This window comes from Podarcis muralis, chromosome Z, assembly GCF_964188315.1.
Source record: "Podarcis muralis chromosome Z, rPodMur119.hap1.1, whole genome shotgun sequence".
NCBI lineage: Eukaryota > Metazoa > Chordata > Lepidosauria > Squamata > Lacertidae > Podarcis > Podarcis muralis.
Genome location: NC_135673.1, coordinates 30,202,128 through 30,274,216, shown reverse-complemented (window position 1 = coordinate 30,274,216; position 72,089 = coordinate 30,202,128). Strand labels below are relative to the sequence as shown.

Here is a 72,089-nt window from a genome sequence, read left to right as displayed (position 1 = left end):
TGCTCTCCCTGCCTCACCACAACCCTGTTAGGTAGGATAGTTCTGCAACAACTGACGTAAGATTGCCTACCAAGCCTTGTGCCCAAGCAAGTACTGAACCTAGATCTCCACAGTCGAAATTCAACACTTAAACCATTGCACTGCACTATACTGGATCTCATTCACATTGCTGTGTAGGAGTGATGGTAGCCTATTCTGCCATACCAATTTTGCTAGCTTGTAAACCAAAGGAGAGTCTTTGGTTGGGCCGGCCCTGTCTTTAAGCAGCATGAGGCAGCTACCTCGGGTGGCAGATTGGAGGCATGGAGTGGTGGTGAAGTATTGAGGGACAGGGTTAAATGTGCACCAGCTACAATGTGCACCCAGCTACAGCAAGCCCTGCATCCCCTTAGCTAGTTTCCTGCCCGCAAATGCACTGGAGGATGCTGACCCATTGATGGGGGGGACAACTATCAATTTCAGTTTCTCCTTTTCCCATAGCTAAGTTCAATCCTTCGTTTTTCTGCGTCAGTATGCAATTGTGTGGTTTGTTGTTGTTGTTGTTTTAAAAAAAACAGCCTTCCAAAAATTCACCAGCATTTAACAGATACAGATAATTTTTCTTACATATACTGTTGCTATGAATAATAGAAAGCTTGCACAAAACGGTAACATAGGCTAATTCAATATATGAATATGTTTCAATAAACATGTTTGCAAACGATTACATTGCTTATGGAACACTGTTACAGTGGTGCCTCGCAAGACGAAAAGAATCCGTTCCGCGATTCTCTTCGTCTAGCGTTTTTTTCGTCTTGCGAAGCAACCCTATTAGCGGCTAAGTGGATTAGCGCTATTAGCGGCTTAGCGGCTATTAAAGGATTAGCGGCTAAGCTGCTAAAAGGCTATTAGCGGCTTAGCGGCTTAGAAAAAGGGGGGGGGAGCTGGGGGAAAAACGCAAGACTAGCAAGACGTTTCGTCTTGCGAAGCAAGCCCATAGGGAAAATCGTCTTGCGAAGCAACTCAGAAACAGAAAACCCTTTCGTCTAGCGGGTTTTCCGTCTTGCGAGGCATTCGTCTTGCGGGGCACCACTGTATTCCTCTCCTTAAAAACTATTAAAACCTTATTGAAATCTAAGTAAAGTTATTAGAATAATATATGCATTGTTAAAGATTTCAACATGAACATAAGAGCACCAGAAGAGGCTGCAGAATCAGGCCATGATTACTAAAGTTTTATGATACTGCTTTAAATGTATGCTGCAGGTGGGGTCTTTGGTGTAGCAGCAACATGTCTTGGACTATCCCTGAGTATTCCCAGGAAGAATCAAGAAGATTGCTCACAGGGAGTCCCAGCTGAATGTGGGACTATTCATTTTGCTCCTAGCATGGCTTGGTGGAACCATCCTTCCTGAATTTATTTTATCAATTGGACAAGGGATGTTTGAGAATTCTGACGAAAACGGAGACCGGAGTGGAAATTGCAGGTGCTCCGTTATTCAGTATTTGCTGCTGCTGTTTTCAGTCCGTAATTGATAATGCTTCCCCTCATTTGCACTGCATACCTGCCATCATTTCTCTGATGAAAATAGGAACGTCCTATTCCATAATGCTAATTTTACTATTTATACCCCACACATCTCATTGGGTTGCCTCAGCACTCTGGACAGCTTCCAACACATAGAAAAACATAATAAAACATTAAACATTTTTTTAAAAAAATCCCTGTACAGGATTGCCTTCAGATGGAAAAGCGGGACATTCCGGGATCAAATCAGAAACTGGGACAGCTTCTCTAAATCAGGGACATTCCTGGAAAATAGGGACACCTGGAGGGGCTGGCATTGTGTTTCCTTTGCATTGCAATTATTAGAGTGCAATGACATGATGCCAATGGAATTTACTTAATTTACTTACCGTATTTTTCCGTGTATAAGACTAGGTTTCCCCCCCTAAAAAATAATGTCCAAAATTTGGGGGCGTCTTATATATGGGTAGATCTGCCCCCATTTTCTTAAATCCGAGTCCCCAAAAATAAGGGGCGTCTTATAGATGGAAAAATACGGTAATTGCTTATGTAAGTTTTGCCACAGTGGACAGCAAGGTGAATAATGTAGTTTTTGGTGGAAGATGAACTGCAGCAGCATGGAAACAATGCTGTATGTGACAAATAGAAGGTGGAATAGAAAACAGTGCCTTCTTACATCCCCTGTAAAATGTTGCACCCTTGATTGCCCTGGTAAGGGAAGGGAAAGGCAGGGCCAGCCCAAGGCACCTTGCTGCCTGAGATGAAGAACAAGATGTTGCCCCTTCCCCATTCCTTGCACAGAAGGTGACTTCAGCACCTAGAGAACAGTGCTTCTGTATCTGCAGATGTCAGATAGCAGTGGACATCATTCAATATATGTTGCATGGCACATTATATGAAACTCCACGGGCAAAATATTTAAATAAAATTCTAGAGCCAACCGCCACCCTCGGTGACACTGATAAAATTAAGCATCTGCTTAATTTTGTGGCTAAGCCTGCCATGCTTAATATAGCTATGTTTGCAGTAAAAAAAGCTCATCTCAGGAAATCCTGCGAGTCTAGCCTTGCAGCCTGAGATGTATGCCACATGTGCAGGCATGTTTTATGTATTACATGTGTTTTATTACACGTGTTTTATTATGCTGTTTTTATTATATTTGCTTGCCTGTTAAAATCTGTTTGCTCATTGGGGTTTTTGTTTCTTTGGCTATAACCTGAATTTAGTTGACCAATAAACTTTGGACTAATAATGAAACAGCACCCTTCACCGTGGCCAGCTAGTTAGAGAATGCAGGGGATTCTAGCTTAGGAACTCAGAGGGTTGCTGCTTCCACCTCTCTGCCCCCCCCCCCAAATACACCACCTGAGGCATCTGTATTACTCTGGTCACGCCCACACCATTCATTTAAAGTATATGTCTCTCCCTTACCCCCACCCCCCAAGAATCCTGGTGGACTGTAGATTACCTCTCACAGAGCTACAGTTCCAAACACCCTTAACAAACTACAATTGGTCTGCTGCTAATGTTTTTCTAAGCATGCCTTTTACAATGTATGGGTCAGATGTGACCTCTGTCTAATGGTAGAGCATGGAGGAACCCTATGCTCTGATGACATAACAAAACAGGATGTGCTATCCTATGTTGTAAAAGAGGGAAAAGAAAATAATTCAACACAGGGATGCCATTTTCTGCAGCGATCTTCTCTCATCAAGCATAAAGTGTAGATCTGCCTTAAGCTACGAACCTGTGATCATCGCTAGCCTGGAATATTGCATTACCAAAAAAAAAATTGTGCCTGTGCGTGCTAAAAACTAGAACTACAGAAAAGCCATTTATTTGACTTGGCATTTCTTCTTTTTGTAATACCATTATGTGCTAAAAGATTTCAAGTGCAAAATTAAGTTTAAATATCCCAGTGAAATCATCCAATTTCATATTATTTTCAGTAAGCTAAGTCATCTTATTTTTTATTTTATTTTTTGCACATTTTATGCTATACTGCTTTTATATCAAATGCTTATTTCTTTTGGTTCATTTACTTCCTCGACATTGCGTACATTTTTGTATTCAATTATTTGCAGTAAAAAAGACCAGACACAGAGATAACGGCACTTTTGATTGAAATGTAAGCTTCTGGGTGGGGAGAGGAAGGGGGGGATAAATGGTAGTATTATTATTATTGTCTCAAATGTTGTCCATTCATCGAAGAACAATAAAGGAAGGTAATTTTGGTAGACCATAATGGAAAATTGATCTCATTGAGAGAAATAAGTCCTCAGAAAATAATTCATGGAAAGTAATTTGTAAAGTGCTCAATGGGTATATAAAGAAAAATATGTTGAGATCCACAACATTTTATACTTTTAAAAAATCTAATAATACTAAGAGAATAAACTGATCCATGCAAAGTTCTGATTATAAGTCTTCTGTGCAATTACTTTGAGTTATTGAGTGAGTAATGATTCCAACTGGCAAGAGTTACTTTAGGAAATGTGAGTGCTTTCATAGTTCCAAGCAGAATGAAGTTGTGCTTTCAAAGGATAAAGGCTAGGGATGAGGAACCTGTGGCTTTCAAGACGCTGTTGGACTCCAACTCCCATCAGGCCTGGTCAGCAGGCCCTGACGCAGATGAACAGTCCAGAGGAAAAACAGTGTTTATAGTTAGTGATGTGAAAAATAGGTAGGGATGGGGGAATTAGTTCAGATGACATTGAAATGCTAAATATTGCAGGGATGGCCTAACTCCTGTTGCCCATGCTCTGGTTAGATTATTGCAATGTGTTACGTATGGTGCTGCCTCTGAAGACAGTTTGGAAACTTCAGGTGGTGCAGAATTCAGTGGCCAGGTTGCTCACTGGCACAAGATGGTTTGAGCATATTATACCGATCCTGGCCCTACTACCCTGGCTGGGGCCAATTAAAGAGCTGATTTCGACCTATATAGCCTTAAATGGCTCAGGACTGCAATACCTTAAAGACCACCTTTCCCCATATGAACTGACCTGGATCCTGCAATTATCATCTGAGACCCTTATTCCATGTGAGGTCCAGAGGGTGGCAACATGAGAACGGGCCTTTACTGTGGTGGCTCCCTGTTTGTGGAATGCTCTCCCCAGGGAGGCTTGCTTGGCATCTTCAGGCTCCAGGTGAAATCAGGCTTTAACCAGGCTTCTGACTGATTAACATTCTATGTCCTTTTAATTGTGTTTGTTGGAGGACGGTTATTGATTTGATTTGTTCTTGTTTTTATTATGTATTTTGTGTTTTTATTTTGTATTTTCATGCTTTATACAATAATAAATTAAAATAAAATAAAATAAATAAGTAAAAAGGTAAACTTGGCTGCTCTGGACTTTCCAAACTGAAATGCAAGGATAAACATAGGCATCCTTCAAAATTTGCTGTTCTCCAGCTTTCTAGCTGAGTAATGATTAAAAAAAATAATGCATATAGCAGAGTAACGTGTACATATTGATACTGTATATATATTAGTGGAAATCACATATATAAATGCTTAATGTTACAGAAAATTGCCTTGGGGTTGTCACTAGCAATGGAAGGATCTGTCAATTTTCTTTCACTAATTCTCTCATTTTTCCATTCTTAAATTCAGTTCTCCACATTTTGCAGCCATTAGAACTTTTTTATTTAAAACGACTTTGTGAAATTTTATCAGCCTTTTAGTGAGAATTTATCTTAATAAACATACTTTTGCCTGCAGTTTTGACACATTTTCCAAGCAATTTCCACTAATATAATGCCTATTTATTATACGTTATTTTTATTAGTATCTTCATCTTTATGCACACATTCCACTAATATATGCAGTTCTGTAAATGTTGCTTGATAGGAGAACTGCATTGCAAAATTCAGACAAGTGCTGTGATTTGGTTTGCATATTGCTTTGGCAAGCGGAAATTCAACAGATTCAGTTTTAAATGCAAACCTGATTGATTTTCTTCCCCCACCCATAATTGCAACACAGAGGAAGGCAGAAGCTGGTTCTCTTCCGCCCAAAGGGCAGGACTAGGTCTGATTAGCTTCTTATATGAGGATACATTTCAGTTGAACATTAGGAGAAACATTTTAATGGCTAGAGAGCATTGTTTGGGGTGTAATATTTCCCTTGGGGGTGGGGGCAAAAGCTAAGTGGCCATCCCATAAAAAAAAGACCTGTTGTGTTAGGCAGACTTAAATCCCATTACAGTCCCTAGCCAACATCCCCAGATGGAACCTGGTCAGTAACAACTAGACAACACTTTTTACCCTCATTGGTTTTGTCTCATATTTATCTGTTTAGAGAATTTGTACCCCGCTTTTCATCCCCAAAGGCTCCCAGAGCGGCCTACCTACATCAAAACAAGACTGCCCCTACCCACAGGCTTTCAATATAAAAACACACGATATGCAAGGAAAAACGGGCATTGATAGCCTAAGGTGGGAACAATGCTGTGGGAATTATGTTAAAGTTGATGTGGGAGAGGTACTGTTGACTATGATGACACTCACCCGATTATCATCTTGGGGTAACAGGCTATACAGGTTTTGGAGAGAGTTTAAAAAGCCTGAAAAACCTGTTTGAGATGAGATTATGGGAGGTACAAAAGAAACGTGTGTGTAAACGATGGACAATAATGGCTCCATGTACCACTTCAAAGCTCCTTACAAGATGGAGACAGTTTGTAAGTAGAAGGTGCCTTCAATGTGCAAGGAAACTAGGTGCTTAAGCGCATACCCTGCAACTGTCATGGAAAAACTGGGACGTCCTGTTTTCCCCCTGTGAGATCATGGTGGCCATTTTGGGCGCTGTGCCCGAAAACATGCTTTTACCCAGGCCACGATCTAGCGTGGATCATGTGACTCACACAGGAGTGTGGCCCTGGAAGACGGCATCCTGGTTTCCCCCTGCATCGTGTTGGAGGGCATGTAAGGGTTACCTCTTGCTAGTGTCTCGCTTGGGGTGGCAAGCACTGGACCATGATCCTCCACCCCTCAGCATTGACGGAAAAGGTGAGTGCCAACGCAGGGGAGCAGTTATAGCAGCCACTGGCCCTGCTAGCTAGGGATGATGAGATTTGTAATCCAACAACATCTTGGGACCCAAGATTGGAAAAGGCTAGGTTAGACTGCCAGACTAGGGCCTGGGAGGCCAGGGTTCTAATCTGCACTCAGCCATGTAGCTCATTAGGTGGGTTTGAGCCAGACATTGCCTCTCATCCTTACCTACCTCACAGGGTTCTTGTGTGGATAAAATGGAGAGGTGCAGGAATGTGTATGCCACTTTGATAGTCCTCAGAGGAAAGATGGAATAGAAATGCAATATATGAATGAGTGAATAAAACAGGATTAACAGCATTTGCTCCTTATCCTTCCTAGAACTGCCACTCACTTGTATTTGAAGGATGCCTACTAATAGGGAACTATGGGAAGAACAGGATACTCGCAGGGCTCTTTTTAATGGGCAGTTAAAAAGAAAAATGGGTAGTTCAAAAATTCAAGTCTGTTGTATTATGTGAAGTGACTGATCACAATGTGAAAAGGAAACTAAGTAGTCACAGAATCGTAGAATTGTAGAGTTGGAAGGGATCCCTGAGGGTCATCTAGTCCAACCCTCATGTAGGAATATCAGTTAAAGCCTGTGTGGCTTGCCCAAAACAGTCTCCCAGGCCAAAGTGGGAGGTCTGGTGGGCCAAATTTGGCTGAAAGCCTTACGTTCACCCTAACACACTTTACTGGAACACTGTGCACAATTTCCATTTTGCCTCTTAATGCAGACCTAGACTTAGCCCAAGCTACTTTTGAACCCCAGAACCCCAGACCTTTGATGAAGCACACCCATTTCTTCTCCCCTTCCCAAAGACACTCCCTGTGGGTTCCACAGCTACTGCTGGATTCTTCTTGCGTGATGCTTGACCAGGAGACTCTTCTGCATTAGCATTGCCTGATTCCCAGTTCTGATTATCTTCTCCCACTCTGTGGAGGCACCTAAATGTCACAGAAAGGATTCTAAGCAAGAAGGGATGTATGAGGAAAATGCACTTGTGTGCTGTAGCTGTAGCTTTGTGTGCAAATTACAATTGCACAACAAGTGGGCAGTTCTAAATTTTTCATTAAAATCCCTTGGCAACATATGAGCTTCCAAGCAGCATCCGGTTGGCCACTGTAAGAACAGGATGCTGGACTTGATGGGACTTTGGTTCTGATCCAGCAGGACTCCTCTTACGTTCTTAAAAGTCAAGGGCATCTCTTGTTAAAGGACTTAGATGGAGAGCAATATGATATGAACACAATACGAATGGTATGCTTTCTTTGGCTGTGGAGGTACCAGTTTCTGGGCAGAAGCTAGCAGGGATTTTGCTATGTTCTTATCCCCTGTGGGCCACAGTGGGAGCAAACAAATAGGTAACCATAATGACAAGGAGCAGGAGCCAGGGGCTCTTGATGATGGCCTGCCTGTTAGGGCGTGAACCTTGGAAGATGCCTGACTAGGCCAACTCCTGACATCGCTTGGCATCAGTTGCTGCTTGCAGCTAACTTGCCCCCCCTCCTTTATTTTCTGATCAGTTTTCAAGCAAAGAAAAGAGAGCGTTTAATCTTTGAGGAAGGCATGCCTGCAGTTCACCTTCAGAGATATAGCCAGAGGGATGTGGTCTTTGAACAACATGATTCAGTTTCAGTATAGGCTACGCAGCTTGCCAGAAAATAAAAGTGTAAGAGGCAGAGAGAGAAATCATACCATACCTGTATGGGTGTGAGTGAGCACTCAGAAACTCCCTTTCCTTGACCTACATTGGGTTAAACATCTACAGAACCTCCTTTGTGGATCCTCTGTTCTTTTAATTCTTAAATTAAGGGTTGGTGCCACCCCCGAAAAGCTTCTTTTTTTTCTTCTCCTGGGGGATCAGTGGGCAACAGGAAGTGTTTCTCTTATTCCTTGGCCTTTGAGATACCACAAGGTTCTTTTTCAGGTCTGACACAGTATAACTTGATTTGGTCTTCTGTTAACATTTGCACCAACAAACCCTTCTTTCCAACAAATATTAGAATACCTAGGGAGATGGATTGGATAGTCCTGCAACTGGCTGGACAGGTCTAGCCCGGTACATACACCTTTTGTTAGTCAAATATGGCAATATGTTTCCTTGGGAACCAACTGTTAGACTATAGTTGGGTTCTCTTCTGAAAAGAGAGAACCACTTGGGAATCAAGGATCAGCTTTCCTGCTCTCTTAGTTGGAGATTGTATTGTTATGACTTTGTGGGTGTGGGACATCCCTGGATCCAGTAAGTGTTAGCATTTAATCAAGGCTTGGGGTATTAAACAGGGTGCCAGACACCGAGTCCCTGGACCTAGCAAGTGTTAAGGAAGCCAGCGTGGTGTAGTGGTTAAGAGCAGTAGACTCGTAATCTGGTGAACCGGGTTCGCGTCTCCACTCCTCCACATGCAGCTGCTGGGTGACCTTGGGCTAGTCACACTTCTCTGAAGTCTCTCAGCCCCACTCACCTCACAGAGTGTTTGTTGTGGGGGAGGAAGGGAAAGGAGATTGTTAGCCGCTTTGAGACTCCTTCGGGTAGTGAAAAATCCAAACTCCTCCTCCTCCTCCTCTTCTTTTTCTTCCTCTTCCTCTTCTTCTTCTTCTAGGCTAATCAAGCCAGGCTAGCTGTGTTAGGGTGATTTTGTGAGTGATAGGCCATTATGAAAGCAAAGGAAAAGGGCCCTGTGTGTAGGGCTGCCACACGTCTGCCATTACCAGGATTTCAAAGGCAGAATTGATGTCTGGGAGAAATTTTTGAAAGGTGGAGCTTTGTCCTGGATCTTAGGCAAATCAACTGAAAAATTGCGGGGTTTTGGTGTAGTAATAATAATAATAATAATAATTTTAGAAGCCCAACAACTTTGGGGTATGTCTAAAAATGCTCAACAACCTTCCGGATGTTCTGGCTTTTACTTTTTGAAAGATGGCAACTCTACCTGTGTGAGACTTGCAGATAGTGAGAAGGACAAAAGCTAGAGTTCAGGGTTGAAAGTGTGTGTGATGTGACCTAGAGGAAAAAGCTGCAGGCTGGAAAGGGGAGAGAGAGAGAGAGAGAGAGAGAGAGAGAGAGAGAGAGAGAGAGATATGACTGATTTCTTCTTGCATCCAAGGCAGTGGCTATGGGAGAAACAAGCCCAGATGTCTAAAGGAGTACCTATTCCTATATAAAATATCTGAAGGAGCAAGACCTTGTCCTATATAAATGTGTCTTTGCATTAAGATTGCCAGAAGAGGCTCTTTCCCATAACTCATCATTAGGAAAAGTGTATGCACAAAAGAAAGGGCTTTCTCTGTGGTGGCTCCTCAGTTATGGAATGCTCTTCTTTGGGGCACCAGGTTAAATCCTTTTTATTTGCCAAGGCATTTTAGATTATAATATTTTTAGCTGATTTAATCCCCCCCCCCCAACTTTATTGTATAATGGAATATGTTTTATAATGAATTTGTAATTTGAACTTTTTTTGTATACCACCCTAAAATGCATTTAAAAAATAAAATAAAATAATACAAATCAAGTAAAACTGAAGCAGATATCTGTCACATCTCTATCAGTGAGTGCTGTTTTTTGTTTGTTTGTTTGTTTGTTTTAAAAAACATTTTTATACCTACCCTTTGTCAGTTCTACAAGGGCAACTCAAAATAAAATACAATTTCAAGAAAATCAACACACGAAGCATATCATACTCCACAGTATATTAGTCAGTATATTAGCCAATTGCCACCCAGGCTCAGTATTAGCAAACTACAATGCCTGGTTGCACATGTAGTTAAAGCAGCCCTACTGATGCACACACAACAAGGTATTAGCAGGATTCCATAAGTACACAAAATCTGTGGGGGTGGGGTCACTAACTTTTTAATCTGAGTGTTGTTGGGGAGAATGTATTAATAAACCAAGTCACAATAACCCTGAAGGGTTGGGCCACATACGTTGTGCTTATGGCGGTTCCCTGCACGTGTTCACTGGGACATTAGCCACGAGAAGAATGTGACGTGATGAACGTCATTGCAAAACCCTCTGCACAGGACAACTGGCTGCACAGAATTCCAGGTTTTGCTCACAACCTATGACTCAGGGCTAGCTTACTCAGTCAAAAACAAGCAAGTGGTAAAGTCTTTCCAGAGCAAGAACTAAGGGGGGGGGGGGAGAGATGCACATGCTAGACTACTGCTATGCACTCTGTGTGGGGCTTCCCTTGACCTTAGCTCCAAAGCTGGTACAGATTCAGCAACTAGGTAGGTGACTGGGGCATCCCATCAACACCAGGGAACACCTCTGCTCAGGGAACTCATCATCATCATCAAACCTTTTATTGGCATCACATTGTTGTTGTTTAGTCGTTTAGTCGTGACCGACTCTTCGTGACCCCATGGACCAGAGCACGCCAGGCACTCCTGTCTTCCACTGCCTCTCGCAGTTTGGTCAGACTCATATTTGTAGCTTCGAGAACGCTGTCCAACCATCTCGTCCTCTGTCATCCCCTTCTTCTTGTGCCCTCCATCTTTCCCAACATCAGGGTCTTTTCCAGGGAGTCTTCTCTTCTCCTGAGGTGGCCAAAGTATTGGAGCCTCAGCTTCACGATCTGTCCTTCCAGTGAGAACTCAGGGCTGATTTCCTTAAGAATGGATACGTTTGATCTTCTTGTAGTCCATGGGACTCTCAAGAGTCTCCTCCAGCACCATAATTCAAAAGCATCAATTCTTCGGCGATCAGCCTTCTTTATGGTCCAGCTCTCACTTCCATACATCACTACTGGGAAAACCATGGCTTTAACTATACGGACCTTTGTTGGTAAGGTGATGTCTCTGCTTTTTAAGATGCTGTCTAGGTTTGCCATTGCCTTTCTCCCAAGGAGCAGGCGTCTTTTAATTTCGTGACTGCTGTCACCATCTGCAGTGATCATGGAGCCCAAGAAAGTAAAATCTCTCACTGCCTCCATTTCTTCCCCTTCTATTTGCCAGGAGGTGATGGACCCAGTGGTCATGATCTTCGTTTTTTTGATGTTGAGCTTCAAACCATATTTTGCGCTCTCCTCTTTCACCCTCATTAAAAGGTTCTTTAATTCCTCCTCACTTTCTGCCATCAAGGTTGTGTCATCTGCATATCTGAGGTTGTTGATATTTCTTCCGGCAATCTTAATTCCGGCTTGGGATTCATCCAGCCCAGCCTTTCGCATGATGAATTCTGCATATAAGTTAAATAAGCAGGGAGACAATATACAGCCTTGTTGTACTCCTTTCCCAATTTTGAACCAATCAGTTGTTCCATATCCAGTTCTAACTGTAGCTTCTTGTCCCACATAGAGATTTCTCAGGAGACAGATGAGGTGATCAGGCACTCCCATTTCTTTAAGAACTTGCCATAGTTTGCTGTGGTTGGCATCACATACAAACATCCAAAACAAATCAATTGCCACTTCTCCAGTGGCACAAAACATTTGCTAAAAGAAAGGAGGCAGAGCAGCCTATCGTCACATCTCTAGCTCTCCAGGGAGATCAGACGTCTGCAGTGTGTTTCGATAACAAAAAAACCAAATACAGTGGTGCCTCGCAAGACGAAATTAATTCGTTCCGCAAGTTTTTTCTTCTTGCGAGTTTTTCGTCTTGCGAAGCACGGTTTCCATAGGAATGCATTGAAAATCAATTAATGCGTTCCTATGGAAACCGACTTCAAACCAGGTCCGGGGACAGTCTGTCCCCCGACCTCTTCTGAAGGCTGGTGGGGGGGAGGACAAGGGCTTTTCTTCCCACCCCCAGCATTTTAAAAAACCCCGGGACAGCGGAGGGCTTCTCCGCTGTCCGGGGCGATCTTAAAATGCTGGCGGGCGGCATTTTAAGATCGCCCCGGGACAGCGGAGGACTTCTCCGCTGTCCGGGGCGATTTAAAAGCCCCTGGGAAGGCAGGCAGGGGGGACAAAGACTTTTGCCCCCCGCCAGCCTTCAGAAGAGGTTCTGGTCCTGGACCTCTTCTGAAGGCGGGCGGGGGGCGAAAGTCTTTGCTCCCCCCCCGCCTGCCTTCAAAAGCCCTCCGGGACAGGCAGGCAGGGGGGAGCAAAGACTTTCGCCCCCCGCCCGCCTTCAGAAGAGGTCCAGGACCTCTTCTGAAGGCGGGCGGGGGGCGAAAGTCTTTGCTCCCCCCGCCTGCCTTCAAAAGCCCTCCAGGACAGCGGAGAAACGCGCCGCGCGGGGCGATTTTAAACCCGCTGTCCCGGGTTTTTTTAAATGCTGCCGGGCGTCAGCGGAGGCTTCGCTCCTGCCCGCCAGCATTTTAAAATCGCCCTGGACAGCGGAGAAGTCCTCCACTGTCCCGGGGTTTTTAAAAAACCTCTCCGCCCCCCCCCAGGCTTCGGAAGGCTGCTCCGAAGCCTGGCGGCGGGAGCATCCTTCGGAGCATCCTTCTGAAGCCGGGCGGCGGGAGGAGGTGTTCCCGCCCCGCCGCCCGGCTTCGGTGCAGCCTTCCGAAGCCGGGCGGCAGGAGGTGGTGTCCCCGCCCCGCCGCCAGGCTTCGGAGGAGGTCCGAGGACAGTGGGTAAGACGCACTGCGCTTCCCCGCTGTCCCGGAGATTTCCCTATGGGCTTTCGTCTTGCGAAGGAAGCCCATAGGGAAATTCGTTTTGCGAAGCGCCTCCAAAACGGAAAACCCTTTCGTCTAGCGGGTTTTCCGTCTTGCGAGGCGTTCGTCTTGCGGGGCACCACTGTAGAGATATTTAGCCACTAACTTGGTGAGCTCCTGATCATTCCCCAGTAATAGAAAATGTATGACCTCCAACTCTGGTTTCCATTTGGGGATACAGAGTTGATCTAGAAATTGCTGACAGAGATCAGCATATAGTTTACAATTAAGAATCATATGTGTAAAGGTTTCCACCAGGTGGTCTTCACATGGGCAAGTTCTTTCTCCTTCCACCCTGCCTGAGAACCTTCCTCAAAGGAGGTTTGATGGATTTGAATTAAACCTGGCCAGCGAAAATGCCCTTCTTTCTTGAGGGTTAAGCAGAAATTCAAGGTAATTGTGGTTAGTTTCACATGCCCAAGAAAGTTGAAAATAAAGATCGGAACATGTTTTCTCTGCTGCTACTGTTAGTTCTTGGCGTTCAATATCCCACAACCTAATTTTTATTATAGCCTTGGCAGATGGTAGGAACATCGATTGCAAAAGTTCCACTGACAGTCTGAGTTGCTGTACCTTCTTGTTAAACTGTTGTAGCGCTGGGGAAAGAAACGGGTCTAGCAAAACTTTGCTGAGGAGAGGATCTTTATCTGATGTAAGGCAGATGTTTAACCACCATAGAAGAAATCTCGCCCAGGCGACAGTCTCTACCTTGTGTTGGATGTGAGGGCGATCTGGCTGCGACATCCGTCACCCCATTGATCACCAGGGTTGATTTGGCTGATCCAGCTGGCTAGGCGGGTGTCCCCTTCCTCCTTCACCGCTCCATGTGCGTTCCTCCCAAAGCTACGCGCTCGGTGGAAGAGGACGGCTATCCCAGATAGAAGGAGTGTACCGTTCTTCGGCTCAGGGAACTGCAATGCCAGTGTTGCTACCAGGCACAGTTCTAGGTTTTGCTTTTAGCAATAGCAGCACCAAACAACTCAAAACCTGCTAACCTAACAGACTGCCTCAACTGCATATTTCCCTGCCTGACAATTACACCTTAGATGAGGAATTGCAATGAGGACCACATGCCCCAGAGGTGCACTTAGTATGAGACCAGGCTTTTAGTATTGCCATTCCAGCCCTCTGGAATCAGTTACCAACTGAAATGAGATATAAATATATGGTGTCTTGATGTTTAGGCAGCTGTGAAAGATATTTTTGTTTAGGAAGGCTTACCCTGAAGTGTGACCCAGTTATTTTATAGAATGTTAATTGAGCAATTGTAGATATGGTTTTGCTGATTTGAGTTCATTGTGCCTGCAATCTTTTGCATTTTATTTCATTGTACACTATTTTCGGTAGCATTTGGATTCGAAGCAGCTTATAAATCTGCAATTAAATAAATACTTATGGGCCCATGTTGCTTGTAGGAATGGGAAATAAATTTAGTCCATTTCTCATTTACAGGTTAATATACCTAACTTGTTGTTTCTGAAATAGTGCGTGAACTGAAAGACAGGAATATTTTGAAATGCACACTTTTCCAAATTTTGCAACACAGTTCTCCAAACCAGTAATGTGAGTAAAGTGTGCATTTTTAAAAAATGTATATATTAGTGCAAACAGCATAGATATTAGGTGACATGGACACTAAAATGCTGACAATTTTTCATGAGGATTAAAAAACAAAATATCACAAACTGATGCTCAGATGCGGCGAACTAAATTTAAGATTAGAAACCAAAATTTAAGATGAGAAACCAAAATTGACAGATCCACTCTTCTCTAGTTGCTAGTTGCCTGCTGATATGTCTACCAGCCCCCTTCTCTCAGCAAAGGTTGCTTAGCGAAGGTGATTACTCAGCAGATTTTCCTTTCCTTCCCACCCCATGCATTGCATATATTGCTACTCTCCACAAATGCAGTCAAAACTATCCTGCGCAAGAAATACTATGCTGGCTCGCAACTGCTTTGAAAGCTGACTAGATCAAGGCACAAAACAGACAAGAAACTGAGTTTCTCCTTCTGTGTTTACTCAGCAGTTTCTGTGGGCTTCCAAGTTCTACACAGCCTGCATTGCGGCAGAAGCTTGAGGTAGCCTTGCAGGACCAATTAGAGGCCTGAATTGCAGCAGTGTAGCAAATTATGTTTGCATTTCAGTGCTGCCTAGGCATCATCTCATTTGCGGATTTAGCGTAATTTATTTTATGAGATATGAATCAACAAGCGTGCATTATGTAACAGGTGTAGGCCTTTTTATATTCCCTCTCGGTTAGTGATGATGATTGCAGTCTATTATTCTTTGATCCTTGGTGGGTGGAGTTTCTGTGAAACCAGTTTGACTCCCGATTATACAATTATTTCTTCTACTCATGCGGCTGAAACAGTGCTCTCAGATTCCTCCTGGGTACAAAGCACACAAATACTGGGAAACAGTCAAACATTTGAAAATTCACTCCTGTGCCAGCTGTCACTTTGTGGTGAATGGTTCATGAGTAGAACAGTCTTTGCACTCAACCTGAGCATACACGCTGGAGCCAGGAATTGGTGGGTTGACAGTGACATGAAATCTGTCTGGTTTGACAAGGTTGCCCTTGCAATATATGTACCACCCCAGCCCACAGTGGGGAGCTGTGAATTTTCAGCATGTTAGTGAGTGATGCAATTAGGTGATTATAGACTCTTTACTTCAAATTGCAGTATGTCTGCCCTGTTGTGTTTAAAGATCCTTTTGCTCATTCTGCTGAGTGGGGCCCTAAGGCGTTTTGCCCCAAAGTCCTGTCCTGACATCTTCACAGATGACAGCTCTTGGGTGTCTGTGAAATCTTAAATGCTATAACATGGGGCCAAGACAGTTGTACATGAGAAAGAGACTCACAACACTGTGAACACACTTTGAGATGCTAAACAATGTCTCTGTGCACAATTAAAACACCCTGTTCCACACACAGAATTCTGGGAAATGTAGTTTCTTAAGGTTACTGGGAATTGAAGCTCGGGGGGGGGAAACTAATCATGATTCAACATGGTAGGGTCAGAGAATGTGACTGTGTGTTCAGTTTTTGAAACACCTCACAATTGGGTGGGGAAGAAGTTCCTAGAACTACATATTGCAAGGAGCTACATTTTTGAGATTCCTAGTCAGGTCCCAGAGCACTGTGAAGAGCCTGATGAAACCGGAACAGGGCAGTTAAAATGTGCCTGCACTCATATTTTGAAACTGCCTGAGGATAAGGACTTAAGCTGAGCCCTGCTGAATCAGAGCAAATGTCCACCAGTTCTGGCATCCTGTTTCCAAACACTGGTCAACCAACCATCTTTGAGAAGTGCCCAAGCCTTCCTTCACTGTTGCCCTGCTTCAGCTACCAGTATACACACAGACTCTGAACTATGTAGTTGTCTTAGCTGATAGCCAACAAGCAGGACCTGTGACACAATACCACAGCACAAATTGTTCTTGTTCAGGGCCCTCTGTTTTCAGGGATACACAATGTCATCCCCCCTCCCCAGCCAGTTTGCCATTTTCCTACAGTCAACACCCTGCGGCTGCTGAGCATGCTCAGTCTTCAATAGGCTACTTCCCTCCCCTCTTTGTGCATTTGTCTTAGGATTTCCTCTTCTTCCCTTTTTTTACATCTGCAAACCTTGGGTTCTCCCCAAGCCTGCTAGTACCTCCTTCTTGTGGTTGGGTGGTGCTGTTTGGGCAACATAGGCAACAGCACTCACACCCGAGGGAATAATAAAAGGAATTATAGACCTATATTCCCATGAATATCTCTCATCCGCTTTACAGCCTTCTAAACTAATGGGCACAGCCCACATCTAGTAACACTGGATTTTATATGCCACTGATATGTTATGTGAAAGTACTTTCTTTTGTCTGTACTGAATCTACTTCCAAACAGTTTAATGGGATGAGCTCCATATTCTAGTAAGGAGGGAGAGGGGAGGGAGGAGCCCTTCCATCTACCCCCCCTTCCCCGAAAGCATAACTTCATAAAAAGAGGCCTTTCTCTGTTTCCCTCCCCTAAGGGAGGCCCAGCGTGTGATCCCAAGGGGCATGGCCTTTTCAGTTGTGGCTCCCCCTGTGTGGAATGCTCTCTTCCCTGAGGCCCACCTGATGCCTTTGTTGACATGTGCGTGATTCCAAGTAAAGAGTTGCCTTTCTCCCAGATCTTTGATGGTCTGAGTTGATTCTGTTTTACTGCCAGTGTGCTGCCAAAGCTTTCTATGGCTGTAATTGGGGGTGGGTGGGGCATAAGAGAGCTGTTTCCTTGAATGGAGGCTGGGTGCAGGACAAACAGCTCCCCCCCCCCCCCCGCCACCAGGAATAACCCAGGAAAGGGTGGACAAGGCATAAAGATGTGCGGAGATAAATCACAAGATGGGACAACGTTTGAGATTTCCCCTCACAGAACTATAATTCCCTAGAAATGGAAGGGACTATATGACGTATGAAATGTCTCCCCCAGCCCCACCCCATCCATGCATGTGCACCCTTGCACAGATAGTTGTGCACAGACTCCGTCTATTTCACACCCTGTTTTCTCTCACCTGCCAGGTTTCAAATTTATATTTCACTGAGACAGGGCTTGCATTCCAGCTCTGTGGTAATGGCCAGTAAGTCCGCCTTTACTTCATCAGAGGAAGATTTTGGGCAGCATTACCAGTTCTGCCACACTGGGAACTGAGCCTAGGGGGTGCTGCATGGCACTGCAACAATGACATAGTGAATTGAGTGGAACGGAAGGTGAGAGGCGAGGGGGCGCTGAATTTTGACTGTGCACAGGGCGCCGCTGAAATGCAAAATACCAAAGTCCACCCTGACATTATATTTGTCAACAGTACCTGGTCTGCATCTGGTTCCAGCTCCAACAGACGCCGCGAGTTGCACCCCGAACACCAGAGGAGGTGCACAACATGAACTCCCCACAGAATGCAATTCCCAATATGCGGCTGGAATTTTGTCTTAGAGAGATGTGTGTGTGGTGTGGGGGTAAAGGCAGAAACGGTCAGCAAGCAGGATTTTTTTTACACCTCCTTCCCAAGCGCTTTCCCACATATCCTCAGCCACGGCTGATCTTCACTTCCCACACTGTGCATTTAAAGCGCAATGGTGCCACTCAAAAAATTTCTCTCCGCAAATAATTCTGGAAGCTGTGGGTTGTTAAGGATGCTGCGAGATGTTAGGAGACCTCCATCATAGAGCTGTAGTTCTCTGTGTGGTTTAAGAGTCAAACCCTCTGGTCTTAAAGGAACTTTGCGCTCAAGTTAGAGCTTTGTGAAATAACACAACAACCTTGAACCTGGCCTGGAGTTGAGCATTTGGGCAGGCTCACATTGGTGTAAGTCATCCTTTAGTTGACTAAATGTACTGAATACATCCTGAACGATGACTTACGTAGCTAAGAAGAATTCCTTACTAATCACCTTAACTCCACACCCTGGTGCGGATGGGTTTGTAACCATCTTCTGTCCACATCACCTTTCCTTTGTTCTTCATCCTCATTTCTTCAGCTTGTGTTAAATCTTCTTGGCTAAGGCAGAATTTGAAAGACAGGAGTGGGTGGGTGCCCCCCCCCTTTGAGTGCCATTCAGCATTTCTGGGCATCGTGCCCATCTGTGTCCTTCGACTTGTAATCATTTTAAAACATGGACCAGGAAACAGCAGTGTAATTTGTCACCCAATATTCCTTCTGACTGGCATTTGCATTGAGTAATTCTTAACATCATTGGCAGTGTAATTGCAGCATTCCAAATGGATCTACTAACTACACACAGAGAAATATGAACCAACATAATTATTCCAGGAAGGAGGGGAAACCCAGGTCAACCTTTGCACAGCCCTTTAAAGGCCGAAGTTGTGCCTCTTCACATTCAACTTGCAGTTTGTTTGTTTGTTTGTTTGTTTTGTTTTGTTTTAGAATACAAATAGCAGGAAGAGGAGAGGGGGAAATTGAAGCTCTGCTGTGTCACTGGGGAAAATTATTTACTTCCAGGGGAAATCCACCTGTTGGCACCATTTTCATCAGAGAAGGGATTTTGCTCCTGGCCCACCACACAGAGCCAGGTGCAAAACAGTGCCTCAGGGGTGTGGGTGGGTGTTTGTGTGCGTGTGTGTGGTCTACTGCACCACATGACTCTTAGTGGAATGACCTGCATATAAAAGTACACACCTAGGTCAAAATTACTGCAGATCAGGAATTCGAACAGCATAATTTAGAGAAGAGGAAAAACCATCCTTGGGGTTCTTGCTATTCTGACAACTGGGGGGGGGGCTTCAGACTTCAGTGTGCATTTTGCACAAGAACTCATTAGATTTTGGTGAGATCTCTTACAATTTTGGTGGGATCTTGCAGGAAACTGGCACTGCTTCTCCACCAGATTACTGGCGGGTCGCACTCAGGGAACAGAGGCTGGAGTCTGACTCGGGAGAGCGGGTCAGTGATTTGTACCAGCCAGGGGGCAAGAATCAGAGGCAGGAGAAGATTCAGAGCTGCCCAGTGTCACCGATCTCCGGCCTGCTAGGTGCCCTACAACTGCTTTGGATGCCGAAGCCTTTAAGAGCTGCTGCCTCGCTAGTGCAACTCTTCTGACCACAACCAATAGCCCTTGGGTGGCTTTGTGCTGCTCTGACCTCAGCAGGGTCTCCTCCTGCCCGCTGGATGTGGCTCCTCGTGTCGCTCTGGCCTCCCCTCTGCTCTGCGACCTGAGACTGAAATTGTGGCAGCCATTGTTGGGCTATCTGTGCAGGCACCCATCCTCTTGGCTGCGCATGCGTGCACCCATCCAGGCCCCAACCCGTTTCTCTGGAGCCCATATGATGTCACATGTGTGACATGTTGGGTTGCCCGGCCGAGCAGCTGCAGTGGAAATTTTGTGGGTGCTAAGATGCCCCGAGATGGTGCCTTTGCTGCAGGTGTAAAGGTAAAGGTACCCCTGCCCGTACGGGCCAGTCTTGACAGACTCTAGGGTTGTGCGCCCATCTCACTTAAGAGGCCGGGGGCCAGCACTGTCCGCAGACACTTCCAGATCACGTGGCCAGCGTGACAAGCTGCATCTGGCGAGCCAGCGCAGCACACGGAACGCCGTTTACCTTCCCGCTGGTAAGCGGTCCCTATTTATCTACTTGCACTTTGATGTGCTTTCGAACTGTTAGGTTGGCAGGCGCTGGGACCGAACGACGAGAGCGCACCCTGCCGTGGAGATTTGAACCGCCGACCATGCGATCGGCAAGTCCTAGGCGCTGAGGTTTTACCCACAGCGCCACCCGCGTCCCTTTGCTGCAGGTGTAGTTTTGCACTGTGGCACAGATGTTGCAGGACGCTGCAGCATCTCCCTTGCCTTTCACATGAATCTTGGTCCTACACACACTGACAGACAGTGTTCAGGGCCTTCCCCTCAAAATTCCCTCACCAACACCTCTGTTTAGAAGTCCTGGTCATGATCTGGCAGAGGCTCTAATCACCTAAATGTAAATGCTGCTGGCAGCTAACTCCTCCTCCAACTCACATCCTACTAGGGGGAAAAATGACAATTTTTGTGTACTGAAGGATGAATGATGAAAGATATATAAAATATATTTGGTTTTTGCATGTTGCTCCCCAAAGCTGGTATCTTCAAGGCAAGATAATGTCTGGCTATGAATAGGCTCCAGTTAGGCAGAGTTGTAATTGGCTAAAAACATCCAGAAGCATGACTAGTGTGTTGGTGTGCCTGTTTTTTGCCCCTTTGGTTTCTGCAAGCGATGACTGCAGTTGGGTATAATAAGGAGACCGCAGGCTCTTAATATATTTTCCACTTGCATGTTGGCAAAGAAGCTCATTGCCTGGCTTTAGGATTGCCACTTTTGCCTTTGGGAACCACAGACCAGACAGAATTTCAGGAGGTGAAGCATTCCTGTTGTTGCCTCTCCATGTTAGGAAAAGCTTCACTTGATGCATTTGTGATATTTTTTTGCTTTTTGTCTTTGAGAAAAGTAAAAAAAAACAAAACCAAAAGAGTCAGACGCCTTAAAGGCTTTGTTAGGGCTGTAAAAATTTTCCCATGTGTGAGAACTCTCTTAAACAAAACTCCTGTCCTCTCCTTACAACAGCTTGTGGCGTTGAGGTGCTGATCTTGCACAAAGTTCTTTGCCAATTAAAGGGTGTTGGCTGGATATGATCTCTCCTACTCCAAAAAAATAAAATATTTTTTTAAGTGCCCTGTTCCTGCGAGCCTAGGTGAAATGCATTTGCATGGGAAGATCAGAGAATGGTCTTCCCTACAAATTTGAGTGGCCTAGCTGTGATGCAGTAGGGTGAAGCTCCCAGGTTCAGGTGGCATTGTGGGGAAGAGGAAAATAGATGAACTGGTGTCTGAAGGGTCATCTTGGGCCATCCAGATGTGAGCTTCCATAATCCCTAGTCATTGGCCATTCTGGCTGGGGCTGATGGGAGTTGTAGTTCAGCAACATCTGGATGGTCAAAAGTTCTCCACACATGGATTAGACCAGGGGTGGCCAACTCCCAAGAGACTGCGATCTACTCAGAGTTAAAAACTGGCAGTGATCTACCCCCTTTTGTTGTTTTTTTCCAATTTTTTTTATTAGTTTTCACATTAATCACATACAAAAGAAACAAAGAGAAAAGAGAAAGAAAAACATTACAATGCACAAAAATAAAGAAAAACACATAAAAAAAAGAGTTTTAACTTCCAAATCCTAATTTCATTACATTGATAACTGACTTCCTCGAATCCCCTCTAACTGAATTTCATTTTATCACCTAATTAGCAGTTCTCCAAATTCATATTTCTAATAATATTAACTTCTTTCATTTACTAACTTCTTCTCCATTATTAATGCTCCAATCATTTATATTTTTTAACATGACCTACCCCCTTTTGGGGGGTTCAGGTCAAACTAGTTGAGGTTTTTTGGAAGGAGGAAGGCGCGTTTTTGGGGTGCTGGTCAGAAATTCTGAGCTTTTTTTAGGGGAGCCAAAGTTGTTGAGCTTCTTTGGGGGGAGCCAATGATCTACCAGTGATCTACCACAGATGTCCAGAGATCTACTAGTCACGATCTACCTGCTAGACATGCCTGGATTAGAGGATCAACACCAGAAGGGTGGGGTACAATTTTGCGTCTGCTTCAAATTATATCAGGACAGCTGCATCTGCTGAAATTTCCCTTTCTGCTTACATTTAAAAGCAAGCCTACCTGCAAACCAAACAAAGCAACATGCAAACCAAAACAGAGCTATCATTCGAAATGGGCACATCTCTGATTTTGCAATGCAGTTCTCCATCCAAGAAATGTGTAGTAAACAGCATGTGCTAGGGTAAAAAATGTGCAGAAAAATGTATGTGATAGCGGAAAAAATATCATTCAAAAATCAATTATATTAGAAAATATTGCTTTGGAAAAATGTGTATGTTAGGCAAAACTGCACATGAAAATGTGTATATCAGGAGAAAGTCACACTTAAGATGTCGGTGAATTGTCTTGGCCATATGGAGGTGCCAGCAGGGATTGAAACTGGCACCTTCTGCTTGGGGTCTCAAATGTCAGCATTGCCCTGTGTGATGCCAAAATTTGCCCCCTTCCCCTGCCTCTCACCTTCCATTCTACATCATATTTGTGGCGCCCCCTGCGGTGCCCCTGAGGCTATAACTCCCATCAGCTCTAGCAAGCATGGCTAATGGGAATAATGGGAGTTGTAGTTCAGCAACACCTGGGGGGCCCAAGGTCCCTCACAGTTGACGTATTACGTAACGTAACAATATAGCCACTTAATTCACACCATCCTTCCCTTACCAAATAGCATTTCTCTAGCAGTGTCTGGTAAACTGCATATGAAAAGGATACACACTTATTATGGGATTGCTCTCGTGTGGCTTTAATGAATACTATAACTAATTTGCATTGCCTGCTTCAAGATCATCTATGGGGATATAATAACAGTGCAGCCATTGCACGCCGATAAATTACAGTACAGATATGGTTATTATGTTACCGAGACAAAAAGCTTGCTAGAGGCGAGACTGGTGTTATTCTACCCTCAACAAGCACATTTTAACAGCTGTCTTTAAAAGCTGACATGAGGCAGAAGCCATTGTCAGTCTCTTGCAAGAATTCAGGGAAAATATATGATAGTAATAATTGGTTTAGGTATGTAATTTTAGGGTATGATCTTAATGCTTGTGGGGGTGTGGCGGGGCGGCTCTTTAGATGGCAACGGGCACTACTTCAGTGCCTTCAAAATGTGGTAAGCCAGTCCTGCTGCACTGGGGGGGTGGGGTGCTGCTCATTTGTTTTTTTAAAAAAGATTGAGCATCTCTTATTTCCTGGCATACATCCAGTACAAGTGGTTCTCTCTGTTTTGCATCACTCCTTCTAAGAGCAAATTCAGTGTCCCCATGCCAACAGGATCAGGGCCAGTGGACTTACTGAGAAAGAGGCACTATCAGTATGAATCACAGAATTTTAGAGTCTGGAGGTAGCTTGAAGGTAATCTAGTTCAACCCACTGCTCAGCAGTGGCGTAGCGTGGGGGGTGCAGGGGGGCCGGCCGCACCGGGCGCAACATCTGGGGTTAGGGCAAATCCATGGGTTAGGGGGCACAAATCCACGGGTTAGGGGGCGCAAATTACTTGCCTTGCCCCGGGTACTGACAACCCACGCTACGCCACTGCTGCTCAGTGCTGGATCTGCAGTGCAGAATGCCTCCACAGCATCCCTGACAGGTGGGCCAGCCAGCCTCTGCTTAAAATATTTCCAGCAAAGGCGAACCCACCATTTCCCACGACAGTTTGCTCCTCTATTGAACGGCTCTTGCCATTAAGAGTTTTCTTTTCTTTTTTTAAATATATTTTTATTATTTTCTCCCTTAAACAATATTTTCAACAATAACAAACATAAAACTTTCTGCTCTGCTGAGCATGCGACTTCCCTCCCTCCTTTCAGCAGGTTTTCTCCTTTCAAACCCTGTCTCGCATTTTAGTTCTTTCATCTATTGTCCACATTGTAGGATTTATTTCAATCCTGCTACTGTCTTCAAATTTTTACAATTATGATTCAGATAAACAATAAATTTACTCCAGTCCCTTTGAAATTTTTGATTGTCCTGGTCTCGAATCCTGCAGGTCAGTCTGGCCAGTTCTGCAAAGTCCATCATTTTCGCCTGCCACTCTGCAATCGTAGGTACTTCCTGTAACTTCCACTTTGGGGCCATTAAAGTTCTCGCTGCTGCTGTGGCATACAGTATTTGATCTATCTTCGTAATTTCCTCTCCCATCAAACCTAGCAAAAATGCTTCCAGTTTTTTGGGGAAAGGTATATCTAAACATATTTTTTAAATTCATTATTGATCAATTTCCAAAAGCCATTAGAATAGCTGAATTTCCCCCCACTTGTTCTAGATATGCCACCTTGAGGAACAGTGAACAAGTCTTCTCTTCAGATATCTGAGGACCACTAAAATGTCTCCTCCCTTAACCTTCCCTTCTCTAGGATAAATATTCCAAGCCTTTCCATTGTTCTTCATGGGAACTGATTTCCAGGCCCTATTTAGCCTTCTCTGGACATGCTCCCATTCATCAATGCCCCTCTTAAAATTTAGCATCCTGAACTGCACACAGTACCCCTGATTCAACCTGACCAGGGCTGAGTGTGATCTGTTCATTGGGCATTTGGCTGACCCCCAAATAATCCAGTGAACTTTATTTTCCATGTTCCTGTGCTATATGGAGGTGCTCCCCCTTGACAGGGCCTTCTTGGTGGTAATTCCATCTGTGGAATGCTTCCCTGTGCTAGTGTCTTGATCATCACTTTTGACTCTCAGCAAGACTCCAGTCTTGTCTACCCAAACAGTTGATGGCTGAAAGATACTGGCCATGGCAACCTTCAAATTAGCAACTGTGAGGGCATGTGATTGCTTGTAAATTTCTTTAGATGTTCTAAATGTTTTGAATTGTTTTCAGCTGGGTTTTTAAAAATGTTTTAAAAGGTTTTTTTTTAATTTTGAATTGCATTGTTTTAACTCTTTGATGTTTGCAACCTTGGGCTCCTTTGGAAGCATAGGCAAGAAATGTAATATAAAAATAAAAATGTGTAACTCATAGCAAAGTAACTTGGAAGAATTAAGAATATTCAGTCTGCTGAATCAGGTTAATGGTCCATGAAGTCCTGTTCACACAGGCAGATGCCCATGGGAAACCCATATAGAATTCATTGCCACTACTCAGAAGGCTTAGAATAATAGAATTTTAGACACTATTTGAGTGGCAATGCTCACCAATTTCTGCAGCGGGAGAGGCCCCCTCAAATAGTTTAAGGAGGGAGGCGAAGGGACCTCGGCCCTTGGAGTGGCCCCTAGGAATTTGCTCCTATGCTTGGAACTAATCCCACATGAACTCAACGGACAGCAAAGCTTAAGCTGTCCTTATACGGGAAGAAGAGTATTACACGCGATGCGCAAAACTGCTTATAAGTTTGCACCGGAAGTTTTTTGCTTTTCAAATGAAGCGGCACCCTCCCACCCACCTGGACTGGGGAAGAGGAGCGGCCCAAATGACAGTGGCGAGTGCAGGACAGGCGCACCGTTGACCTTCGGCTGGAGGAGGAAGGTGGCGCCCTGCTGTTCACAGGGCGGATTTTTGCCAAGTGGGTGGGCGCGTAAAAGGCATGAAAGTGTTATTATTATTAATAATAATAAAAAGAACGGATTCTTTGCCAAGAGAGAACGAACGAAAGAAGTAATTTATTGATTTGTAAGAAACCACGGTAACTCCAAATAAAACAGTATTAAATCAAAGGGAAGAGGCGGGTGGGGAGAGGCGGGGTGGAAGCGACTGTCGGATTTCGTAGCCGCGCTTCCAGCTGCCTCCAATAGGGCCAAAGTCCCCTCTCGCCTGGCGCGGAGGCAGCAAGAGCGTTGCCCGGGCGGGTGCTTGCTTTGGCACCTGGGATCCTGGCTTCCTGCCCGTTTCCCTCCTGGCGGTCTGGCTCTGTGCCCGGGGCGGAGCGGACTCAGGTGAGCTGAGCCGCGACGGCGCGGCAGGCGTGTCCCCAGCGGCGAGGGCGGCCCATCCTGCTAACCCCACGCCCGGCGCACCTGCCCGGCCAGTGCCAGCCCGCCAGCTTCCCTCGACGGTCCTCCAGCCAGAGCCAGCCATGTACGGCATCCAGCAACAAACCCAGGCGACGACGCTGCCGCCGTGCATGCGGCCGCCGCAGCCCTGCTACACCCCGCCGGCCCCTTGCTACATGCCGCCCGCGCCGGCACCCTGCTACGTGCCGCCACCGCCGGCCCCTTCCCGCCCTTGCTTCGAGCCTTGCGGCCCTCCGACGATTCCCAGGCCGCTGCCCCCGCAGACGTGCCCGGCCCAGCCGCCGGTGGTGACCGCCAGGCCCTGTTACGAGCCGTGCGGCCCGCCGTCGGTGTCCCGGCCGCTGCCCCAGCAGACGTGTCCGGTCCCTCTCCCAGCCACGCTGCCCCGCGCGCGGCAGAATCGCCCCGCGCCGCTGCCGATGCCCCTGCAGTGCCCAGACCCGGTGCCCTGCTCTCAGGACGGCTGCCACAGCGGAGGCAGCGTGGTCTACGAACGCGTCCGGACTTACAGCAGCCCCGGCGGGAAACGCGTGCAACTCCTGGACCCGCCCAACTGCTTGCCTCGTGCGCCCTCCCCCTTGGAGACCACCCCGGGCTGCCAGCACGTCATCTGGAGCAGCGACCCCCCGCTGCAGGTAAATGATGGTTTTCCTTCCCGCCCCGTCGAAGGGCGCTGGCATCACTCGGAGGGTTATCGGGGGCTTGGTTTCCGACTTTACTATTTTGGTCCCCAACCCGGCTTCCTCCGTGGCTCATTTTTCACGCGTTACGCTTAGCAAATGCACTTCCCTCCGAGGTAAGGGCAAACGCGTCCGAAAGAGCAGTTGCTTTCATTTTCCTCTCTTATCAGTTTCCTTGTCCAGCATCATTTTATCAATTGGTCTTTTTATGGGGGGGGGGCATAGGAGCCAACTCCTTGGGGGCCGAGGTCCATTGCCACCCATAAAACATTTGAGGGGGCTGCCCCCCCCCAAGTTGATGGTCATTGCCATTCAAATGGTGTGTGATTGATCATACAGGACTGGCCTTACCTGTCCCCTCCTGCCCATATTTTATTCAAGTTGGCACCCTTTTTGCGGGTGGGGAAGGTTACTGATTAGAACACAGCTGTGTTAACCAATGAGGCTCACCCTGATTCCCAAGATTAATCACTTGCTAACTTTAGGGGGCACAATGTTAAACGGCAAGGAAATATTTTGACTCACCACACCCCCTACGGTTGGTGGCTCATCTCCCTGTCAAATTCTACATTTATGGCCTTGGTCAGTGGTGCTTTGCTTGTTGGAAATTGTCCCTGTGAAATCCTACCTGTGTCTTCTTCGAATCTAAGGGCCATTGAGTTCCATGGGACTTAATTCCCAGGGAGGTATCAGTAGGATTCATAGAACCATAGAGTTGGAAGAAACCTTGCGGCATCTAGTCCAGGGGTAGGCAACCTAAGGGGGCCGGATGCGGCCCAATAGCTATCTCAATCCGCGGACTGTCCAGGAATCAGTGTGTTTTTACATGAGTAGAATGTGTCCTTTTATTTAAAAAGCATCTCTGGGTTATTTGTGGGACATATGAATTCATTCATTATTCCCCCCCCCAAAAAATATAGTCTGGCCCCCCACATGGTCTGGGGGACGGTGGACCGGCCCATGGCTGAAAAAGGTTGCTGACCCCTGATCTAGTCTAGCCCCCTGCAATGCAAGAATATGCAGCAGTCCCTTATGGGGATCTAACCTGGTGTTACCAGTGCTGAACTGTATCCTGCAGAGCTATCCCATCTAAATCATCGGGAGGAATCCATTCATACCCGCTGAGTGGTCACAGAATAAATAGTATTTAAGAGCTGTGATTCATACATTGCAGGGGGGTGGATTATATGACCCTACCTTCCCAACGCTACAGTTCTGTGAGAAACTGCAATCCGCTTACAACCAATTCAGTTTCTAGTTTTCATTGGTGACTTGACCCAAAATATATTTTCACAAACACAACTTTATTCCAGGGGTTTTGTGTGTGTGTGTGTGTGTGTGTGTGTGTGTGTGTGTGTGTGTTAAAGAGGAGCTGAGTCCATATGCACATTTGTATTGGAAACGATTCGCCTCCCACAGGCATGAGTGGGAGCGAAAAGCCCACAGGCCTTGGTAAACACAGCTGCCTGCTGTTTGCCTAGGGAAAAGCAAATTCTGTCTGAGCCAGATCATAGGGTGAAGTAGGGAAGATAGTGTCTGTTTATGTTGATGCACCAACAAGAGATAGTAAGCTGTTGACAGTGGGAATTGTTATTAGTATAGAAACATTTATTTCCTACTTTTCCTCCAAGGAGCTCAAGATGGCATGCATGGTTCTTAATTTTGCCCATTTGATTTCTCCCAACAACCCTGTGAGGTATGTTAGGTATGTTAGACAGCAAGTGGTCCATTGTCACCTGGTGGTCTTCATAGGTGATGGGGAATCGAATCCAGCTGCTATACTCCAGCTTCCATAATCCCTCACTCTCTTGGGTTGCAAACATTGGTCTCTCCCAGCCATACCTGGAAATGCCAGGGAAAAGAACCTGGAATCTTCTGCATGCAAATCTGATGCTTTACTACTGAGCTATGTCCTTTCCCCCCAAAAAAAGGAGTTGAACATGTTCTATGACCCCCTGCTGGATTTGTGTCTGGACACGCTTTTGGGAAATAACTTTAGGGAACATAATATTTGGTACAGAGGAAGTTCCATTTGTTTCTCTGGAACAACTTGAAATATCTTTTCCTGTGAAATGGATAATCTGTATGTGTTGTGTTATCTCCATGGTCAGTGGACTTTGGACTATGATAAAAGCAACGTAGTGTTTTCACTGAGAAGGAAAGGCAGGACAGTAAGAACAGCATGAAAGAAATGAGCATAACATAGACCAGCTTTCCTCAATCTGCTCCCTGCAAGGCGTTGGCCGTGCTGGTCGGGGCTGATTGGAATTATAGTCCATCAATGTCAGGAAGGCACCAGGTTGGGAAAGGCTGCTATCGACCTTCAAGATACACTAGTTCCTTAACATTGAATCCAAAATAGTTACCAGAAAGAAGGCAATCCTTATATCTTTGAAGTTAGCTTTTTTTGGTTTATAGTATATTCCGATACTAAAAAACAATAGGGCCAATTTTCATCTAGATGTAGAAGGCAGAACTGGGAGAGTACTGTATGATGAAATTTACAATTACTTGCAGTAGCGCAATGTTTAAAGATTGCTTAGGGGACAGTCCATTCAGGGTTAGCTGCAGGGCTTTGTGATTTGCTAACTACATCTAAAGGTTTTGCTGGCGCAACAGCTTCATTTTAATGCAACCACCAATGAGGATAATTGGATTCTGACTGATCTGAACAATTTTATCCAAATCTGCTTTTTCAGAATTGCTACTGTTCATAGGATCAAAGGAACCTGCCTTTTATTGAGTCAGACCATTGGTCCATGTAAGCTACAGGTTGCCAACTCTACTCGCTTGGCCTGGTTTTCACATCATGCCTAGTCAGCCATGTCTTAGCTCAGCAGCAGAACAGCCAGGGAGGAGCGATCAGCGTCTTGGGAGCCAGCATGCTCTCTTGTTCGTGCTAAACCATGGTTTGGTTTAGTGTAATGTGTGAACTGACTGGCAGTGGCTCTCCAAAGTTTTTAGATGGGGGGGGGGGCTTTCCCCAGCCCTACCAGGCGATGCCAGGGATTGAAGCTGGGACCTTTGGCATGCAAACCAGATAACTCTGCTGTGGCTATTAGTTAAAATCAGGGGGCAAGTACTCAGCATACTGTGGAAAGTTAGTTTCTGCTAATTCCAAAGGAAATAATGTATTGTCCGCTAAACATGATTTTTTAAAATAAAAAAAAACAACTTGTGTAGGTGTGTTGTGCCACATCAGCTTTTTGGGCTGTCCCGATGTTGCGAGGAAGGAGGTATGTCAACTCTAAACGTCAGGCAGGGTAACTCCCTGCAACTGCATTCGGTGGATTTGTCAGATGCATGGGTTTTTCCTTCCTCCACAATTGACCTTTCGGATGGCAGCCCACTCCATCTGGAGAAAGGGAAATCATGGAAGCTGATGACTGGGGAAAGCCACAGACTTTGGTGACCTCTGCGCCATACATGTAAAGCACCAGGTTTCCGTGTGTGGATGTGACTTCAGTTGTTCCCAGAGGCAGGGGATGGTACCTCACCAGCAGTTCTCTTGCTCCTGCCCAAGCCATCCTTTCCCACTCCTCCTTCACATTGCCCATTCCACCTCTGGGTAATTCTTGGCAGCTGAATCGTCTTACTGCACTGAATTCTTGTGTCATTAAAAAATTACCAAAGTGCAGCAGACTTGAGAGAAGAAAGCATGTGTAGAGTTGACATTTGTGCTAAATATGGATCTCATGGGGATATAGGGAGCTGCCTTATTCTGAGTCAGATCCTTGGACCATTCAGCTCAATATCGCCTGCGCTGATTGGCAGTGGAGAGTGTTTCCCCCTCTAGATCTACCCAGAACTGCTGGGGACTGAACCTGGGATTTTTTTTGCATGCTAGACAGATACTGTGCTACTGAGCTAGTCTGCAGCCTTTCTTAACATCTTGGTATGTTGAACCTGTCCATCTGTAATCTCTCTCTGTACAAGCTGGGCATGAAACAAAACCTATCATAGATATTTCAGAACCTAACATTGTCTTTGCCCCTTTTGGCCAGTATTCTGGAAGGAGAGAGTCTGCTTGCTTCTGACTGAGCAACTGGGCGTAAATGCAGATTGTGTATCATCCTGTATATATTAACAGAAAAATCATTCTCTGGTTGTGGATCTGTCTGAAGTCAAATTGGCACTGTTCAAGCACAATAAAAAGGAAGTAGCAGCAGGCTCAGTGAAAAACCCTACTGTTTGCAGTGACTGCAGAATGATGGCTCTCTGACTCTAAGCGGGGATGAAAAACAAGGGAGATAGAATGAGATGGATTATCCTGGAATAAGGCATGTCTGACTGGCTGGGACCCTGAAACAGGTGCAGTCTGCACTGTAACATTTCATACCCTCCAACATTTTTCCGATGAAAATAGGGATGTTGTAAGGAAAAGTGGGACTTTCTGGGATCAAATCAGAAACTGGGACAGCTTCAGTAAATCCAGGACTGTCCCTGAAAAATAAGAACATGTGGAGGGTCTGACATTTTGCTGCAGCTCTTGCTTGTTTTCATTCATATCTCTTAATGTACTTGAACTTTAAAGATATAGGAAGGCAAACCTCAGTTATCACAGTTATACCCAAACCACAAAAAGACCTCAAATAAGTTGAATCATAAAGACCTATTTCATTGATTGATATGGATGCTAAATTATTTACAGGCATACTGGCTAGTAGGCATTCAGAAATTTTACCCAACTATGTCCACCATGATGAAGTCAGATTCATAAATTAAAGAACCATAGCCTTCCTATTAGAGGAGTTCTCAATACAATTTTCTGAAGTCCATAACCTACTGTTCTGCTGATGCTGGATACAGTCAAGGCATTTGATTGTTTAGACTGGTAATATCTCTTTGAAATTCTGCATTCCTTTGGTATTAGTGCATCCTGGGTTGATATGCTTTATAATTTTTACTATGGGTCAGTGGTCCAAGTTTTAATGAATGGGGAATGTTCTTCAACATTTCCTATTGACCTGGGCATGAAGCAAGGCTGCTGACTACCTCCCCTGCTTTTTGCCTCGACCATGAAACCCTTAGCTTTGACATTGAAAGCAGAGGATGATGCAAAATGTTTTTGAATTATTTGGATAAACCTATATTATCAGTATGTTCACAGATGATGTTGCACTATTCTTTTCTGATCCTGAAACCTTGTTACCTGCTATTATTTACCAACTTGCTATATATAGCAAGATATTTGGGTTCACTGATAGCTTCACTAAATCTGAATTGATACACAACCTGCCAAACCAACAACTGCATTGGCACAAAACAACTGGCCTGAAACTCTGTAGTGCTTCTTTTAAATACCTGAGAGAGAATGTACCGAATAATCTGTCTTAACTAGAGAAATTGAACTTTTCTCATTTGCTAAAATATTTAACAACTAAGCTCAGAAATTGGTCAAAGCTCACAGTCTCATGGTTGGACATAGTTTCTACAACAAAAACGATGCAATTTCTGCACCTTCTTTACTTATTCCAAGTCTTACCAGCAGTAGGGCCTTTTTTTTTATTGGAACTTGCTGGAACTCCGTTCTGGCACCTCTCAGGTGGGTGCCATTGCCATTCTAAGAGAACAAGAGAGGTAGGTGTTCATGGTGAGTTCCGGCACCTCTTTTTCTAGAAAAATAACACTGCCAACAAGCATACCTGTCTCTCATGTGAATAATTGGCAAAAAAATAATACTGAATTTTATTCATGTAAGCAAGAGGCCTTGGCTACCTCATAAAACCCTTTAGAAGCCGAAGAAAGAAGTATAGCAATACCTAACCTCAAATGGCATACAACTAATAAGCTCTGTTCTCCTTGTATGGTTATGTTTTGTTACTTGAAATTAAAAATCAATTAAAAAGAAAATAAAAGAAGGCCCATGCTATATATCCTGTGAGGCCCAGACAGAGCTAATATTATAATCTGTGTTATGTTTCTGCATTGCAATGGTAATATCTAACCCCAGTTATCAAACAGAAGGCCCTTCATCACCAACACTGATGACCCTAGAGAGATACACACTTTGGTGATGTTCATAACATAGGGTTGTTTGCAACTAAGTTCTGCTCCGAGTAGAACTATTGAAATTAATGAACCTGGTCATGCTCATGAATTTTAATGAATCTGCTCTTAGCATTGCATACAATGTTTAATGTATGGGACGTATGAAAATGGCAATGCTTAGTACACTAATCCCATTCAGATAAATAGGATCTGGCTTGCCTGCATTGCACCTGGCAATGTGGTAGGTACAGTTTATGCCTCTGGCTCATTAACTGGGAACTAGTCTAGGGCACTTGGAACTACTTCATTTATGCTGTGTACAAAAACAAGGAGCAGAAAACAAGAAAACAAGGAGCTTTTAACCCTTCCCCATCTTTGCCATTGACAAAGCAGACACCAACTTCAATGCTGATTTAATCATCGTCACTGTTGAACCTTCCCTCCATGCATTACGTGTCTGCCTTTTTCTTGAAGATCATTTGGCAACTTTTAAAACACACCCACATATACTATTTGCTCTAGACTGAAGGAATGGGTTTGTGTCATCACAAGTACTGGCCAGTCAGTGCTCAGCCAGCTCCTAAAACCAGACAAAACCTGTTTCCCCAGCTCAGTCTTGGAGACAAGTCTGAAACAAAATGCAGCAGGTGTGTTTCTATGGCTACTAAAATAAGTTTAGTTTTCCTGCACCCTTAAAATGAAGTGTTGTCTTGGAGAGTTCTTTGTTTATGTTCTTCTGTTGTGTCTGGAAAAATCCTCACCCGGTCACCGGGTGTCTAAAAATTCTATGAATTTGAAACTTTCTGCTCCCCCAACCCTTTTGTCGCATTCTGATCTCTGCACCCAGAGAGAGAGATTTATAGAAAAATCAATATTTCTGGTTGGCCTTTGTCACTGGAGCTTAAAATGCCAGAGTTGAACATTTTTTGACATTCTAAAAACTGAAGATGAATGCTCTCTCATTACAGAAGTAGTAAAGGTCATCCTGAATCTAGTTTCTGCTTATCTGAAAGAGAGCATTTGAACAGAAATCTTGTCAGTGCTATAGACTCAATATATCAAAACTCTTTTAGCACAAACTATGGTTTATATATCAGACCTAGTCATATCTTGTAGATTTTCCCTTACTGTCATAAGGAACTTACAGCACGATCAAGAAATAAGTCCCAATGTATTCATTGAGGTTTCCTTCCTAATATGTGTACTTAGAATCACAGCCTTCATTTATGAGTGTTTTTCCTACTTTGTAAGTTTTCCTTATTGATAGTACACACAATATTATTACTGGGGAGAGGGCTGTAGCTCAGTGCTAGAGCAGCTGCTTTGCATGTAGAAGGCTCTAGCTTCAATCCCTGGCGTCTTCAGGTAGGGCTGCCTAAAACCCCGGAGAGCTGCTGCCAGTCCGTGTAGACAGTACTGAGCTCAATGGACCAATAGTCTGACTCAGTATTAGGCAGCTTCTGTGTTCCTAATTTATCTTATTATTGGTCCTAATATGCATTCTAAGGAAGCTTCCTATATTAATAACAATAATAGAATCTCATTGCAGCTACGCTTGTGACACCTCAGGACCAACCCAAAACATTTTGCCGTCTAGAGCAGAGAAGCAAATGGCACCAACTGTCCCCCCAGCTCAAGGTGTGTAGTGCCCAAGGCCAGCCAAATCATTTTCATGGCTGAGATGGAAAACCCACAAGTCCTCCTCTTGGGGAGCAAAAAATACAACAGCATTTCAAAGAACTAACAATTTGCTGCCTTTTCACGAGCCCCAGAAATCAGCTGCCTGAGGCAACTGTTATGTACTGAAGTTCTCACCCTGGGCCAGCAGGGGGAGACTGTAGATAGTTTTCACTCAGGTCCACATATGCAAATAAGGAATTGAAAGTGATGTTCAGTGATTGGATAGTTACAGAAAGTTGTTACTGTTGCTTTGTAGTTGAGCTCTATATAAGCAGGTTGGCTGAACCCGTCAGCCCTGTTCTGTTCTGGGCTTGTGAATAAACAAGAGCTGTTTGAAGAATTGCTGTGTCGTCTGATATGTTCACCCACAACTTAACAGTAACTATCTGACTCCATCTAATGGTAGGACCGGCCCTAATACATTGCATATAGACACTAGCTTGTGGCACAAAGCCAAAACTAACACTTATCGCTCTACCAGCTTTTGCCCTTAGTCTCCATGTGATGAGTGAAGTGCGTGCTTCTCATCTACCAGAACTCCAAAGCCCAGCCCATTCACAAGTATATGGCCCTTTGAAGGTTGCACAGAAGTTCAGTGCTGATGGCTGCAGTTCTTAAATGTTGGTTGGTCTGACCTTTTCTGTCTGAGCTCCTGGGCCTTATAATGTTTGCATGGCAAGGATAAATCAACCCGGGAAACTTTCTCAAGTGTTTGCAGAAGAATGCAAGAAAGAGAGATAAGGGGTGTGTGTGTGGCAAAAAAGATGCCAACCCAACAACCAGAATCATAGAGTTGGAAGTTGCCACGTGGCTCATCTATCCCAACCCCTTTCAATGCAGGAATATTTTGCCCAACATGGGGCTCAAACTGACAACTCTGAGATTAAGAGTCTCATGCTTTACTGACTAAGCTGTCCTGTCTGTCTGTCTGTCTTCTTTAGACCGCACTAGTAATAGTGCCTCTGGCCCTGCCCACAATTGATATGTGACCCTGGAAAGATGGAAAACTTGTCTCCCATCCCTGCCTTAACTGCCATCCCTCAGGATGGCAACCTGTTTGGACATCACTTTCTATCAATCCCCAATTGAAGGCATATTGCTATTGCCAGAAAAGATGGTTCATTTGATAGGTAACTCATAGAATGTTACCTGTCATCTGGGGAGGAACTGAATGCCATCAGCATTAACTGGCTCCTGAGTTTCCACAAAGTGTACATGGTCTACTCGGGAGGAGAAGATTGGGAAGGAACGGCTAGAGGTGGTTGCAGGTGAGGGATCTGCTCCATGCGTTGGCAACGTTATTCAGCCAGGTCACAATTGAAATGAAAGGAGTGGAATGCGAGTCTCAAAGCTCAGATATGTTGTCCAACTAGTAGTGCCAGAAAAATCTCCCTTAAGAGCAGGGGAGGTCATCGGTTTGGAGTGTCCGTTCTACGTTGTTAGACTGCTACTTTCTTTACCGTTTTGAAGGCAGTCAGTGTACAACTATCTTTGGATTATGTCAGTTTCGAAAACAAGTTGGGGATCAGGTGCTCAGACATTTGGAGCCAAGAAAACTATAATGCTAGGAAGAGAAAGGAAAGACTAGTTTTTTCAAAGGCAGGGTTTTGTTTTGTTTTCCATGTGAGGGAGCATTTAGTACAAGGATGACCAGGACTGGCCAAATACATTTTGGCACCTGAGGCGTACCACAAAATAGTGCTGCCCTCCCTGCCAGAGAAGAAAGGATGTGTGAAGACCTACATCAGGAACAAAGGGGGTCTGTGGTCACCTCACCTTGCCTCATGAGTGGGCTGGCCCTGGGCTGGCCAACATGGAGCCCTCCAGATCTTGATGGGCTACAGCCCCATGCTGGCTGGGGCTGATGGGAGTTGTAATCTGATGTCATGTGGAGGGTGCCAGGTTGTCTACCACTGATTTAATAATATAACCCTGCTCCTACCATGCGTCCTGAAGTGATGCAGTTCCAGAAGATTTGTATGTTTTACATAGGAATGGGCAAATTTGCCCCTTGGAAAACATAACTGTCTCACTGTTTGCCAAAACCCACAGTATATACTCAGCTGAATGTTTGCCATCTCCCCATAATCCTGTAATAATTTTTTTTGCATGAGAGAGAGAGAGAGAGACCCATGCTTGTTAGATACCTGCTCATTTTGAAACCTATTAAATTTGACCTTCGAACCACTTTTGAGTTTGGGTAGCATTGCTAGTTTTACATGGGTGGGCCTGCTCTAGGGTGTGCATGCTGCCTCCTTGGTTCTGCCTTGGTTTTTTGAACCTGCCATGTTGTTGATCCACCCCTCAGACCTAGGCTCCCATTAATACAAAAGAAATGATCCCAGCCACATGTGGAAAGGACATGGAAGGCAACGAGGCCACATGGGCTAGCACCGCCAACATGCCTCGTGAATGCACCTCCGTTCCTTCAAATCATGCCATTCAGACTCTGCTCTGAATCTGTGGGAGGATTAGGTGCTGGGCATGGTGGTAGAGGTCTTTGTGAGGGTAACCCACAAGCTCCCCCTGTTTCAATGACGGGAGGTCATTAGAGAGTTGAACCAATGCATATTAATTCCCTAATATTCTTTGGGAGTGTTGCATTTCTTGGATGGAACAGCCGAGCCTGATGGAATCAGCTTTGTGAGAGAGGCTGCCTCTGCCTGCTCAGTTGTGATCTCTACCTGTTAGGCAAACCTGTTAAACAGAACAGATGGCCTGCATTCTGCCATATGCAGTCTGAGGGGTGGTACAGCAGCCTGAGCAGGAATTGCCATCTTCCCAGCTGCCCAGAGGGTCTTGATTCCCTCACACTGCAGGGGCTTTCTTCAGTGGCTGTAGAGATTGTCTGGACAGGTAACTTCCTGGTTCGTTTGGAGGAGCCGTTTTCAATGGAGTCCAGTGACGGAAGCTGTACTGAGGCAGTACTGGGTGCTGAAATTCTGTGCCCCCTAACCATTTTGTGCCCGGGGCACGCTACACCACTGGCAGGGCAGGGGCAGGGCATCCTTTTGGTTCATGGGCCTGATCCTTATGGGGATTGGGCTTCCGGGCCAAATCTGAATGGTGCAAGGTGCTACTAAAAATAAATTTATTTCCCTTCATTTTAGCAGGGGGTTGAGATGCAAACCGTTCCTTTAATCACCCAGGAATGGGTCTTCCGGGAATCCTGCAGAACTGCTCAGTTTGGCTGCCCTGGGAACAGGCACACACAGTCAACGCAGGATTTAACCTCTCCCTCCTTCCCATTAGGTGACATCATAAATAATGGCAGCTGATGGGCGGCAGGACTGGGCAATATCTAGTTCTCAACATCACAATATATCACCAGTTAAACATTGCAAAATTTCAGTATATCACAATATCTGAAATAAGGCTGGAGCCATGTAAAGGTGAACCTGGTAATGTCCTGGCAACTGGTACTTATCGGTCTAACTCTAAAACCGATAAATTTTTACTTAACATATGGTTACAACTGTTCTGTTATAGCAGTACTTTACCAATAATAGCACATTTTCTTTAAAATTAAATCTGTAGAAGTAATTAGTAGCATAGATATCAAAGGTTCTGTTGCAATTTGTACCGATGTGCTTCTCCTGCAGGAGGCAGAGGGAAGGATGTCTGACAATGACTGCTAACCGGTTCCCAAAGCTCTGTTTGGCGATATCTGCTGGGCGATATTTTAGTCAGCCTGCTGTAGTGATTTGTAGGTGTTTCATGTTGCTGCAGGAGGCAGGAAGAGCTGAGGTGGAATTACGACCAAGGGCTGCACACACAGGAAGAAGCATCGGCTTCCTGGTTTTTCAAGTATTGCGATTTTTTAATACCACAGACAGGATATACCAAATTGGCCTTAAAATAAGCCACATTTCCCCCCCAAATTCTGACCATGAAAAGTTAAAGTGCGACTTCAATTTGTGACAAAAATTGGCTTTTATGATATTGCTGCTGAAACAGACATACAGTAAAACAGAACATTTGCCATTTATGGGTGTGAATGCCTGCAGAATTTCAAGGGAGCGGCTTATATTTGGGTATTATATTTTTTCTCCCCCCCCCCAATGAATTTTAAAGGCACGGCTTATTTGCAGGTGTGGCTTATATTCGTGCCAATATGGTACGATAAATTGCAAAATCATTTTTTAAAAAAAGGTTATCACGATTCGATCTAAAACTCGATATCAGACAATATATCGATTTATAGCACAGCCCCAGTGGGCAGGTGGCTGTGGTTGGGAGAAAATTGACATGTGGGTCGACTTGGTCTCGCTGGTGGGTCAAGATTCGTTCCCAGCCTTTGTGGTAAGGCTAGGGAAATCTACACTAAGTAAACAGATAAGTCTCCCCTTCTAATCTAGTTTGGCCTTAAGTGATCTAACTTTTTCATAAATTCCGTTTGCAAAATTCTGATGGCCATTAGACATTTTCTGGTACAATCATATGTGGGACTCAGTCCCTCCTGTGAAATAGCTCTTAGCTGACTGGAATCAGGTTTGGCAAAATTGAAGCCTTCCTTACTTTGGGAAACTGGCAAGCATCTTCCTAGTTCAGAGAAACACCCCGCAGGGCTTCTTAAGTATCTTATTCTCTACAGGATTTGGAAACCCATCCTTATAAATCTCCAAAGATTAGACTTTGATTCAACTTTAATATCTTCTTTCATTCCCTGCAACCAATATGAGCTTGTGGGCCGATACGAGACGGGCTCAATAATTTTTGCAGCTTACTCTGCTTAAGCTGAGAAGCTTAAAAGTATGACTTCTTTATTTCCCAGGCCCCTGAGGCTACAGGGCGCTGTCTGGACAAGTTTATGAGGATCTGCTGAAAACTGTTTGCTGTTGTTTGAGAATATGAATGAAATGTTTATTATTATTATTATATACCTGAGTACAGGCTGTGTACACACCATACATTTAAAGGACATGGCTACCCCTAAAGAATTTGGGAACTGTAGTTCGCACCTAACAGAGCTATGATCCTCAGCATCCTTAAACTACAGTTCCCAGGATTCTTTTGGAGAATTGGCCACAGTTTGAATTTAATATGATGACTGACACCTAATTTGGCCAGTGGGGCAGTTTGGAGCAGTGGACTGGAGAACTGGGTCGTGCTTCCACTTAATCTTTTAGCCCCTCCAGAAGTCCTTTTTTGTGTGTCCTCATGATGCTTTGTATCAAGGCGGTTATGGGCACTCCTGCTTTCAAGACTCTTTGCACCTGCAGAAGTTTTGGGGTGCATATACTGTGTTGTTTCCTACCAGTGTATGTCCCGTGAATTGCTCCCGAAATCCTGTAACTTTTAATACCACAAATGAGGGCTGTTGTTGTTTTGTCCTGGGCTGTTGTTGTGCCATAGTGCAAGGGTCCTGCTCTAGATGCAGTAATGTTGGGGGACCATCACAGAAGAACTAATAAAGCAGAATGATGTGTGGACAGTCCGGTACAAACCCATTACTAATGCACTATGGTTGTGCTAGTGCCATGTTGCAGAATATACCCAAAAAAGTAAAACACAGAAAATGAAGTCAATTATAAGGAGGAGGTGGCCAGACTGGTTCTTTGAGTCTGGTGGTGGGAAAACTGTAGACTCCCATCATCCCTGGCCATTGACCATCCCAACTGGGGCTGTTGGGAGTTGTAGTCAAACAACTTCCGGAGGGCTGGGCTGCAACTCCCATCTTCTCAGACCACTGGCCCTTCTGGTTGGAGCTGGTGGCCGCTGGAATTTAGCAGTATCTGGGAGGGCCACAGGTCCCCACCCCTTCTGAAGCCCTTAAGGAGCATTGGCGGAAGTGGAAGGCAGCTGGTCAAAGTCAAGGTTTGGTCCATTCTTTGTTGCCACCTGTCTGTCCCCGGTATGCAACCACTGGAACATACATCTTGTAATTTATAACGGTTAAAGCAATTACAATTACAGATCACCTGCAACTTACGCGTGTTTAACATGTGCAATTTCAACTTTACGCAGTTTGCTTACCAGGCTCTGGGAGGCTCTCATGAGATCTTAGATGGTCCCGCAAGTTCTCACACAAGAACCTCCAAGAGCTGAGAAGGCAAAGCTCTCTGCCTTGCGTTAAAATTGCTCGCACTGGGGTGGTTCAAAAGGGGTGATTTGAGTATACACACGTTTGCATATGGGCGTCATCCCTGGAAAGTAACACCTGCACAAGGTGCAAGTTACCTGTATATCATTTAATAATAATAATAATAATAATAATAATAATAATAATAATAATTTATTTGTACCCTGCCCATCTGGCTGGGTTTCCCCAGCCACTCTGGGCGGCTTCCACAGAAACCAAAAATACACTAAAATATCACACATTAAAAACTTCCCTGAACAGGGCTGCCTTAAGATGTCTTCTGAATGTCAGGTAGTTGTTTATCGCTTTGACATCTGATGGGAGGGTGTTCCACAAGGTGGGCGCCACTACCGAGAAGGCCCTCTGCCTGGTTCCCTGTAGCTTGCTTCTCGCAATGAGGGAACCACCAGAAGGCCCTCGGCACTGGACCTCAGCGTCCGGGCAGAACGATGGGGGTGGAGACGCTCCTTCAGGTATACTGGGCCTATTTAAACAACATAGTGTTTCTTGGAAGAGTCTTAAGCAAAAGACAGGCCTCTGTCCTGATAATTTAGGTTTTAGATTCTGGGCACTGAAGAGAGAGATGAGAAAAGGTGAAGGGGCATAGCTCAGTTGTGGAGTATCTACTTTGCAGGAAGGAGTTTACAGGTTCAATCCCGGGCGTCTCCAGGTGGGGATGGGAGCGAACCCTGCCTTGAAACTCTGGAGAGCAACGGTCCTGAGCAGAGGTCTTTCACATCTCCTGTGACTCGGTCCTTTGAATGGGAGAAGCCAAGGACTGAACAAGCGACCTCCTGCACTACAAGCTTGTGTGCTACCATTGTGCTTGGAGGCATTGTCAACAAAGTTCCTGCACCCAACTTTAGCTTACTTCACTTAATGCAAACTTTTATCATCATAACTGGAAGAACAGTGGGAGGCAGAGAGGGAGGGAGGGAGAGAGGGAGGGAGACATCTTTGTACCTCTGTGGCAAGTCAGCAACACTCCTACCTTTGAGGTTTTCTAATTTATAATAATTGGCATTTAGTTAAAATCCTTTTCTGCAGCGAATTATTGTTCTGACTCATCTGTTATAGGAGGCAGCTTGAAAAGTTGCTCCAGGCTTTTCGCACAGTGTGTGTGTGTGTGTGTGTGTGTTTGCTTGAGAGAGAGAGATGCACTAATTCTGTGCATGAGATCAGTTGACCTACTTTGAAATGGCTGTTATCTAATAAGGGACCATGCCTTCTTGCAAAATATATATGCAACAAACAGGGTCCTTGCTTTTAAACAATAGTTTGATGGTTGGAATGAGTCATGGCAGCATAAAGAATATCAAATTTAATTTGGGGGCGTGATCCAGCCAACGTTAAGCAATGGAGAAGCATCACAGAACAAATTAAAACTGGGGGTGGGGAATCCACCACTATTGCACTATTATTGTATCAAGAACACAGAATCATAGAGTTGGAAGGGGTTCCAAGGGTCATCTTGTGACTAGTCCAACCCCTGAAATCCAGGAATCTCAACATGTGTGTTGCAGAATATACCTACAACTGTGGCCTTATCAGCCCCGTTCTCTAACCAACTGAGCTATCCAGCAAGGCTTGGAGGGGCCCTAAAGCTGCTCTCAATAGGTTTAGCAGTTTGCATAAGGAATGCAACTCCTACTTTCTGGTTGTGTCAACTTATTTTCATCACTGAATTTGCAAACTGATTTCTGTACATAGCCAAGAAATGTATTGCAGGGTAATGCTCTTTTTACAACAGCCCTTAAGCAGCAATCCTTTCTACCAGAAGTAGAGGTGAATGTGTCAAATCCACACATTCCCAAACAATATGAGAGCCGAAGTATACCCATCCTTGGAAATCTGCACATACCCAAATTTTGTGATGCAGTTCTTCTAACTAAGCAATTTTTACAAAAGGGATATTTTAGGGGAAAGTGTGCTTAACAAATATATTAGCGGAAATAGCATGACAAAATGCATTATATTAGCAACAACAACAAAAAATGCTTGCAAAAATTACTCGAAACTGTGTGACACATAAAATTGTTTATTACAAGACGTTTGCACTAAAATCCTGGTGAATTTTCAGGAGGTTTTTTTTTAATGCAAATTGCTGTAGAAAGATGAAGAAATGAATTTAATATTGGAACAATGAGAAACAGACAAACGAAATTGACAGCACCTTCAATCCCTAACCAGGAATACCCAACATGGTGCTATTGATATGCTTTTGTTACTTATTTCGTATATTTATATACCACTTAATTTTTAAAACAGTCTTAAACAGTTTACAAAATGACAAATGCAATGTAGTGGTGCCTCAGGTTATGAACTTAATTCATTCTGGAGGTCCGTTCTTAACCCAAAACCATTCTTAGCCTGAGGCATGCTTTCGCTAATGGGGCCTCCCACTGCCGCCGCTGCGCGATTTCCATTCTCATCCTGGAGCAAAGTTCTCAACCTGAGGTACTACTTCCGGGTTAGCGGAGTTTGTAACCTGAAGTGTTTGTAACCCGAGGTACCACTGTATGTTTGTTTGAATTGTATATATAAAGACATTGAGAAACTACAATATAAATACAGTGCAGTACAAAATTAAATGATAACAAAGTAATAAAACAATGCTCTCTTGAAAAGCAAAGCAAAATTAATTTTGAAAACAACTTTAGAATCAAGGGCCCTTTCCTTCCACTGCCTTTCTTTTGATAAGGCACATCCTAACTCACAAAATGCAGCATTCACCCCACTAACAGTTACACATCACAAGTTATGCCATGCATTTACACAAATCATGCAGTACCTACTTCTCACGCTGGCTGGAGCTGATGGGGGTTGGGGTCTAACAATATCTGTAAGGCACCATGTTTGCTACCCCTCCTATCTCACTGGGAGAAAGCTGCACTGAACTCAGTGGGGCTTAGTGTCTAAGTAAGAGCTTTCCAAACTGTGTGTTGCGACATGTTTGTGTCGGCTGCAGTGTGTAAGTGTATCACGTGAATGCTCCCCATGCTCCTCCTGGGGCTGGAACATAGCTGTAAACTTACAGATTTGAAAATAAGGGACCAGCAGCCTCGAAAATAAGGCATCAGCAGCCAAAATAAGGGATTTTAGTCAACCAGCAGCCAAACAAAGCCTCAAGCGGTGGTTCCCACAGCGCAGCAACCCGGCAAAGGGGATGCAGCAAGGAAAACCACCATCACCTCTCCGCTGGGAAGTGCTGAGCAAAGGCGAGTTCCCAGGCAACGCGGCCGATTTGATCGGCACAAGGCATGCAAGCTCCACCCCCCAGTCGTTCTTAGACTCCTTATTGGGTGAGCAATGCAGCCAAGCAACACAGTTGGAGCCTCCCTCCTCCCTGGACAGCAGGGAGGGAGGGAGAGGAGCTGCTTCCTTTGAAACCCGGGAAATTTAAGGGACATCATCAATCCGGGACAGCAGCGGGAAACGGTGCTGGGATAAGGGAGTTTCCCGCCAAATAAGGGACGGTTGACAGCCATGGGCTGGAAAGGGGTTAATTTAACCTCCAGTTTGCTAGTAAAACTGAATTACTGTGTTGTGAAATGATGCATGTCTAAAAAGTGTGTCACCAACATGAAACATTTGGAAAGCACTGGTCTAAATGGATATGCATAGTCATAGTGCTGTTGACCAACTGCTAAGGGGTAATCTGCTTGCTTGGTTTCAAGGAAAAGCATTGAGGATTCCACTCCCCTTGGAGGAGTTCTATTTTACTGCACAGCCATATTAAATGTTTACCTTCTCTCTTCCCTGCAGGAAGTCCAATCTCCGTCCTTGAAATTGTCTCCTTATTCCCAAGGCAGTGTCCGGAGGGTTATATTGGAGAATCCTGGCCAGGTAAGAAAACTTTGTTGCTTTCATAATGGTTAGGTAAAGGTAAAGGGACCCCTGACCATTACGTCCAGTCGTGGCCAACTCTGGGGTTGGGGTGCTCATCTCGCTTTATTGGCCGAGGGAGCCGGCATACAGCCATTTACCTTCCCACTGGAGTGGTACCTATTTATCTACTTGCACTTTGACGTGCTTTCAAACTGCTAGGTTGGCAGGAGCAGGGACCGAGCAACGGGAGCTCATCCCATTGTGGGGATTTGAACCGCTGACCTTCTGATTGGCAAGTCCTAGGCTCTGTGGTTTAACCCACAGCGCCTATTCTCCAAAAGCTGGGTCCAAGCTGTTATTGGGGTTTGGCAAGGTTTGATATACTTTTGCATGATTTAATACTCTTGTTACAGGGCAGAGTCATTCAAACCCTTATATTCAGGACAGGTTCATTCAAACCCTTATATTCCCTTCCCCTTTCAGCTTTTTCCTTTTCCCTTTTGTGCCAGTAGCAGTGAATTCAGGCTCACTAGCAGAGGGATTTAGGATTCCCTCAAAACAATCTGAAATCTGAAAATTTGTCACTTCTTTGAATTAATCTGAGATCTCATTTAGCATGTCATATTTATTAGTAAAACAAAATGAAAAAAGAAAAGAAAACAACCATGACACATTAACCTTTATGTGCTATATACCTTTTTCAAATAGTCAAAAGTGGTTGAACTGAAAATATTGATTAAAAAGCAATCAACAAGGCATACTTTGCAGAACATTCCTATGAATGTTTACTTGGAAATAAATTCCATTGTGTCCAGAAGGGCTTCTTCTCAGGAAAGTATGTCTAGTATTGCCGTCTAAGTCCCAACTCCAGTTTCCTGGGAGCAAACCCCATTCAATTCAATGGGACTTACTTCTGAATAGACACAGTTAGGATTGCAGCCTTAAAAAGCAGTGCAAAGATCCCAGGCTTTACTTGGAAGTTATTTCATTGAAATAACTTGTAAACATTTTTAAAAGAAATGTTTATTAAATAAAGCTTTCTACACTGATATTTAGCCACTAAAGCTCCTAGGGAAATCAATAGCAAACAAAACAGTCCTCAAATTTTCAGTCACAACAGGAAAGGAAAAAAAGATGAGGGGAAATCAAAAGAAGGAAACTCAGGCATCAGTGTGTAAAGTTATCAAGTTCTTATGATGACCAGCTTGAAAATAAGCTGTTCAGTGAGAGGAAGGCCCGATATTGTTTTCTTGACTTTTTATTCTGTAGCCTGATGAAATAGCTGTGGCTAGATGACAGTTGAGGGGGTTTCAAATGAAGCTGAGCCCTCAAGTGCCTCGGACCAGTATATCTGAAGGAGCGTCTCCACCCCCATCGTTCTACCCGGACACTGAGGTCCAGCACTGAGGGCCTTCTGGTGGTTCCCTCACTGTGAGAAGCCAAGTTACAGGGAACCAGGCAGAGGGCCTCCTCGGTAGTGGCGCCCTCCCTGTGGAACGCCCTCCCATCAGATGTCAAAGAGAACAACAAGTACCAGACTTTTAGAAGACATCTGAAGGCAGCCCTCTTTAGGGAAGCTTTTAATGTTTGATGTATTACAGTATTTTAATATCTTTTTGGAAGCCGCCCAGAGTGACTGGGGAAGCCCAGCCAGATAGGCGGGGTATGTACAAACAAACAAACAAACAAACAAACAAACAAACAAACAAACAAAATAATTAAGTGAACTGAGGGTGTGGACCCTGCTTCCCATCTCTCCCTTCACTTCAGCCTGATTGAATGGCTACTACTAGGTGGCAGTTAAGCGAGAGGAGGAGTCAAATACTAACTAAACTCGTAGCAGAACCAATGAAGTGGATCTTTCTTCTCTCTCTCTCAGCCAGATGGAGTGTTTTAAACTGAGGAGGATATCCTCAGGCCTTTAGCCCATATCTTACCCTCAGTACTCTCCTGAGGCCGCACGCCTCACCACCAATGCCTCTTGCTTGCCTGAACAGAGGATGGAGAGTAGAAAGAGGCTTTGTGTACATACAGAACTTCCTGGCTCTTGTGTGGGTGAAATGGAACCTAAAGAGAAGAGTCATATCCATTGTTCTGCCTACTTTTCCCTCTGGTGCCTCCCACTGCTAGAATGTGGCCCCCAAAAGACTTCCTGTAGCCTTGGCCCTGGTTTTAAGTCATGGCAACTCACTTTCTGTTATTTTGCTTTTTAAGAAAGCTGAAGCTGCTAAAAATTCCACCAAGCCTTATTATTTTTTGCCTGCCTAGAGAGCTGTGTACATAAATATATGTGCTCCCTAGGGATAGTCTCATGAGAAAAAAGTTAATTACAACTTTGATTTTTGTTTTTCTCCTAATCGCCCAATTTAACTGTTGTTGTATCTATTCATTATGTTACCAGTTAATTTTATGAAACAATGCATTTCTTTAAAATAATGAATTCCCCTACTCCCGCAGAAAAAACCCCCCCCAGCGTCAGGAAACGGTCCTGAGGGGAAAATGTTCCGCACAATATCGCTGTACTCCATCTTAACATCTCCATCTGGAACTCAAATAGAGACAGCCCCTTTTATTTCCTAGTTGCTGATGATGATTTGAATCACACAAGTGCTGTTATGCAAACATGTAATGGCTGTTTTATATTTGCAGGAGCCCCTGTCTCCACTTCTGAGAGATGGAAATAAGGTGATATATGAAAAGACAATAAGAAAATATGAACTGCTAAATCCAGATCAGGTAAGTGTCCCTAGCTTTTAAGAGGAACCCTCACCAGAAAACCCCCCAAACTCATAACATTTAAAAGTAGTTTTCTCAGATCTAAAGATTGCTGCCAGGAGCCAATAAGAACAGAGCTAAGTTTAAGTTGTCTGAATCCCTAAATAGATCTGCTACCCTCTCCCCTTTCACCATTGTTTGATCTTCTGGACACAAAGAAGCACCTGTTTCTTTTCAGACTTTTCAGTCCTGCCTTTGCAATGAACACTGTCCCTGCGACAGATGAATGGAAACCTTTTTTAAAGACTGAATGGGTAGTATTGTTTTTGAAATCCCCATTTCCCCCAGGAGTATAATGTTCCAGGGAAATACTTTTTCGGAGTTTGTTTCCTTGTGGGGAAAAGGGTACTGGAGGTGTATTTTGAATATCTATCTATTTCCACATATGCAAGTTGAGAAGGGAAGTGTAGATGGACCATTCTAACCTTGAAAGAAATATAAGTCACCCTACAAAGGCAATACATATGTCCTAGGGAGTTCCCAAAGGCAATGGCTTTTCAGCTAGCTGCAAAATCTCAGGTCAGGAAGGTAGGTAGGCAGATAGGTAGGCAAAGTTTGAAGGAGCAGGTTGGCATGTAGACCCAGGCACAGAAACAAGCCTAGAGACCTAAACCAGTAGTCTCAGCATTTGAGCTTGGATTTATCAGCAGCCTTGCTTAATAGTTCCAGTAGGCAAGGAAGCAGCAACTGGTCAGAGCTAGGGTACTAAAATAGCTTTCATCAGCCTGGTGCACTCCAGATGTTTTGGATAATAATTCTCATCATCCCCAGCCAGTGCATCCATGCTGGCTGAGACTGATTGGAGTTGTAGTACAAAATATTTGGAGGGCACCAGGTTGGCAAAGGCTGCATTAAAACAAAACTGGCCAAGAAGATACAGCCAGTAAGAACTAATCACCAGCTTTTGAACTAGAAGTAGAGTCTTGAATTCCTAGCTTGACAGCACCAAATGTTTAATGAAGCCTACTACAGAGCAGAGAAAATGTTTGCAATCTGGGATGACCACATTAGAGTCTTCAGAGTCTGTATGTTGACCAGGAACCTACATGTATTTGGCTGCAGCACCAATCTGGCCAAAAGCCAGAAGCAAGAGAGCAAGAAAATTTGGTCTCAGCTAGTGTTTTCGCAACAGAGGCAACCTGAAGACTGACATCAAAGATGACAGTGGTGGATATTTTCCAACCCTTCCCCCTAGCTCAGCTAATCTGACTCCACATCTTAAAGATTATGATGCCTACAAAGTGATTGAGTTCCAGGTTGCTTAAGCAAGCATGCAGCTGCATCATCTTGACGCCCCCATAGAGCTCCTCCTGAGCTGAATCTGCAAAACTCAGGTCAGGCAGGTACATGGTGTTCCATGGGGAAAATGAGGATGGAGACCTAGCCCTAGAGACCAGCGTGGAGACCCGACACCCTGTGGAGGAAGGCATGTCCTCTAAGGACATGTCAACACCAGAAGTTCTAGGCCATTTTCAAACTTGTTTTAAGGATGCAATCTGATGCATGCTCTACCTGAGCATAAGACCCAGTGTACATAGTGTGTGAGTAAATGTGCACAGGATTATGCTTCAGGAGTCTTGACTCTCAATCAAGGAACTCTAGAACGAAGACTTCTCTAGAAAAACATTGTCAGTGTCATGCTCTAATTTTCAAAGGTCATCTGAAGAAGCTATAATGGAGATACAAGATTAAGATAATGGGGAAAAGGGGAGGGAGAAAAATGGGGGAATTAAGGATGATATGTTTTCAGATAATATGTTTTGTTTAAATTCCTAATAAAATTTTTATTTAAAAAAAAGATAATGGAAAAAAGCTCTCATGTTGGATTCCTTACAAACCTGTTTAAACTTGAAGTGTGGGTGAGCCCTCTGTATCAAATGAAGCACATTTGGCTACTCAGAAGCATTTAAATAACTAGTGGTGGTGTTTCAAATAATGTACTAAGGTGCAAAAATGCAAATACTAGGGCAAAGAGTGCCTATAAATGCATATATACAAACACACATATACATATCCAATATAGAATATAGAATATGGAATATGGAATATGGAATATAGAATGTGTGTGTGTAAGTGTAAACATTATATAATATATACAAATATATACAAAATGTATAGATACAAAATATACAAAGATGCATTGTATTAGGGAAAATTGCTTTGCAAAAAAAGTGCATATTAGACAAAAATGTGCACTATAATGTTGGCGAATCTTCACGAGGACTTTATGAAACATTGCAAACAGATGTGGAAATGTGGAGAACTGAGACAACAGAAATAAATTGAAATTGACAGGTTCGCCCACCACTAGTTATGACTGGGAAGGGTTTGAGTGCAATGCCTCAGTTCTGAATGAATTCTGTTTCTTTTAATGAAAAAGCAATACCAATATGGCCTCCAGTCTGACCAGTGCCAAGTTAGCCAACCAGTGGAACATGTCCAAGTGGTCCAGCAGTGCCAGCAAACCCAGACGGGCAATTGCTATGACGTAAGTCCCATCTGTGTCAATGATTTCGGAAGTGGGAATGTGAAGAAGGTCACCCTTCAGACCTGCGAACCGGTAAGAATGGCACCTCTTTAGAATAGACTTCAGGTTCCCACAAATGTTTCTGCTTGTTTCTTTTTGACTTGAGTCTTCTGAAGCCGCAACGTGGCTTGATGATAACCAGACAGAGACTAGTGTGGGAAGCTCTGAGAAGTGGCTGTACAGAAAATCCCAGCCCAATGAAGCTTACAGTGGTTAGGCCTAGTTTTTAGATATAGTGGTCTTTGCTGAGAAGTACATAAAGATGTGTATTGTTGGTTTGCCTGCTTTTTATTTGCTATCCTGGGACCCCGTGCAAGCATAGTTTATTCTTAAATAGAGAGTAAAAGATGTGAATAAAAAACACAGGGCCTGACAATTATACACCATGACTGTATTGTCTAACAATACACAATGATGGAAGAGCAGTTTTGTTGTCATGTTTTAACATTTTACCCTCCAAGGTACTAGATGGGAGATTTTTTTGAAGTTGCCCCCAAGGGCAGATGCTATCCTTGTAATCATTTAGCACCTGGGGGTAATGGGGGTTGTACTCCAACAACATCTGGAGAGCACCAGGCTGGTGAAAACTGTTTTGGAGCTTGAAACAGTCTCCTGTCTGTTGTTGGTTTTTTGGGGGGGTGGGGAGATCGGAGAACAGTTTCCAGGTCAATATTTAGGAGACCCTACTGAGTATTTTCCTTGTGAGGATTTGTGCGTGTTTAATTATTCCATTGCCGAATAGGTGGCAATATAACTGAATGTTGTAATATCTCTTAGATCTGCTATGATTGTTAACTCTTAGCGTCTCACTTTTGTTCTTCTGAGGTTGCATTTAGAAATACAGTTGGGACTTCCAGTGAAATGTTGCAGTGTAGAATTCTGTCCAGCATTCTGTCCAGCAGATGCTCCCTTGCAAGATGCTCCAATCCATCCCCTCACCCCACCCCAGCTGAGTTAGCATTCTATAGCTGCTGAGCACACTCAGTCCATATTGGGTGGTGGATAGGAGGAAACAAATTACTATTTCGGCAAACCTTGGGACCAGCATTTGAAATTCACCTGGTGACAGGTGCATTTTGCATCTGCTATAGGCCACTTGCAACCAAGTGACGATGCCCGGATGTCTCCACCATCTGGAGGTACATGCCTGGGGATCCTTGGATTGTGACTGTTTTCACACATCCTGCAGAATTCTATCAGTTAAATTTTATCTATTCAATCAGAATGAATTTCAAGAACCAAAAAGTCGTATTGAAAAATACGACTTTCGAACCTTTTGACCCCAAATTGCAACTAGGCATTCCATTTTGGTGGCTGTAACCCTGGTTTAAGGAGCCATTTTGCACCTGGCTTATATATCTGAGTTTCTGACACTGCTTGGGATTCTCCTGAGCCTGCTAATAACCTCCTCTCCTCTGCATGGATAGTGGGGGTTTTGTTTGTTTGGTTTTTTTCTACATAAAGATCCACACTTGCTATAAAAGCTGGATCTCGTTTTCTCAACCATTTTGCTTACGGTTGCAACATGAGTAATGTGCAGCTGGGTAGCACAGGACCACTCTTGCTCTGAGCTTCTGTGCTGATGGTATTGGGAACTAGAGTCGAAATGTGTGTTCATTTGCCTCCAGCAAAAGGCAGGCAATTTTGCAAGTACCTTAGCAGAAAAGTGCTGTTAGCCACAGAATTATGAAACCAAACGTACTAAGGTGGAGCGCTTGTGGGCAGAGAGGAGAAGACTGGATTCTAATAACATGAATTAAATACAGGACATACCAACAGGCCTTAGGCCCCCCAGGAGGTCAAATGCACATTGTGGGAACAGCTGGAATTGAAGCTGGTGGCTTTCCTAAACCTATACTGCTGCTTTTATTCTGGTGTGTCTGGGGGGTGGGAGAGAAGAAATGGAGTCTAATAAGGATGAATCATTTTCGTCTGTTTTGTCTCCTCTCTCTCACACAAAGTTTTTAGCTGACTAGGCTTGTTTCAATGAGCCCCTGGGGGTTCTGGCTATAGTTCTTTACTTTTGCATCTTCTCTTCACCTTTCCTCCACAAAGTTGGAGCTCACATCCTCTGAGAGTAGGATTTTATTTTATGATTTAAAATTTCTTATAGCTCACCTTCCAGGGTACACTGCCCTGACAAGGCACACAAAAAATAAATAAAACACATTAAAAATATAAACAACAGCCCATGAATACAGCAAATTAAATATTTAACCATTAGATTTAAGCTAGCAGCAGCTAAAGAATATTAGACACAGGGCATTAAGCAAATGCAAGCTGGAATCAGCATGCATGGAGAGTTCTTATGTGTGATGAGCCTTTATGTCCTTCCCAGGGGAGGTGTTCCAGAAATGTGGGGCCACCACTGAGAAGACCTCATTCCTGACACCAATCCTAAGGGTTTCACCAGCAGACCAGAGAGCAAACCTTGGATGCTGATTTTAAGAATAGGGCAGGCTCATATGGTTGCAGGCAATAATTAGTCATAATGATTTTAAAGTGCATGCGGGTCCTTTTCATCTCTAGCAAAGTTCCTCTTTCCAGTTTGCTCATGCACATTTTTCATTCTGTATTGGCTGTGGTGGTCGCATGCACTGTATTGCTTCAGACTGCCATTTCTATTGTGTTTCCGGTACTTAATTGAATATCTTCTTTTCCGAACAAGACTCTTTAAATGGAGATTCTTATACAGTCTGGGTGCCTGTACTGAATTTGAAATTGTTTTTAAGTATATTTTAATTGTTGACATTTTTCTCTTAATCACATTGGGATGCTGTTGTTGCTGTTGTTTTAAAGAACGGTTGCAAATGCCCCAGATCATTTATCACATCCATGGGCAAAGCAGACCCTAAAGCAGTCTTTTATTGTCTCCCACCAGGTGAAATGTGTTTATGAAGTAAATGATCAGTTGGACTCTCGGTTCTTTGGTGAGCTCCTGGCAGAACTGCACCGCAAGAGCAGCGAACTCTATAGCTGTTTACTCCAGCATATTGAGAAGCTAGGTGGAAGGTAACTTTGTGCCTACCCCTATTTCTGGTGCTCTGAGAATCTTAGGAATGTTAGTCAGAGTTTTATAGATGGAAGGAGGGATGGTCAGTTCAGCTGCATTCTGCAACTCCATTCTGCTTGTGAGTAATTAACCATTTGATTGCCTGTTTTTTGAGAAACTCTGTGAATTTAGAAAGCAGGAGGTCACAAATTCTGATTTGAATATGAGTCTCCCCAGTTCTGCAACCAGTCACATAATCCAAGTTTCATGATTGGAGCATGTTGTGAAAATTTTGTCTGATTGTATACATGTCAATCATTATGGAGCCCTTCTGCAAATAGGCACAGTTAATGAACAGTTGGACTGTGTGCATGTGTGTGTGTATTTTGAATGGTGTGTGTTTCTTGTTTATAAATGTATGCATTTTGTCTGCTTCTGTCTGCATTTGCAGCTATAGGAATGAAAAGGTTATATTTAAGAATGAAAGCTTACCTCTTACCTGAATCACCCAAGAGGACTTTAAAGAAATATTGAAAACTTTACATAGCTAGCTAATGAAAATTATGTGCATTTGGAAATGCTCTGTGCTAATGATGTCCTTTTCTTACAGGAGATATGAAATCGACTCTCTGAATCAAGTAAGTACTCCTAAAGATTTTTAGTATCCTCCATCAGTGGTCCATGGCTGCAGTCCAGTGAATCTCACAACAAATATCCTGATCTTGTACAGACATTACCTAACCATAGTTAGCTACCTTACACCTGGTCAAGAGCCCAAATATAAGTAAAACCAGGGTTTTTGATCGCTTGAATTAAGTGCTAGCCTTAGGGATGTGTGGAGATAGTAATGCCTACTTGCCAAATTGCAAGCAGAAAGGCTGAAGAGGTAGGGAAAGTGCCTTAGCCATGGTTTCTTAACGCAAACCATGGAAAGCAAACCTGTTTCTCACACTGGTTTGTGATCAGTCATCAAACCATGGTTAGGTGTTCAAACTAATGCTTCCTTAAATGATTAAGAAATCATAGGTGGGTTATATATTCTATAACATATTTCTATCATAATCCCACTTTATCAAAATGATGGGCAAAAACTATTTCCACCCTGAGCCGATTGAGTGTGCAAAAGATTTAGTGGTCGCCATGCTCCTAGCAAGTTGTAGATAATGAGCTTGCCAAAAGTATACAGGCTGCGTCCTCCATTGCATGCTAGGCCTGTAACCAAACATTTTGCAGGAAGGCTGCTGTAAAGTTGATGAATACTTTAATCGCTTAAGTCCATCAGTTGCTGAAAACTTGTGACATTTTCTTCTTTGCTTGGTTGAAGAAAAAGGCTACACAAGTTCTTCACAAGGAACTCCTCTTTTCAGTACAATCCCTAACTGTGCACTTCACTAATTACTGAGATGCAAGTTCTCTAATGAGGGTGAACCACAAGGTCCCTTGATGCCTCGGAGATACTGCACTTTCCAGTCCTCACAGCCCTTTTCCCAGAAGAAGCTAATTGTGTTGGGTGGAGCTGCTTCAGTAGTGTCATGGCAGGCGGGTTGCTGTTGCCTACTGGGAGGTACAAGGGTGTGGGGAGGTCAGCTAATGCAGATGCACCAGCAAGAGCACTATATTGGTTCTGCCAGGCTGCTTGCACCATGCTGCCCTGTCTCTCTCCCTCCTAGCAAGCAACAGTGACTAACCTGCCAGAGAGTTAGCATAGTGGTTCTGCCCCACCTGGCATTTAACTCTAATAGGCAACAAGAGTCTGTTGCCATTCTGCTTTCTCTGTCTTTCAGTTGCTCATAATATTTTGTGCTTGTTCCATTATTATTATTATTATTATTATTATTATTATTATTATTATTACTACTACTACTACTGCTATCAGTAGATGAGAACCAGGTCTAATACTCACTCTGTCTTTTTTGTCTCTTGTTTCTAAATTAATAGACGGAAGATATTGAGAGTTTGATTCCTAAAGGGATTTCTGAATCAACAAAGCAACAAATCCGTTATCTCCTGGAGGTAGGGCATTCCGTATGTGGGCGTGAGGTGGAAAGTAATCTGCAAAAACTAAAAGGGAATGTTTGCCTTGCTTTGTATTATTAAAACACTTTTTAAAAAATACCACTGTTCCCATTTGCAGCGACTTGTCTGAACAAATCAACAGATTCCATTGTGGATGCTGATCCATGCTTTACATGTGTGATTTGAAAATGCCAGGTTTCTCCCTAGTCTTATTTTGTATTCTTTATTTTAACTTCTAAGCATACAACAATCAGAACATATTTTTAAACAAGCAACAGTGAGCTCTGGACAAATTTAAAATTATAACCAGGAATCAGATATTGGCTAGAAAGAACTCTATCATGCCTGCATGTGTGCATATAATAGGCAGGAAGAACACTATATCTTTAGGGAGGGGTGTTGGGATTACAAACCCGTATAAATTCTATAAATCAAACCAATTCGCAACAAAAGTGTAAATAAAATAAAAATCAGCAAGGGTCAAAGTCTTACCTACTTTGATTTTTAGGGATGGGGAGAAATTCACTCTAATTCACAGTATCCAAAAAAATATGAGGGCCAAAACACAGCTATTCTTTCCAATTTGCAGTTCTTCAAATTTTGCAACACAGTTGTCTAGCCAAGTGCCAAGCACAAAAATGCATATACTAGGGTAAAGTGTGCATAGACATGCATGTATAAGTGAAAGTAACATACAAGAATATACTCTGCAAAAATGTGTACATTGGATACAGATTTGCCCATCTCTTACAGCAACCATAAGATTCAGTTCAGATCCTGATTCAGTGCTTTGGAAAACACCCTGATTTGCTTTGAAGCACTCCAGAGGCAGATATAGATTGGGTTCTGAATCTGAATCCCATTTCTGAAAAATGAAAAGTTATGCCTCTCTCATTCAATATTAAAAATTTCCCCATGATATTGAATGGGCTATATAATTTTTCTTCTTTTTGGCAGAACTTGTTGAAATTGGCTTGCCTTGTATAGCTCTTACTAAGAGGATAAAACTTGCTACATGCCAGACAAACAGATGCAAGGGTGTGGTTTTTTTTACTGGGCACCTTAAACTTGTTTTACTTTGAATTAATGGGTTGTATCCAGTGTTCTACTCAGAGAAGACCAATTGAAAATAATAGACTTTGCTAACTTAGGTATATTAATTTTAATGGGCTTATTCGGAGTAGAACTTAGTTGGAGTAACTAGATTTTGCTTCTCTGAAATGACCCTAAATTAACTTCTCCTTTCTCTCCCTCCTTCTTTCCTAGATGAGAGTAACAGCTGATAAGTCAATGAGGCTTGTCCTTGCTACATTCAACAACCTTCGAGAAGAGCTTGTTCATCTTCAGGATGACTTAGGGGTGAGTGGCTGTCCTGGTTAGTCTGTGTCCAAATGTATTTGATTAGTTCATCAGTTGGTATACAAGACTGGGATTCCCAAATCTACTTATGGTGCAAACACCAGAATTGTTGCCCCTGCCCCTGCTTGCATGGCAGACGCTTCTGCTGTACACTACCTGCTTTTGAAACCCTCCTTGATTTCAAAAAACCACTGTCACGTGACATATTCTTGATAAACACAATTTTTCCTTTGTCCAATTGGGCAGAGGCAAGTGACTTCAGCATTTCCAAATGAAACTTCGTTAGCTGTGTCTTCTCAAGTGTTTTGTAGGAACTTGTCATCTTCATTTTTGGGTGATCAAATCAAAGGCTACCGATGCTTTATGGTCCTCTCTGAGAGTGACCCTTAGGCACGCTCTGTAGCAATTCCTCAGAAGCGAGTCCTTCACTGAGAACTTGAGCTTGCTACCTCTCCTCTTCCCTTCTCTTCCCTTTTTCCTTTAATGCTGTTTCTTTTAGATAAGTGGGCCTTGTTTTAATTGATTGCATATAAGCCACTCTGGGAGCTTCTTCAGCCGAAGTGCAGAGTACAGATGTTATCTAAATAAGTAAATAAAATACATACCAAAAGAGAACCCTTGCCCCTCCCAAAGGTTCCTAGTCCTCCCAGCTCTTTTTGGGGGATATAGTCCCCTTGGACCAGTATGTGACTGAGCTGCAGTTGCTGATGGAACAGTAGTATGTGCCCCTATTTTGCTGTCCTTCAAACTGTGTTTTTGAACCGCTTTCTGGCTACCATCCAAATCACCTGAGAGATTTTTAGCTTTGGGCCCAGTAAGGAGGAGTTTCAGGTTTGTCTCTACACATTGCAATAAGCATGTTAGTTTCCCCATTAGAATTCTTGGTCCTGCGCATCCACCATCATAGCAGCATAGGCCCGTCTGAATTTTCAAAATTGTCGTCTGAATTTTCAAAAAAAAAATAAAATCCTTTTCATAATGAGCATTTTGCTTTCACAGAAACTGGAAACTGACAAAGTGCTGCTTGAGAAAGACCTGGCTTTTAAAGAGTCCCAAGTAAAGGAGTATGAAACCCTTCTGGAGTCGGTGCGAGAGAATAATCGCCAACAGCAGGTAGGTTTGCATGCTTATCGGACTGAAACAATAAATCTCAGTGGACCTGAGTTGAGCCTCAGGAGCATGTGGCAATGTTAAGAATGCCTGTCCTGAGGATCAAAGTACCTTGGTAGGGGGTACACAAGGTACAGCATTCCCAGTGGTAAATTGGCCCCAGGTTGTCTAAGCTTACCTGCTTCCTGCCATGTGTGTTCACAGCAAGCCCTCAGGGAGTACACTCTGAAGTGCCGCTCACTGGAAGAGCAGCTCCTCTCTCTCCGGCACAACGACGGAGACCGAGAGTTCCGGCTGAAAGACCTGGAATACAGCAAGCGAGCCTTGGAGCAAGAAATCCAGAATCTGAGACTCCAGGTAAAGACAGGCCTTTGTTTCTATTTAACATGTGGCCTAATGACGAGTGACTGGGCCTCCCCAGCCTTAGTTCAGTAATCTAACCCAGGCACAGGGAACCTTTTATTGTTATTTTTTGTCCTGCCAAGGGCCTCATTTGCTTGGAAGGAATAAGGGTCACGGGTTGCGTGCTGGCACTTAGAGGGTGGGTGACAAATGCCAATATTGGTAGGTGCTGGAGCCCAAAATGGGTGGGTCACCCTTTTGGCGCTCTCATGCACTTTCTGCTGCTCCCTTCTTAGGGACGGAGGAATGCTGCCTTGCCTTGCCCCAGCTCAATATTCCCTGCACTCAAATTTGGAGCTATACTTGACAATCTGATAAAGTTGACAGTGTTTACTTTGACTTTGTGATTTTAACTCACTTGCAAAGTACTCATTCTGTGTGCCTTATTTCATAATTTTGTTTTTCATCTTTTAACTTTTGTCTGTTGATGTAATCATTCTCTCTGTTTTATATGCATTATAAAATGAAATACTGATAATAAACTTTGCAGGGGGGGAAATGCTGCCCACACTGACTGACAGCAGTGCTCCAGAGTTTCAGACAGTGGCACCCCAAGCTTTATCTGAATGGGGTGAACGTTGAATCTGAGATCTTGAACATGCAAAGAGAGCCCTCCTCTCTTTCTCATTCTGCCACCCCGTTTTCTCCCTTGTTGGCACCCACATGAAACTGGGCTTGAGAGCTGCATGTAGATGAGAGGCTTCAGGTTGCCCCCCTGTGGTCTAAGAGCTATGCTACAACCATGAGCCAGAAATCAGTGAATACTTGCTGTTTTCTGATCAAACCAGCAAGATAGGCAGGATATGCAGAGAAGCCTTTTACGGCCTTCTGGTGATGAGAATTACACCATCCTCTGCATAAGAACATAAGAAAAGCCTGGCTGCTGGATCAGGCTAATGGACCTTCTGCTTCAGCATCCTCTTCTCAACAGTGCCCAGGTCTAGGGCTTCCTGGTTCTAGCCAAAGGAGCTTCTGATGCCTCCAGTTAATTAAAAAAGGGAACGTGGTGCGGCTTGAAAACAAGTAAAATCTATCTTGGAGAACCCTTGGCAAACTGCTGCTGGTCAGCGGGCAGTTCTAGGCTGCATGTAGCAATAAAAGAAGGTAAGAAGAGCCTACTGGATCAAGCCAATAGCCCAACTAGTCCAACATGCTGTTCTCACAGTGGCCAATCAGATGCATGCGAGAAACCCACAAGCAGGACCCGAGCTCAAGATCCTTCTCCCCTCGTGTGGTTTCCAGCAACTGGTATTCAAAAGCATCACTCCCCCCGCCTGTGGAGGCAGCCATCTTAATTGACAGCCACTGCCAGGGATAGCCTTTATTCTCCATGAATTTGTCCAGTCTTCTTTTAACATCTTCCAAGCTTGTGGCCATGACCACCTTCGTTGGGAGGGAACTCAGTGAGTTCAACTATGCACCATGTGAAGAAAAAAAGGTAAAGGGACCCCTGACCGTTAGGTCCAGTCATGGACGACTCTGGGGTTGCAGCGCTCATCTCGCTCTATAGGCCGAGGGAGCTGGCATACAGCTTCCGGGTCATGTGGCCAGTATCACTAAGCTGCTTCTGGCAAACCAGAGCAGCGCACGGAAATGCCATTTACCTTCCTGCCAGAGCGGTACCTATTTATCTACTTGCACTTTGTCGTGCTTTTGAAGTGCTAGGTTGGCAGGAGCAGGGACCGAGCAATGGGAGCTCACCCCGTGGCGAGGATTCGCACTGCCGACCTTCTGATCGGCAAGCCCTAGGCTCTGTGGTTTAACCCACAGCGCCACCCGCATCCCTTTTATGTGAAGAAGTACTTTCTTTTATATGTCCCGACTCTTCCAACGTTCAGCTTCCTTGGGTGTCAACCGGTTCTAGAGATGCGAGAGAGGGAGCTGAGGAACATTTCTTTGAACATCAGTTTTGTGACGGAGCTATTTCCATGGTGGTGAAAGTGACCCTTCTTTTTATCATCTGTGCCATTTGCAAAAGTCAAACTAAATTAAGCATTTTGCTCTTGCACAGGCTTCCTCTAACACTCCAGGCCAGACCACCGTTGACGAACTATCCAGCCGCTATGTGGAGATGATCAACCAGCTTAGAGAGGATAAGGACAGGGAGATCCGCAACCTCAGGGTATGTCAGCTTTCCTTGTGGGAAACCACAGGGGGAGAAAGTCCATATTGAACCTCTCCAAGCACACCTCTGTGTTTGTACAGCTCAGGGCCACAGTGAGTGTGGCATCGGGAAATCAGTGATTGAACTGCCTGCTTTCTAAAATTATTCCTACTATTAAAAAGGTTAATGACAGCCACTGGGATGCTATTAACCTTTTTAATAGTAAGAATAATGGGCACTAGCAGTGTTGTTTAGCCCTGTCCCTTTATATCATTTTTGCCTTTTAAATTGCCCTCCACCTGAAGCTGCTACCTGCTTCATGGAACAAATAGCAGCTTCAAGGAAAAGAAATTTTAATCAGTGGGGGTGCAATGAGCAAAGTGGGTTGACCCCTTCCATATGCACAGCCCCAGTCAGTTTTAAACACACAATTACTATTGCACATTAGAAAACCCAGAAGGACAGCTGAACCACAAATCTCCCGATGTCACTGGGGGTGTGAAAATTCTTGTCGCTCGCTATGAATGCTGGCAGTAGCATCTTATTAATAGTTGTTTTTATTCTGAGGGTCGTAAGCCTCTGGGTGGGTGTCTTCGGATCCAAAGGGTGAGGTATTTTTATTTAGATTAATTTGTTTTTTATTGTATCCTTTGCTGAAAGTTTCAATGAAAATACATTTATTTATTTTTTTTAAAAGGGTGGGGTACCAGTATTTTAATAAGCAACAAAATAAAGAGTACCAGTGTTAAAATTTAAGTTAGTAGTTTTGCTTGTTTTTGCAACAACAACCCTTTATGAAAGGGGGTTAGTATTATTGTAACCACACTGCAGAGGAGGTGAGATTCATAGTGGAGACTCCCTGAATTTGCTCTGGAAATCCTGGCTTTCCCATATTCTCCAGTTCCATTCCTTGACTTTCTATCGCTTGCCTTTTTTAAAAAAACATGTTTTCTTTTTTTTCTTTTTTAAATCTGTATCCGAGTTACTTTTTTGAGACTCAACATGAGACCTGCTGTTCTTGTTTTCTAGTCCAAATTATGTGAATTCCAGCGGGATTTTTCAAGGAAGCAGGGGAGTGACACTGACCTCCAGATTAGACTGCAAGACCTGACTTTAAGGCTGGAAGAGAGAGATGCCACATTGAAGCAGTTGGAAGATGTAAGTAGCGCTGCTTTGCAGACCGTGGTGCAACGGGCAGTGGTTTGGAACTGCCCAGGCAGTCTCCCCCACTTTTATTTTAATTATTATTAAATTTCTTTACCAACCTTCATTCAAGGATCACAGGGTGGTTCACAAGATAAAAACACAAAAATACAGAACATGGTAACAGACCGAAACAATACCCTGCCCCCAGTTCAAAAGACCATAGGTTGTTTAATTAGCCAAAAGCTACGTTTTAGGAACATAGAATCATAGAAATGTAGAGTTGGAAGGGGCCACAAGGATCCTGTAGTCCAATCCCCTGCAATGCAGGAATCTTTTGCCCAACATGGGGCTTGAACCCACAATGATGAGATGAAGAGTCTCATGCTGTACCGACTGAGCTATCCAGGAAGCTGCCTTCTCCTGAGTCAGACCATTCGTCTGTTGCTTGGCTGCGGTACACCTAGGTTTCAGGGAGGGGTATCTCCCAGTCCTACCTGGAGATGCCAGGGATTGAACTTGGGAACTTCTGTATCCAAGGCAGATGCTCTACCATGGAGCTATGACCCTTCCCAAAGAGAAGGTTTTCCTGCTGCCTCTCTTGATTCCTTAACACAAGCAGATAAATCAAGGAATAGCCCATGTTGCATGATTTGGAGTGTTTTCATGATAACTGCTCAGTACTTTGAGTTCCCAGCCTTTTATTTGTCTACATGCTCAGCAACACACGGTTTGTACACCTGCATGGAGGTTGACAGGCACACCAGTACAGAGCAGAAGTCTCAAGAGTTTTCCATTTCTCCAGTCCGCCGCCTTCTCCTTCCTTGTGAGATAATTTGGCATTTAGTAAGCATTCTGTAAACACACATATCCATCCTTGGCTCAGTGATAGAGCATCTGCTATCACAGAGGAAATCCCAGGGTCATTCTTCAGGCAAGACTGGGAATGTTCCCTATCTGAAACCTTGGAGAACCATTGCTAGTCAGTATTGATTAGTGTGGCACCCAGCTTAACACCCCAAACTCATAACAATACTGAGGCAGTTGGGCCAATGCTCTGGCTTGGTCAAAGGAGCCCAGTTAAGAATGTTATTGATCTAAATGTGCAAAGCCCACTAAGTGATGCAAACAGAATACCACTATGTAAACAATGCAGCAGTTTTCCAAACAACACCCAGTGAGATCTCCAGGATTCAAACTCATTTTGCACTTGTTCAGCAAATGGGTGGCAGCTATTAACCTCTTATTGCTTTAATTTCTTCTCCCTGTTAAGGAAATGCTGTTGCTGTGAACCCTGAAAGCATATTATTGTAAAAATCACCCACTGCATAATATGGAGTATACAATATAAGACCATGCTCCAAAATAGAAATGGAATACCTATTGAATTATATTATACATGCATCTCAATGCAACCCCTGATGTTCCCAACGTGCCTTAGTTTGCCTGGTTCAGGCATGTGTGTGTATGTATCAGCCTACTAAGCCCAGAAATACATAGGTCTTGTGCCTCCATCCTCCATCCTTAAGCCATTCATTCCTTCCTTCTTCTTCCATTCAACATTTCCTGGCTAATTAACCATAGTTCAGCGACCTCTTTATCCCAATATGAAGTGTTCTTTAGTCATGACAAGCCTCTACCTTTCAAAGAGCTGGATTTTACTTGTGATCGTCACTGTGTTAATGCCTTGATAAAGATTTTGAGTGAAATAGCCTTTTTAAAAAATAAATCTATCTCTCTCTCTCAGGAAATCTTCAGATTGAAGCAAGAAAAACTAGCAAACAATTCATCCCAAGGAGTAACAAAGACTATCATCACTAAAAAGTATGGGCACTGCATGCAACTCTTTTTCTTTCTGACTGTCTGTCTCTCTTGTGCTGCAGGTGTGTGCAATGCTTTACAGCAGGGGTGGGGAACCTTGAGCCCATTTGGTTCTCCATTTGACTCTTGAGGGTGTTTTGGAGAAGCCACACTCACCCGCCCAAAACCTGATGTCACACATAGAGCTGGCACTTATCAGCTGATTTTCAAACGCTTGGGAACTCCATGCAAGGAATTTTGGCAGATGGGCAGGACATCCTACCTGTCAGTCATGTGATAATGGTGTCATGTGACTGGAAGGTGTAATAATAATAATAATTTATTATTTATACCCTGCCCATCTGGCTGAGTTTCCCCAGCCACTGTGGGCGGCTTCCAACAGAATGATGATGATGATGATGATAATAAAGCGATAAAACATCAAACATTAAAAACTTCCCTAAACAGGGATGCTTTCAGATGTCTTCTAAAAGTCAGATAGTTTATTTCTTTGACATCTGATGGGAGGATGTTCCACAGGGCAGGCGCCACTACCAAGACGGCCCTCTGTCTGGTTCCCTGTAACTTGGCTTCTCGCAGTGAGGGAACCGCCAGAAGGCCCTCGGAGCTGGACCTCAGTGTCTGGGTAGAACCATGGGGGTGGAGACGCTCCTTCAGGTATACTGGGCCAAGGCTGTTTAGGGCTTTAAAGGTCAGCACCAACACTTTGAATTGTGCTCAGAAATGTACTGGGATGACTGTCCATTTGTGAAATACAATATAAATCTGATAAGGATCTGGCTCATGGAGCCGAAAAGATTTTCATTCCTGACCTTACAGAACGTAAGAGCTACAAATCCCGGAGTGGTCAATCTGTCCTTTCAGAGAACTCTTAGAATCGTAGCTCTGAACTGATTGGGAGAGTGGGTCACCTAACAGCCCTCAGCACCTTTAATAATCTACTGGTCTCCAAATGCTTTGGGGGAAGCCAAGACTGTTGCCATGGTATAAGAGTGCTTTAAATGTATTGGGCAGATCTGATGCCAGAATGTTTTGCACACTATATGTGGTATGAAAATAGCAATGCTGATAGATCCTTTTGGAATTCCAGGTACAGGAATCAGTATCCTATCCTTGGCCTCTTGTCTGATGACTACAATGTCACATCACCTGTAAAGGAATCGCAGACAATTGTAATTGAAAAAACTGGAGAAATGTGGAAGCAGGTAAGTCGTCCCTAGGGGAATGTTTGTTCCGAAAGTCACTTAAGAAAGATGTACAACTCCAGTGACTGTTTTTCTGAGCGTTATTAATTCTCAGAAAGACAATTAATTTAATTAAGTAATATACTGCTTTGTGCCAAAATGGCTTCTAAGCAGTTTACAACTAAAAATCCATACATCAGTTCCGGCACCTCTCAGGTGGGTTCCACTGCCATTCTAAGAGAACAAGGGTGGCGTTCATGGCGAGTTCTGGCACCTCTTTTTCTAGAAAAATAGCACTACCATGCATAATTAAAATGCACAATAAAACAATTCCACTGAAGCATTCATACGCCTTTAATTAAAATGTAAATAAAGCAAGCCAGTTAAAAAGTATGACATTTAAAAAGCATTTAAAGCAATGAGATGTCAAGTTCAAGTTGTGGGCATGCTTGCCTAAACAAATGTGTCTTCAGGACCCAGCAGAATGCCATGGGGCATTTAGTATTTCAGCAGGGAGGGCATTCCACAACATTGGTACTACCAGTTAAAGAAACACCTCTGTTACCATATGCCAATATTTATCAGGCCATGGCAAAATTAACTGGGTTTCATTTAGTGGATGGGCATAGTGGGTTCCCCACAGTTACCTTTTGTGAGGGATATCCTAGGGTTGCCATATTTCAAAAAGTGAAGATCCAGACACAAAAGTTGTTGAGCTGATTTTGGTTTGCCAAAGTTGTTGTGTGAAAAATGAAAAATTGGCAAAAATGACACTGCCAACATGGGTTGCCATATGTCCAGATTTCCAAAGACATTTTGCCAATTTCTTCCTGGACACTGCTTCCTACTACAGTATTCTGGATATCTCTGGGAAATTCTGGACATATGGCAACCCTAGGATTTCCCAGGTGTGGGCAACAGCCCATATGCAAGATTTCTTCATGGGCAGCCATTTTGGATCAACATAGGAACTTGCTTTATACCAGGTCCATCTAGCTTGGTAGTATCTACATTGACCGGCAGCCGCTTTCCAGGGTTTCAAGCAGGAATCTTTCCCAGCCCTCCCTGGGGATTGAATATTGGATTATTTACATGTAAAGCTCTGCCGCTCCGCTACCACAGCCCTTCCCCCAAGCCATTGTCCTCAGACATTGTTTTCAGATTGCTGGATATTGTGAACTGGGTTGTAATCTGTGTCAGTGGCTCCCAAACTTTATAGGATGTGGCACCCTGGGCTGGGGTGCTGAGGTGAACAATTGGCAGAAATCTGGGATGGCCCTCCCAATGGCATCTGTAGACAAGAGGTAGTGGCAGTGCAGGGAAATTAGGATATATGGAGTAAGACCCAGGTTTTGCCAGCAAAGACTTGCTTGTCATAGATGTATCCCAGTACAGTTAAAGTTGTGCCAAAAGTTAAAAGGCGTATTAATCCTAAATCTTGAGGACAATGTCCAAATCTTGAAAGTCTGCCCAGCTAGTTCCGCATACCCAATGGGACTTTAGGGTTGTGTTCTTAAACAGCAATTCCCCAGGCTCCATGGCCTACTGCTTTTGAAACCTTGGGAGTTCAAAAGCAGTTTGCAAAATGATTGCAGAAAGACTTCGTATGCAAAATCAACAACAACAACCTCAGCCAACTAAACCTACATAAGAGCAACATTTCCAATTAGATGTTTGAAAAGGGTGTGTTGAAGTTGCCCTTTGCATGCCAGACAGGAAATCTTTCATTTTTCAGTTGATTTTTCTTTCTTTCTTCAAAATGTCGCAAAGTGCCCTTTGCAGTGTTACAGTTTATTTAAACTGATTAGGGCACAAAACCATAGCTTCTTGCATTTGCTGTGTGAAACTTGAGCTTTCAGAATAAATAGCAAATAATTATTATTTTTAAAATCTAATGAATGTTTGCAGATGTAGAGCATGAATGATAATGTGTTTTCTTTGTTTTGCAACAGGAGGCCTTTACGGCTGATTAAAGAACTGCTTCCTTTTTTTCAAGTATGAACAAGTTCCCTGGACAAGCCACAGCTGATCAGAGGAGTTCATGTGCAAATGAAAGTTGTTACATTATTTTTCTGCTTTTCTTCTCCTATTGATTTTTCAAGTCTGAAACGCAAAACAGTCACGGTTAGGGGAAAAATGTTACAGGCACACTATATAATGGTGTGTGTGGAATGGGGGTGTCTTGGCTTTGATTGTTCACATATGAGTGGTTTTCAAACATTCTTCTTCCTTCAGTCTTAATTGTATTGGCTCATCAGCAGAGATACTCTGGTGTGTCTTGAAAAGGAGTTTGAGGTGTATGAGTTCATACAAGGGACTGCCAAGTTTGTCCTCCCCATTGACCCATGGGAACAGAGAATGTCACTTAGAATGTACCCAGTTCACTGCAAAGGTGAGTAGCAATGGGTGAATGGTTTTTCAGGAAAGCTCATAAGATGTTAGGAAGCTGCCTTGTACTGAGAGCATTAGTCCATCTCAGTACTGTTTGAAGTGATTTCAGGTGGGATGCTTCACAGTCAGTCCTACCTGGAGAGGCCAGGAGTTGAACCAGTTGATCTGCAAGGCAGATACTCTAGCACTGAGCTATAAATTGAGCTTTTCATCAAAGGATGCTTGTGTTCCCTCAAATGCAATGTGGCAACTACTATAGCAAATTGTCTTTTGAATGAATTCCCCACCCCCTACTGCCCTGTTCTATAATCTCACTGAAAAACAGACACACACAACTTGTTATGCTTTGGATAAAATAAGTTTCTCCTCTCCCTCCCTCTCTCTCTTTTTTCGAAAAGTTCAGGCGTGCCACTTTTGAAATTAATCCATCATGCTGGATAGTTAGCGATGTCTGTGGGTTGACTACAGTGCAAGGTCAATTGACAAAACTGAACAGTCAGGGTTGAGTTGTATATAGTAAACTTGCTTGCATGATTTTCGTGGTGTCAAAGGGCAGGGGGTGGGGAGCCCGACATGCTGGGGTGTGTGAATTGACTAGAAAGGACCATTTCCCATGGTAGATATCATGGTCAATTTAAGTTGGGAGGTTATTAGCAGGTGTCATTCAGAGAAAATTCCATGATGCCTATGCCCATTTTTCAAGTGTGACTTGGAAATAGTGTGATCACGCAGTGACCATATTGGGAGCTTTAAATAGTGCAGAAGTCATACCGTGCTCCCCCTCAAGCTAATGCTAATGAAGACCCTCCAACTTGCCTAATCTGGGAAGGTCACAGCTATAGGGTAGTAATGGTGAGTTGTTGTGTTCACTGATAAAACTTGTTAGCCATGCACTTAAACCTCATTGATTTTTCAATCGGATAGAGGGGTGCCCATCTCCATTTGGGCAGTGCTCACTGTAAATAGAAAACTTGTGGGGCAGCATAGCAGGAAGGGTGTGTATGACACTTACCCAGAATCAGCCTAATGATGTGTTTGATGGCAAACACTCATACTGGTGTGTCTGCCGAAATAACATCATGTTTCCTGATTCACATTGGTGTTGCAGCTAGTATTCATGTGGCTGTTTAGCTTTTCCATAAAGCCAATGAGTGTTAAGCACAAGAATGTTGTCACCACTGCCATAATCACTCTTGCAAGGGGATGAGGTGGGCTGATAAAAAGAATAATGAAAATGTGCTTTCGAGGAGTGTGGCTGGTGATTGTTATATCCCAAGGCAGCTATCTTGGGACTAAGCTTTTAAGCAGTTATTATCAAATTTGTTTTACCAATTGTGACTGTTATTATTAATCTTGATAGCATATAATTTTCTGTTTTGCATGTAGAGCTTTTTGTTTTCTTGTTCAGTCCTCTATACAGTACTGGGGGGGAAATGAAACAAACCCCGAGTTTTGCCCAGCAAAGTTGTTTTGTTAACAAAGTAACTCCAGTTTTACTCCCACCTAAAATATTGGAACTCTGGACCAGAGTAAACTGTGGTTTACTGATGTAAATCATCTCAATTTCTGATCCACAACTAGCATATGCTTTCCCTACCCTTCAATTTTGCATTCCCAGGCAGGCTGCAAAAACAGGTTAATCCACCCGAAGCGAGCTTCCATTTATGCTTTGTTGGCTGCCATTATACATTGCATTGGCCGATTAATTGGTAAACATGAGGGCAGCACCCAAAATAGAAATCAGAGAGAGAGAGACGGAGAGAAACAATCTGTAGGAGGGGGGAAAATAATCAAGGTTTCCATTTGAAATGCATTAGGTATTTTCTACTTTTTTTCCAGAACTTTGAGATTTGCCTCTCTCTTTTTAAAAATCTTTATTAAAAAAAATGTTTTCCCAGATTCTGCAAATTAAAGAGGCATACCCAAGGAGCACCATCATTTAGGAACCCAATAAAATGAACTAAATTGGACAAGAGCACATTCCACACTCTTGAACACTCTTGATCTAGCTCTGAGGGCCTTCTGCCGATTCCCTGTGAGAAGTAAGGTTACAGGGAACCGGGTTGAGGGCCTTCTATGGAATGCCCTTCGATCAGATGTCATCACTTTTAGAAGACATCTGAAGGCAGCCCTGCTCAGGGAAGTTTTTCATGTTTGATGTCGTATTGTGTTTTAATTTGTTGGAAGCTGCCCAGAGTGCCTGGGGAAACCCTGTCAGATGGGCAGCAAATAAATAAATTATTAATAGTATTATTTTTATTATTAGTATTAGTATTGGCATACTTCCCAATCATTTCATTAGAACACCAACTGGAGATGTTTGTAGCTCAACAGCAGAGTGGTGTTTGTTATGCAGCTACAAAATAACACTTTACTAGGTTTTTGTAGGGATTTGTTTTGTGGGTACATGGGCGCTCCCTTCCCTCTCTGTTCTCACAGCGTGATGGATGTTGGTCATTTTGGGAGCTGACACATAACAGTCTGTATCTGTATCAATAAGCCCTTAACAGTTTACAGGGGGCAAGCCTACATATATCTTTGTTAAAACAAAATAAATATATTTGTAAGCTTGATTTCTTAGCTGTCGCCTGAAGTTTTTAGATTATTGGTGTATGAAGTTGGCAACTCTACGAGATGATAGTATCAAGTATGAAATGTTCTTTTTAAAAGTCAATTATATTTTTTAATTGGGTTGGGGAGAATTCAAGTCCCCTGATTTTTTAAACATGGTGTCAGGGGTTCAGGAGCAGAGGGACAGGAAAGGGAGGAATTAGAGACCGAGGGAGAGGAATCCGAGGGAGAGGTCAGTGATGATAGCCGTCCGAGGTCTCTAAGTCTCTCCAGCGAATCAGAGGATTCACAGAAAGGGGCTCCCGTGGTCAGAGCTAGGGGGGTGCCAGAGGGAACACCTCAGGAAGGAGGGGCCAGAGGGGACTCAGAGAGCAGCAGCTGGAAATCGGGACCAGCTTCCCCACCGGAGAGCAGTAGGGGGGAGGAGCCCCAGGCATCGGCAGCAGGCAGCTTTCCGTCAGCGGAAGGACATGAGTCAGGGTTAGCCACGCCTGCATCAGAGAGCGAGGAAACGGTCAAAAGGAAGGTCAGGGGCAGCGCGCGCGCGCCAAGTTCAAATGTACAAGAGGGTGGCGCAATGAGCAGCCCGGAGAGGGAGCCGGGTCCCAAAGCCCGCCGAAGAGAGGGGGAGGAGTCCGAGGGGTCCGCATCCGAGGCGTCCAGGAAGGGAGGCACCCCGGGGGGTAGTAGGACCCAGAGGCGGAAGGAGAAACGAAGAAGGTGGAGTAAGGCTAGAGTCTTAAACTGGTGTACAGGGGGCGGAGACTCAGTCGAGGCTTCGCTGGTCTAGGGTCTAGACGTAGAGACGCACGCTAGGGCTTGAAAATGGAAACTAAACTTCAATAAAGACTTTTGTACAGTTCTGCTAGCGTTGGTCTTCGGTGAGCTGGGACCTGGAGGCAGTCTCTGACACATGGAATACATGTTCTTCAGTGCAGCAGTCTCTAGCAGTAATGGGCTCACTAATGAGCAGAACTTGCCTGCAGAGCGCATTTTTCTCCATTTCACGGGGTTTGCCATACACATATCATGAAATACCTTTTTACCTGGAGCTTAGTTCTTCCCATTGAAGTATATGGGACAGGCAGCATCATCTATACATACAAAACCTCTTGGCTATGTGGAATAGCCAGAAGTTGCAACATTGCCTAAAGGGCTAACATAATGGACTTTAATATGGGGAAGAGGAAGTCATGAATGATGGGCAAGATGACCAAACCTTCCGGGCAATTATTGCTTTTTAAGAATGCAGTACAAAAGAGACTGGAGCTGCACTGAAATTCCCGCCAGGGACACAACAGGTCCCCAGAGGTTTTCACAATGCAAGCTGATACACTCCTAAGGAATCTTGGGGAAGCCATCTCATCTTATCTCCAGAACTGACACATCTAAAGCAACAAAAAGATGAGGTTGTAAATCACAGCTCTGAAGCAATTAAGAAATTAAAGGACTTCCCTACCCACCCCTCACATTTTATTTTTACACTGTATTGAAGCTAGTACATACAATTCGCCCAAGTTCAGTAGGTGTTATGGCACAGCCCAGAGCTATGTAGATAACCTCCCCTTAGAAATATGATTTAGTCCTATGCTGATGTGGCTTCTTGGGAAAAATCACCCCCGTTTACTTCTCAAACTTTCTAAAGTTGTTTCAATGTGTGCTACTCAGTTCAAAAATGGTTAGGAGAGTAGGAACATGGCGTATTCACTATTTCTCCCCTTTCACACACAATTCATTCTCCCTGTTTGGTCCTAATTATGCATTATTCTGCAGGTATACTTTTGGATTATTATTTTTTTGCAAGCTAGGTGAGGAGGGATTTCTGTCTTTTTTCCAGGAAAATACAAACAAAAAATAAAATGATAATTTAAAAAATGAAACAAAACACCACAACCCAATGTATCCCAAAGCATTTTATCCACACTTTGCATCCTTGTTTTTTCTAAATAAACTATATTGTGTGTACATATTTTTGAAACTCGGAATGTTTTGCTGTTACGCACACCCACACCTACACTTTCCACAGAAGCACAAACTCCAATACCCGAATTGCTGCTGGAATTTGAATACCAGGGAATCCATACACTATTAGTGCTAGGACAAATATCACGCTGTGGCGGAGAATTCACTGAATCCTGGTTTGGAACAGCTAATTCAACTCAACCATGCCTGCAATCCATGGCTCATGTTGCCCTGGGAAGGGAGGCGAGAACGGCTGCACCTGAGGGGAAGAAGGAACATGAGCCTGTTCCAGAATTCAAAAACCTGGCTGGAAGATTAGGAAAGAAGCTGAATCATTGTCTACTGTAGCCTGTCACTGCCTTTTTTGGAGCTCTTTTTGTTTGTTTTTTTAAATGGTCATTTGTAGTTCCCTTGCAATTAAGATAAAAAGAAAACAAAGAATTGCCCATCCCAGTGTAAAGCTATATAACAAATAGTCATACGCTTTGGTCACTTATCAACAAGATTTTGAAGAGCCACCACAAGTAAGTGCAGGATGGATTGGGTAATAGTCTGGAGCCATAAAATACTTGAATGACACATAAGGGAACCAAAGGGTGCAAAGGCTTAAGCAAAGGTACTTTTTATATGCCCCACTGTACAGTGGCGTAGCGTGGGGGGTGCAGGGGGGGCCGGCCACACCGGGCGCAACATCTGGGGTTAGGGCAAATCCACGGGTTAGGGGGCGCAAATCCACGGGTTAGGGGGCGCAAATCCACGGGTTAGGGGGCGCAAATTACTTGCCTTGCCCCGGGTGCTGACAACCCACGCTACGCCACTGCCACTGTATACTTTTGGAGTATACACCTCCATGTTCCTGCTACATCACAGTGAAGATCTGGTATCAAAAGTGATTTCAGTTTCAAAAGTGGTTTGCCAAGTGGGTTCTGTGGGGCAGCAAAATATAAGCCAGGAAACATCTGGAAAAAGTTGAGCAGTAATCTGAATCTTGGCCTAGTTTGAAAAAATACATATTTTTTTTTGTATTGCATGATGAAATAAATGTGCAGAGATGTTTTGGAAGCTGCTATAAAAAGTCACTTTTCCATCAGTGATTTGGTCATTATAACTAAGGCTCATGTGCCAACTGGCCCTTTTCCTCAGCACATCTCACTTCTATGTCTCACTGGCTGATGAAAGGGAGGAGTTTGAAGGCAGAGTCAATTTGAGTATTGAAGGACCACATTATGGAAAGCACT

At 43.9% G+C, this 72,089-nt stretch overlaps 1 protein-coding gene across 1 annotated transcript; it reads left to right on the top strand.

Annotated features, from left to right (window-relative positions):
• The first annotated feature begins 26,065 nt into the window (after positions 1 to 26,065).
• POF1B (POF1B actin binding protein) lies at positions 26,066 to 68,891 on the top strand. Its single transcript, XM_028715381.2, has 15 exons — positions 26,066 to 26,868; positions 44,432 to 44,512; positions 47,144 to 47,230; positions 49,650 to 49,829; positions 52,678 to 52,808; positions 53,399 to 53,426; positions 54,727 to 54,801; positions 56,071 to 56,163; positions 57,163 to 57,276; positions 57,478 to 57,630; positions 59,687 to 59,797; positions 60,809 to 60,937; positions 62,670 to 62,746; positions 63,834 to 63,948; positions 65,880 to 68,891. Exons 1-15 carry the CDS (start codon positions 26,296 to 26,298, stop codon positions 65,898 to 65,900), a joined length of 1,968 nt encoding a protein of 655 aa, XP_028571214.1. The 5' UTR covers positions 26,066 to 26,295; the 3' UTR covers positions 65,901 to 68,891.
• The last annotated feature ends 3,198 nt before the right edge of the window (positions 68,892 to 72,089 follow it).

What these genes read in the sequence shown, in the direction of transcription:
- POF1B (XM_028715381.2), top strand. Translation starts at nt 26,296, where the DNA reads ATGTACGGCATCCAGCAACAAACCCAGGCGACGACGCTGCCGCCGTGC. An exon ending in TCCAGAATCTGAGACTCCAG is followed by an intron (nt 57,631 to 59,686) that starts GTAAAGACAGGC and finishes GCTCTTGCACAG; the next exon opens with GCTTCCTCTAACACTCCAGG. An exon ending in AAGACTATCATCACTAAAAA is followed by an intron (nt 62,747 to 63,833) that starts GTATGGGCACTG and finishes TTGGAATTCCAG; the next exon opens with GTACAGGAATCAGTATCCTA.